This window comes from Herpailurus yagouaroundi, unplaced genomic scaffold (assembly GCF_014898765.1).
Source record: "Herpailurus yagouaroundi ecotype Mexico unplaced genomic scaffold, PumYag 100, whole genome shotgun sequence".
Taxonomy (NCBI): domain Eukaryota; kingdom Metazoa; phylum Chordata; class Mammalia; order Carnivora; family Felidae; genus Herpailurus; species Herpailurus yagouaroundi.
In genome coordinates this window covers 47345566-47417654 of record NW_024412391.1, presented here as the reverse complement: position 1 = coordinate 47417654, position 72089 = coordinate 47345566, and the positions used below count along the sequence as shown (strand labels likewise).

The 72089-nt window shown below is 39.4% G+C and overlaps 2 protein-coding genes and 1 long non-coding RNA gene across 5 annotated transcripts in view; all 3 read right to left on the bottom strand.

The window, feature by feature from the left end:
* Positions 1 to 12472, bottom strand: part of IGF2BP3 (insulin like growth factor 2 mRNA binding protein 3) — a 153533-nt gene extending 141061 nt beyond the window's left edge. For 2 of the 3 annotated variants that reach the window (XM_040472435.1, XM_040472437.1), the window contains exons 1-2: positions 11938 to 12469; positions 10515 to 10575 (exon numbers count right to left, since the gene is read on the bottom strand). In XM_040472435.1, the coding sequence (XP_040328369.1) occupies positions 10515 to 10575; positions 11938 to 12112 (236 nt within the window). In that variant the 5' untranslated portion in view covers positions 12113 to 12469. Of the gene's footprint in view, positions 1 to 10514; positions 10576 to 11937 lie in introns of all 3 variants that reach the window. The other variant, XM_040472436.1, reaches the window with a different exon arrangement.
* A 36391-nt stretch (positions 12473 to 48863) lies between these two features.
* TRA2A (transformer 2 alpha homolog) lies at positions 48864 to 70728 on the bottom strand. Its single transcript, XM_040472434.1, has 7 exons — positions 70522 to 70728; positions 60288 to 60421; positions 56052 to 56217; positions 54331 to 54519; positions 50581 to 51884; positions 50019 to 50086; positions 48864 to 49860 (listed from the first exon to the last, which is right to left on the bottom strand). The coding sequence occupies exons 1-5, from the start codon at positions 70555 to 70557 to the stop codon at positions 51765 to 51767; spliced, it is 645 nt and encodes a 214-aa protein (XP_040328368.1). The 5' UTR covers positions 70558 to 70728; the 3' UTR covers positions 48864 to 49860; positions 50019 to 50086; positions 50581 to 51764.
* LOC121028620 (uncharacterized) lies at positions 60680 to 68355 on the bottom strand. Its single transcript, XR_005789352.1, has 2 exons — positions 68178 to 68355; positions 60680 to 61014 (listed from the first exon to the last, which is right to left on the bottom strand). It is a non-coding gene; the product is annotated as an uncharacterized LOC121028620 (long non-coding RNA).
* Positions 70729 to 72089: the final 1361 nt, after the last annotated feature.

Sequence of the window (72089 nt, the reverse complement as noted above, 5' to 3'; positions counted from 1 at the left end):
TCTGTCCCAAAAATAAATAAAAAACGTTGAAAAAAAATTAAAAAAAAAAAAGAGAATGGCTCAGGCAACAACAGATGTTGGCAAGGATGTGGAGAAAGAGCATCTTTTGCATTGCTGGTAGGAACGCAAGCTCGTGCAGCCACTCTGGAAAACAGAATGTAGGTTCCTCAAAAAACTAAAAACAGAACTATCCTACGACCCAGCAACTGCACTACTAGGTATTTATCCAAGGGACACAGGGATGCTGTTTAGAAGGGGCACATGCACCCGAATGTTTATAGCAGCACTATCGACAACAGCCAAAGTATGGAAAGAGCCCAAATGTCCACCGATGGATGAATGGATAAAGATGTGGTGTGTGTATATATATATATATACATATATATATGTATATATATATATATATGTATATATACACAATGAAGTATTACTCGGCAAGCAAAAAGAATGAAATCTTGCCATTTGCAACTACGTGGATGGAACTGGAGGGTATTATGCTAAGTGAAATGAGTCAGAGGAAGACAATCATATGACTTCACTCATATGAGGACTTTAAAAGACAAAACAGATGAACATAAGGGAAGAGAAACAAAAATAATATAAAAATAGGGAGGGGGACAAAACAGAAGAGACTCATAAATATGGAGAACTGAGGGTTACTAGAGGGGTTGTGGGAGGGGGGATGGGCTAAATGGGTAAGGGGTACTAAGGAATCTACTCCTGAAGTCATTGTTGCACTAAATGCTAACTAATTTGGATGTAAATTTAAAAATAAATAAATAAAACTAAGTAGTAAAAAAATAAAATGCTCCTCCATTTGCAAAAAAAAAAAAAAACCCCAGTAACACACAACTCACAGATTTCTACTTACATTTCTACTTACATGAATCCACATTCAAAATTAGAACAAAAGTTTTTCTTATTTCTGTTATCACTAATTATAATCTACATCCAGCATTCGTATTTGAATCTCAAGTGGAAAAATACAACATCAACCACTGAGGTTACTACTGAATGATAATGTACATTGAAGCTTTAAACATTGTCCCCAAGATCTTATCAGGCATCCTTTACTATTATTCTAACCTCCCCAAGCTTCAATTTCCTCGTCCTTAATCATCAACATGCATTTAAACTTTTTTTTTTTTTTTAACGTTTATTTATTTCTGAGAGAAAGAGTGTGAGCTGGGGAGGGACAGAGAGAGGGGGAGACATGGCATCTGAAACAGGCTCCAGGCTCTGAGCTGTCAGCACAGAGCCCAATGCAGGGCTCAAACCCACAAACCACAAGATGATGACCTGAGCTGAAGCTGGCCGAGCTGAAGTTTAATCAACTGAGCCACCCAAGCACCCCTCAACATCATGCATTTAGAACATGGAGTTGGGATTCAAACCCAGATCTTAGACCTCATGTCCCACATTCTTCTGGCGATGCCCTTCAGTTCACCAAGGGCACATGGTAAAAGCATCAAGGCTCCTAATCAGAAAGTTCCAGCACAATTCCTCCCCCCCGTCTCCTAATTCTTAACAATATCCCAAGTTTAAACAACTTCCTTCTGCAAGCCAGATCCTACTAAACTTGGTGAAGAGCTGGAACAACCAGGCACCATGGACGCCATTCCGGACACGTCTACCTCTTTTGCAATCTAAAACATACCCCAGGAGTCACGATCACATGGCTGCAACAAAGCCATGGCATCTACCTCCTCATGCCCTCTGTTCTACTCTCATACCTCATTGGGCCCTCCTCCAACTTCTCTGCAGTTCATTTATATCAAGATGAAGCTGCTAAAAAAAATTAAAAAAAAAAAAATACCTTCAAGGAAGAAGCAGTTCCTCTTTCCATCTTGAAACAGGACACCCAGATGTTTTTACTCTATAGTAAGCCCCAGATTCCAGAATACCTATACTTGTCTTTTTCCTACAGGAAGACAATAAATCAACCCTTCAAAGAAGCCAAACAAGATTTCTTTTTTCTTCAGAGAAAGTAAGAAAACAGGACATCTCTGCTCCAACATGCCACTGCAAACATGAGCAAGTTGCTGTGTAAGCCACTTTGAGGATTTGACAACTTAAATGAGAGGAATGAAGGCAGGACAGAGTCAAAGGATGTGGAAAATGGGTTCCACTAATTACCTGCAGTGCCCTGGGCAAGTCACTTCTCTCAAATCTTTATGGAGAATCCTTTGGTAGAATAACTAATACCACTAAAAAATCTATCGTGCTATCTCATTTTCATTGGTTTTCCTTTCTTAAAATAGAAGGTATTGGACACATTCTGAAAGTAGTACTTTACTGATCAAATGACTTGCATAAACCAAGTCTTAAAAAGCATTAATCAGGGGTGCCTGGGTGGCTCAGTCAGTTGAGAGTCCGACTCTTTATTTTGTTCGGCTAAAACCATAATCTCACGGTTCATGGATTCAAGCCCTGTATCAGGCTCTGCACTGACAAGTGCAGAACCAGGTTGGGATTCTATGTCTCCCTCTCTCTCTGCCCCTCCCACCCCTCCCTCTCTCAAAAATAAATACACATTTTAAAAAGTTAATCAGATCAAGTCATCTGTCTCCAATCAACTGATCTAACACATCACCTGGTTTTGGTGACTTCTGTGGCCAAAACCAGGATTCACAATTTGAGGAGAAAGCTGCTTTACTAAGGACCGGGTTTTTAAATAAGCGAAAATGAGGCAATTTAGGGTACTTTATACAAAAGGTTTCTTGTATTTCTTATAGCTAAAATTGTATGAATAAAATGGAAGGAATGCTTTACTTATTCAGCATCCTAAAATAACAAAATGATTCAAGTATTTTAAACTCAGCCCATGATATCCATAAATGTTTTGGCCAATAGTTTCAACCCTGCTTGTCAAATCAAGTCTTTTTGTTTTTGTTTTTAAAGTTTTTATTTTAATTCCAATTAGTTAACCTCCTCAAATCAAGTCTTTAGAAAACCACAGAGAAACACTGGACTTGGTCTATGCTGCCTTGGAACCTAAGCAGGCTTCACAGAATTTTCCAAATGCATATTAATAAAAAGTAGAATGGGTTATCTAGAAAGTGAGCTCAGTCACCACAACTGTTGAAACAGATGCCAGAGAGTAGGTCAACTCAAACAAACAAGTCCTGTCCACGGGCAAGAGGATCTACTAAACTTAGGACTCTTCCATCTCTAGCAAGTTATAAATATAACATGATCAGAGTCGTTTCTGGAAAGTTAAAAAATTAAGATAATGACTTCTGAAAGAAAGGCTACAGTCCAGGTTGCTCCAAAATTTGTAAATCACTCTCCATCTACCTACTGCCCAACGAGAAGACAGAGACTTAATACCAATCCCACTCACATTCATCCATCCAAATCACAAACTCTCACTGATATTCCACAGTGTTGATTACACCTTCCTAGCCACAGGCTTTCTCCAAGAATCTCTCTCCCAGAAGCAGTTCACTCTGCTTGCTTTCCTCTACCTTACTGGCCTCCCTCATTCTCCTTTGCTGGTCTCTCCTCCCTCCTAAAGCCCCATACTCAGTCCCTTAGTAATCTTGTCCAATTCTAGGATATTAAATATCACAAGCTAATAACACCTCTAATTTTCACCTCCAATTCCTACGCTCGATTGATATATTCAACTACCTGACTTCTTCACTTAAATTTCTAACCAGCATTAGAGACATAATATGCCAAAAATGAAGCTCTTGATTTCTACCCAAGAATTTGCTCCTTCCCCAATACTCTCCATTGTGGTAAATGACACCACTCTCCATCTAGCTTTTCTGACCTCCCCACCCCCGCGGAAAAAAAAAAAAAAAAAAGGTTTTTATTGAGAGATTTTTTAAGTTTATTTAGAGAGAGAGAGAGAGAGAGAGAGAGAGAGCACAAGCTGGGAGAGGCAGAGAGTCAGAGAAAAAGAATCCCAAGCAGGCTCTGCACTGACAGCAAATAGCTTGACGCAGGACTCAAACTCACTAATCAATAGTGAGATCACAACCTGAGCCAAAACCAAGAGTTGGATGCTTAATCAACTGAGCCACCCAGGCACCCTGACCAAAAAATCTTATCATGCTTTACTTTTCTCAAAGCTTTCATCTAATCTATCAGCAGATCCTCATAACTGTTTCTTTCAAAATACACACTGACCACTATTCATTACCTCCAAAGCTAATATCATCATCTCTTGCCAAAATATTACAATGGAAACTGGTTCCCCATTTCTAGTGCTAAATGCAATTTTCAGATATTTTAGGTTCCCACCACTTTGAAGCCACTACTCCTCCCCTCCTCTCATGTATGGAAAACAATCTACAAAGACAGTCACACCATCAATTCCTTCCCCTCTGTACATTCATACCACTCTACCATCAAGAGATGGAGACTACTTCCATATCCCCCTTGAATCTGTGCTGGCCTTGTGACTTGCTTTGGTCGACAGAATGGGATAGAATAATGTGCCAATTCTGGGCCTAGCCTTTAGGAGGCCTAGCAGTTTCTACTCTCACTTGGCAGCTAAGGGCTACTACCAAGCGTTCAGGTATCTTGTGGGGAAAAGTCATGTAGACCAGCACGAAGAGGCCAGCCATGTTAATGAAGCCTCCTTAGACATTTTAGACCAGCTCAATGACCTAAATGACCTAAATGACCCAAAATGACACCACATGGAACAGAAACTATCGCCAAGCAGACCCAGAGAATCATGAGGAAAAATAAGTCGTTTTGAGTCACTAAGTTTTGGGGTAGTTTGTTATGCAGCAAGAGATAACTGGAAACACCAAGATAGCAGTGGAATCAACTTCTAAACAACGAAGTGATAATGCCAGCTATCCTAAGGACTTAAGCCTCTCTTAACTTAGAGAGATCCACTTGGGGGGGGGGGGACTGACTGGCTCAGTTGGTGGAATGTGTGACTCTTGATCTCAGGATTTTAAGTTGGAGCCCCACACTGGGTATAAATTAAATCTTTACAAGAAATTTCTAGTTCGATTAGATTTCTCAAAGAATCCATGTATAATAACTTCAAACTACCTCCTAATCAAATTAAATGGTTTCAAGATACCTCTCTGCAATGCATAATTTATGTACTATGTATTCCCCTTCAGGGCAAGAAAATCCACATACTATATTAATGTTTACAACTGTGTTTATTTACCAATACTTGCCCAACAGCAGTTTCAGACCGCGATAAATTACACCCTCAGTTTTAATAGAGCACTGAAAAGTATTTGCCACCAGCTTTCAAGCAAAACCCTGGCGATTCACGCCAATTTTTTAAACATCAGATTTATGGGGCAGAGTTCTAACTAAAACGCCAATCCTATCCCTTGGTCACTGCTACCACACTGCCACCTCCTGTCTTGTGACTCTAGAAGCTTGAATCAGAGGCAACAGTTAATAAAGGAAACTTGGCTAAGAATAGCACAGCCTTTCTCCATCCTCCCAGACTAAACCAACTGCCAAAGTTGGTGGATACATAAATCATATAATAAAAAATAGATAGATCCTACAATTCAAAAATTAGTCACCGCTAGGAAAGTTTAGATCTCAACACTGTTAAAAACAATTACAAAGAGTTGCTTCAAATATATATCCAGGTGGTTCAACAGCTTCACTTTAATACAAAATCCACGACCTATAACAACACATTAACTGCAATGGTATGGCTCACAAAAGGATTTCAAAATATGACAAAGATTATTTCCCTCTTGCTGACTGCCCTAAAGGGGTACACACGCAAAAGTGACTGAGCTACCAATCAACAGCAAATACAAGCTCCTTACAGGGAAAACCTCATATCTAGTTCCAAAAGGTATTTTTAAGCCTTAGCTGGTAACTCATTTCAAGCAGAACAGCAAACCTCAGAACTATGCCCCGTTAGTTTATTATAGTGGCATTTGGCATGGACAGAGAATGTAAGTGATCACACAAATAAATCAAAAGGAAAGCCAGAAACAGAAGCCAAGATTCTCAATTCCCACTGGCTCCAGGCACATGTCATGTTTCCATGTCTTCCTTGTTACTGTGGACAGCCACACAGAAGCTACTTATCAACATTCACTTATATGTTTTAATTCTAATAATGCCAAAGTAAGAAATCTTTTACTCTCCCTCAAGCTGTACTGAGGAAACAACATGAAATCAAGAAAAATCTTGTTGGCTACTATCACTTAAGCAGTCATGCACTACTGACCTTAAACTGAGCACTCCCAAGACACTGCTTATGATTCTTTACCAGCCATGAAGAGTTTCCTAACATTCAGAACCCCACATCTCTGTAAGAGAAATCTAACTCACAATATTCACCTGTATGAAACTAATAAGCAAGGACCAACACAACTGTTCATGCCTACGTTCAAATGTTCAGCATTAAAGAACAAGCTTTTGGGGCACTCTGATTTTGGCTGGGGTCATGATCTCACAGTTTATGAGTTCGAGTCCCACACTGGGCTCTGTGCTGATGGTGCAGATCCTGCTTGGGATTCTGTCTCCCTCTCTCTCTCTCTGCCTTTCCCCTGCTTGTGCTCTGTCTCTCAAAATAAAATAAATAAAAACTTTTAAAGAATTAAATTAGAAAGCAACTTTTCTTGGCCCGAGACAACAGGATCATATGCCCTAGCTAATGTACACAATGCACACCATCCCAGTGGTTAAAATGCAGCACTAGCTTTTAAATAGCCATTCAAAGTAAGATACATTTAAAACTCCAGTAACTTTTTTTTACTATGTCTCTTTGGGGAGCCTGGGTGGCTCAACAGTCGGTTAAGCGTCTGATTTTGGCTCAGGTCATGATCTCACGATTCAGGAGTTCGAGCGTCCGCACCAGGCTCTGTACTGACAGCTCAGAGCCTGGAGCCTGCTTTGGAGTCTGTGTCTCCCTCTCTCTCTTCCCCTCCCCTACTCGTATTGTCTCCAAAAAATAAAAAAATAAATCATTAAAAAAAGTTTATACTATGTCTATCTAATTTACATGTTAACCTCAAGATTGTAATATGGAAATAAGTTGTTCACTTCATTTTCATTTTTTAAGGAAACAAAAAACACCGACATGTGAGCTGAAACACCAGTCTGGTTTAATGGATCCTTCCTGGAAAAAATATTAACTATAATATCCTACTATTTTTTATCCTTTATTCACATATATTTTGCCTTCACATAATCTTAATACTGACAGCTAAATCATAAGTTTAAGCTATAAAAAACCAAAAATGTGAAAAATTTTCATAACTTAAAAAAGTCATCACAAACCAACTAAAACTACCATCCTCTCTGTTCTAAGAGTGTCAGAAACTTTCCTATTCCCTCTCCCAGGCCCAACAGCCCACAATATAAAAAAGGAAATCGGTTCGATTTACATCACAGATGGGCACCTATGAAGTCCCACAAGATACCAGTGGTTCTTCCAATCCAAGAGAGCTACAGTCTTCAAAGTCACACAATTTTTACACCCACCCTTATCCAACAAGGCAGAGCGGGGAGGAGGGAGTGTTTAGGATTATACCTCAGAGGGAAGCCAAGTATTCATGTGCTAGAGCTTTTATTTTAGAAATCAAAAGCGCAACACTATCACAGATACTCAGTGCAATTTTCTCTTCATTCTGGACACGGGGCTCTCAAACTCTGTGAAATAGTGCTATAATCCTCCACAACTGAGGGATATCTGAATGCAGCAAAGCAACATTCCTTCCACATTCCCTGGAGACTTCAGTAAATCAGGAGCTAAGCTTGGTCAGAACCATACTCAACAGTGCCCCTTCCTGAAAGGTTCCTTACCCAGCTCAGCTCCCAGTCAGAGTTGGGCCAGCACGTCAAAGCTTCAAATTGCCTCCTGGGCCTTGTTTAGTTGCTGCAAGCCCATTCATCCATCTCAGAGTGCTGCCATAAGCATTCTTCAGCACCAGGCTCCCAACATGCCTTGCACAGCAGGTATAAAGGTCACTACTGCACATGTGGGTGTGCCTGCCTCAGATGCCCACATGGTGATGGGATGGAATGCAAGCGCTGCTCAGCACAAAGAACTCCACCCAGAAGTCCAGCAGGCTCACTTGGCAAGGACTGGTCTGTAGCATTCAACGAACGGTCACCAGTACAACTGCTTGACCCTTATAGGGGCTAAGCATGACTCACCAGGGTGTCTTCTCAGCCCTCTCCCAAAGCCTTTTCAGACAGGGGAACAGTCCAGATAAGGGAAACTGTATCACAGTTCCAAGGTTCAGTTACAAGACTGTAATACAGATTTCCAGCAAATTTCCCTCAGAAAAAGAAACCTCTACTTTTGTTTTTCACCATCTCAACACTAGAAAAGGACTTACTTGATTGTTCCCCCTATCTGTAAATAGTTGTCTCCAATGTACTCATTCCTACTTGCTACTAACATAGTTATTTAAAATCCTGAGCATTTTAGGGGTGCCTGGGTGGCTCAGTCAGTTAAGCGTCCAACTTTGGCTCAGGTCATGGTCTCACAGTTCCTGAGTTGGAGCCCTGCATCTGGCTCTCTGCTGTCAGTGTGGAGCCTACTAAGGATTCTCTGCCTCTGCCTCTCTCACAAATGTTAAAACATTTTTAAAAAATACTGAGTATTTTAAGGTAAGCCAAAATAAAGCCTGAAATTTTAATCTACGTTGTTAATGAAACGAAAAAGCATCCATTGATATAAATACTTGCTGCCACTGGTGGCATTTTACCTTATATGCTTTCCTAAGAGGAACCCCTGTCTGTTATAAAGTAACAAGTACGTTTTTTAGGTTGGGCAAAAGTCTTTAAGAATAAAACAGGCTGTTACCAGATGTTTTTAATTTAATTCACTACATATGGGGAGAAATTCACACCAGGCTAGAAAAGAAAATCAGGAGAGCAAAGCTAAGTAATCTGCATTTACATGCAGGTCCATAAATTGTATCTGAAAAATGCCAGACATTTAACGTTTAAATTTAGAAACTCTCAAATGCTCAAATGCCAGTCCGACACAACCATTTGCCTCTTTTTTATTCAACATTTGAAGAAAATTAGGACACACAGGCTAAACATGAAACCAATTAGAATTTGCAGAATGTACTTACATTTTTTTCCTTAGGTATACAATTTAGACTATGTCTTTAAATTTTTTAAGGAGATAGGACTTTACCCTCAATTTTCTAATTCCTATTAAAGAGAAATCAATTTAGATACTTTTCAGTACCCTTCTATTGTTTTAGAAACTTTTAACAAAGAATACCCCTCTATATGTGAAATAACTTGACCCCACCAAAATTCCCAACTAGAACTAAACCTATCTCATCCAACAAATGTCTTTTCAACTGTCCTAATGAAAATTAAGTACATGAACAAGAGAAATCCACAAAATTCCAGCTAACAAAAAACAAGGTTTGTAAAAATGCTTTACCTGAAAGAGAGCTCAATATAGAAATAAGCAGATGATGACATTTTATACAGCCATCTCTCTCTGCAGAGCACCAGAGAAATGCACAGCAAACCTCTCCTGCCCTCCAGCACACACACTCTCCTGTATCCAACCAGACACATGCAGTCCTAGTTTATTTAGATTAACTTTCAGCTTATTGCTTAGCCCAGGTTTAGAAGCGGGGAGAATGGGAGGAGAAAAGCAGAAACTCTAACCTCACCTTGTAAAACCCAGAAAAGCACAAGCTAAACCCAGCACCAGTTAGGGAGCAGTGCCTTTCCAGTTAGCGACAGAGGGAGAATCTGGCCTGCTCTTGAGAAAGAAGCCATTTCTTCAAAATACTCCAGAGGTTAAAACAGTCTCCAAACGTTTTGTAAAGTGACACACTACACATGCTCTCCAAAAAGTGCAATCCCAGTTCGTAAGTAGTACAGATCTTTAGTCTTCGCTCTCTTGGTGGTTATTTCTAAGCAAAAATATTGTGCGGGGGGGGGGGGGGGGGAGGGGGCGGGAAACAAAAGGCTGGTATGCAGCAACCTGTGTAACTCTAGAATGACTGAAAAGGCGCTTCTGGGCAGGAGAAGCCCAGGCATTCACTCACGTGTTCCAATCAGCAAATTTCACTCTTCTCAGATACACAGACCGCCTCCGAGGCCTCTCTGACTCCTCGCCGCCAACTGGGGGCAGAGAAGAAAAGGCACTCCACACCCACGCGTGTCTGCAGCGGCCTTCCCCTATCCTGTACTTGTAGGTGGGTAGTGGGGGTGGAAGAGGGTCACCCACTACTTCCTAATTCCCACAGAGTCCCCAAATCACCCTTCAAGACTTTGATTTCCTATTGCAGCACCTTAGAAGAACATACAGCTGTGAGGGCTTCTTTGAGAGACTTCTTCACCAGTAATAATCCAGTGGCAAGAACCACATACAAGACCTTTATTCCTTAGCAGCGCGCACGCACACACCTGCCATAAACTTAAATGCAAGGAATAAGAAACGCCGAGCCATCCAGCAATAAAATAAAGCCATCCAAAAAGCATGGGAGAAAAAAGTTTTCAGCTGTGTTGAATCGTTCCTCCCAATAAAAAAGTGAGAAAAGGATTAATGAGAACATGATAAATAAGCTCACCTTTGTCTTTTTGGGACTGAGTGCTCAACTTCCATAAATTTCCCGTGCAGTTCCACTTTACCTGCGGACAGACAAGAGGTGGAAGACAGTTGGCCGGGTTTAGCCGCTCTTCCCGCAATAAGGACCCTCCCAGCCTAAGCGGCGACACAAGTGACCAGAGACCCCCACGGCACGGATGCGTCTCAAGGCCGGAAGGGAAGCCCGGACCCGCGCGGGTGGAAAGCTGACCCCTCGGGGCTGTGTGTACAACTTACAGTGGGGGGGCGGGGGTCGACTGGCTAGCCCACCACCTGGGTAACATTCTACCCCCAGGCCGCCTCCACCCACCTCAGGGGGTCACCCAACCCCACGACAGCCGCAGAACCGACGGCCCTTCCACCCACCTCCCTGGACACTCCCATAAGACAAACTCCGAAGAGCCGGCTACGCTGGCTTTTTTCAGGGAGGGACGCCGGGCCCTTCTCCGGCTTCAAGCCCAGGCCCTCTAGGAACAGGGTAGGCGCAGAGTGCACCGCCAGAGATACACCTCCGCACAGAATGAACAAGGCGCGAAGGACAGCGCGGCGCCCGCCACGCAAAAAACACACGGGCTCCTGGAGGGACTTGAGCGCAGCCCCGCCACGCAAGGTCCCGCGCGCGCGGAGCATGCCCCGCCACCCCCCGAGGCCGGGGCGAAGAGAGAGGCCGAGGCAGGGCGCCGCAGCTGGGGCTCCCTTGCCCGCGACCACCCGCCGCCCTCGCCCACCTGCCCCTCTAGCTCGTGGGACGCGGGGAGGTTGAGCGTGGAACCTAGGTCGCACCAGCCTGCGTCCCGCAGGATCTACAGGAAGCGCCGGGCCGCCTGTGTTTAGGCACCAGCCCGCGGCCTCACTCTGCAGCAGGGTCGAGGCCACTTTGTGTTCTCCCGCGCCTGGGGTCTAGGGGGAGACGGGGGAACTGCGAAACCAACACCGTAAATAACGTGCAAAGAGAGGAAGGAAGGAAGGAAGGAGGAAGGGAGGGAGCGAGGAAGAAACGGGCGTCCGCGCTCGGCCCCCAAGGCCCGGCGTGCCGGAGACTGGAGCCCGCGCCTGGGCCCGGGCGGGGCAAGCGCTGAGAGTCCGGCGCTCGCGCCTCCCCCAGCCCAGCTCCCGTCCGAGCCCGCACCGGGGCTTTCTGGACAGCGCGTCCGCCGTCTGCCCACAACGCCCCGGGAGGAGGGGAGCCGGGTTGGAGCCCAAGCTGAAGAAAGCACCCTGGACCTCACGCGCGTGGGCGCCCGGGCCTCGCCCCACCTCCCCGCCCGCTCTCGCCTGGGCCTGGGGCCCTGTGTGGACGTCCCGGTGGCAGCCGCGGGCCTAGCTCCGGGTGCGCGACCCTGGCAGGCCCGGGCGGGCTGCGCGGGGCTGGAGCGGGCGCGCCGGCGGGGCTGGGGCGGGCCCACCTGAAAGCGCCTCGATGGCCTTAAGGGCCCAGCTCTCGTCCGGACAGTCCACGAACGCGTAACCAGTCTTCACCAGGAAGGGTCCCGACACCGGGATCTTGGCGTCCTTGAAGATACTTTCCAGGTCCGAAGGGACCGCATTCTCGCTGAGGTTTCCGATATACAGTTTGTTCATTGTGAAGAGTGGTTGTTATTTAAAAAATTTTTCACAGGAAAACGAAAAATTAAAACCACCCACAGTGATGGAGGGCTCCGGCGGGTTTTGTTCTCTTCGTTTTCTCGCTGTTAAAACACACCAACACAGTTACAACCAAGAACAAGAACGACGAGCGAAAAATCAAATCCGAAGGTTCTTGTTTTTCCTTTTCTGAATATTAAAAAAAAAAGAAAAGAAAAGAAAAAGCCTTGCTACAACCCAAACGCATCAACGAGTCTTCCTAACTCTGAGGAGGAGGCGGGATTAGCGAAAAAAGGAGAGGAGGAGGAGGGGAGAAGAACTACTTTTTGTCTCTTCCTCCCCAACCCCCTTGGCATCGGCCAGCGGACTGTGAAAATATCACACTACGTGAGGGCGAGCGCCGCCTCCCCTTAAAAAAAAAAAAAAAAAAACCCCCGAAGGGGGACTGGCAGGGGGGGGGGGGAAGGGGGGGGGGGGAGGAAGGCGCAGGAGGCGGAAAAAATCCGCTCCGAGTGTCCGGCTTTTTGAATGAGCCACGTGTTCAAACTACAAATCAACGTCTCACGTGAGGAATCCCAGCGCCTGAATTAGAGTGGGTTTCGGGGGAAAAAGGAGGAAGAGAGGGGGAGGGGAAACGAGCTTGAGCGAGAGACCCTGAGAAGGGAGGAGGAAGAGGGAAAAAAAATGCTAAAGGAGCCTCAGCCGGGGCGCGGAGGGGAGCGCGGCTGGCGGCGCTGATTGTCACAACAGAGTTTAGAAAGGGTTATCTGGTCGGGGCGGATCCTGAGGGGGAGGGGAGGAAGGGAAGATTTTTTTTTTTTTTAATGAGATTCGGGTGGAGGTGCTAATTAGGCAATTTCTCAGCTCTAGTTACCAGAGTTTTAAATATTCGATTTTTTTAAATAGGTAATTAACAAACCCAAAGAGTCGCAATTTCGAACTCGCCTTGTGGCTTTGATGACATTTGAAGTATAACCTATGCAAAGGCGCAAGCACGTTTCCAGAGCTGGCAAGGGCGGAAACACAGCGAGGGGATGGGATGGGAGGGGGCGAGAGAAGCGGGCAGACGCGCCCCACCTTATGCACCCTTCAAGGGCCCGGGCACGGGGGAAGTGGGGCGGCCCCGAGCCAGGGCAGTGGGGGATGGGAGCCCGCGGCGTCCTGGGCGGGTGTCTGGGCGACACCTCCTCCGCCTGCGCTCGCGTTGGCTCTCGGCTTCGCGTTTGCGATTGGTTGCGCGATTCAGAAAAGGCTCAGAGATAAATGAGGCCGGGGGCGGGCTTGGCCACCAGTGGGGGAGGGGAGCGTAGGGGCGGAGGTATTTGGCGTGGGGATGGGGGGGGTCCCCGAGCCTCGGAGGCCGGAGGAGAGAAGTCATAGTGGGACAAGTCGGTATCTAAACGGAAACCATTTCTTCCTGTAGTTTCCAGAGGAGGAGGAGTGGGGTAGGCTGGTACTTTTATTTAAAGAATTTTAGTTGGAGAACTTGGGACTCTTAAAACAGGAAGACCGCTCTGCGTTACCCCTAGGTGATATTCGCACTTGAAAAATTGTTGAAATCTTTTTCTGCCTCGTTTTTGCCGGCATTTGGCCATGAGAACCATTCATAATTTCCCCTGGATGTAACGAGTACAATGGTGGGTGTGTGGGGGAGGGTCTGGGCCCGGTGAAGCCTTTACTGGGCCAACAAAATGTAGACTGGAGAAGAGGAATACGGAAATGAACATAGTGCTCGGGTTCTTGTGGAAATCTGCAAGTGCCGTTTAATGCTTGTGCACTCTACTCAAAAGCTTCATTTCCACCAGTTACTTGTGGTATATTTTTCACAGGTATTCCATGGAAAAGACGAAAAATGATTAGTTTTAAAAAGCGAATGAAATTCTATGTAGCAGGGAAATATAAAACGGGAATCTTTGATGACCTGGTACTCTTAGTAGAAAATATATTGTGTGATAGAGAAAATATGATTTAAGTGGAAACATTTCAGTATTTAAAATTTATGAGTTCGTTTCTCTGTCAAATCTGTGTATCGCATTTAAAAGTGTATGTTTTCCAATTAAAAGATGAATGACATAATTTTTTTCAACATGTGGGAATTATTGCATGAAGCATTTACATCTTTTCTTTTAAAAGGAACTTACAATTTTGTGTTAAGGAACCGGAAGGTGTCAGATCATCCATTTTAAATGCAACTGTTCTAACAGGTTTTTCTTTTTCTGCCAAGCAAATCCAACTTTTTAAATATAAAAAATATAAACTCATTTTCACAGTATTTTCATTGACATTTAATTTAGTGAAATGTTTTTACTTTATGAGATCGATGTGCTATTGTGTAATAATACTTAGAACTATATTATGAGTTCTATAAAGAACATTTGGATGGTGAGATTTTAAGTTTATGGTTAGGTTTAACTTTTAAAAAGAGCTTAATTTTCCTTTTCATGTTTTTAAAAAGCCCTTTGTTCTAAAAAAGAAAAAATATGTATTCTTCCTTTAACTTACATAGTACTCAAAATGTAAATATCAAAAATGATTAATTTTTTTTCATGTACCTGTCGCATGTGATCAAAAGCTATTTGGAGAAATGTGTTTTCACTCACTTAGTAATATTTGCTTTTCTAAGTATCTCTTTATTGCAAACCAGTCTTTTGATCATTTAGCTTTTAGTAATTTTTCATTAAGAACAAATCTTCTATATTCAGCTTGCTTCCAGAGTCATGTGAATGGTGCCTTCTGGATTGGTCACTGTATTTGCTCTTACTAAAACTGCGACCTAAGGAAGTATCTACTTCTAAAGCATGGGATAAATTGTTTATTTTCCATAAATACTAGCCCGTGCTGTCGGTCACTATCAAACACATCTAACAGCTGGAATTTAAGACAACTGTGTGCTGTTTTGATGAAATATGTTCCTGGAACTCGTGAACTTAATCTGTGTATTATTTTAACAAACTGGATACTCCGTCTTGGACCTTAGAAACATACAGGAGTTCTATAAGCTCAGACATCAAAGGGTGGTGAATACAGTGCACTCCACTAACAGTCTTCCAACCATTTAAGGGGTAACTATGTATTCACTGGCTGAGTAAAAAGAACATGGGTAACTGTCTTTTTACTGGCATTTCAAGTGCAAAAGTATCTTTAGTGGATTTTCAAAAATGAATGTAAGGTTAGTTTAACTTCCAGTCTTCCAAAGAGTCTCACACAGGAAATTAGCACTGCATATGGGCTACTCGAGTTCTTGCCGAAGCAGTTGCAGCTCCTAATTTTAACCCCACGAGAGAATCCCACCTATTGTGTGTGCTCTGATGCGGCTGAGTGTCTCCAACTGCAGCCTGTTTACTCTTTGGACAGCTGCACCTACTCCTTATCTCCTGAAGGCAATAAAAATGTTTATGGATCAGTGTACTATTAAAGGAGAAAAACTGTTTAGAAGGTCGGTTACCGTTGCTGTATCCACAGGTTATGAGCGAAGGCTGAGCAGATAGAGGCGAAACAAAGGGCATTCTTAATGCTACCCCTCCTAACACCCGGCCGCTTCTGGGACCACCGGAGAGCCGAAGTCCTTACCGCGGGGTGGGCACGCAATGCCCGCCGCGTCCTCGCCTGGGCCCCATAGGTGTTTTTTAACATACTCTTGCTCCTTCAAACAGCTCTCCTGGACTTATGTGTTTAAACCAGATGCATGATAAGTGATAACCTAACTCTGCTCTCCAGAATCTGCCTTCAGCAATTTTTATTTAAAATCAGAAATAGTGCCCCAGGAGATGAGAAGATGGGGCTGTTTCCTTTTGCCCCTGGCTCTGCCCGGAAAAAGAGGGCGGGATTCTTGCAGCTCCCACTGTGAAGATCCTTCGTCGATCGCCTGTTCGCCTCGGAGGGCCTCGATCACTGGCCCTGTGGCGGGACAGGCACTTCCTGGCTCCGCCTGGGGGTCTGTTCCTCCGCGCGGAGCTATGGACGAGTTGGACGTAGGGGTCAGGGGAACCTCTACAGTTCCCCTCGCCACACATCACCTGAGGTCCTCCTCCTCCAGCGTGCGCCCGCGGGCCGCGGCAACCGACCAGGCAGCGTGTATTCAGGCCTATTTCGAGTGTACGAGAGGCTGCCTGGCGCTGGGGGAGGTTTGGTACCCACAGAGAGAGACTGCAAGTAGCCCTGGTTCAGCTCTGAGCCTCGGTCCGGGGCGGGGCGGGGCCGCGAGACGGGGGCACGCGGCGCGCAAACGCGGCCCCGGGGCGGAGTTTCGCGCTCCGCGGGGCCGACTCGCCGAGACCAAGTTGAGCAACCGGCGTGGAGAGAGACACCGCCCCTGGCTGGGGAGGGGGCGGGGGGGCCTTCTTCGCTCACCCGATTGGTGGACGGAGGGAGCCTATCACCGTCGGCTGCCTCCGCCGGAGCTGTTTGCTGGTTTCCATTCATTGGACCCCGAGCCTCCCTTGGATTTCCATTTTTGTGGCGCGAAAATAACTCTTTGCTCCCTCTCATTGGTTTTGTTGTTGAGGGGTGGGATTGAGTTCTCTTCGTGTTCTCATTTTTCCTGCCCTTTAACTTCGAGCCCCCAACCCCAACCCCCAAGGAGGAAAAAGGGAGGTAACTAAGGAAGAGTAGAAAATAGTTCGTGTGCGTGTGGAGCCCGCCCCTTGGGCTGACCGCGTGGTGCCCGCAGAGTCCCCACCCTTCCCCCAACGTCCAGCACCCGGAGGTCCTCGGTTTGCGCCATGCTCACCAGCTGGAGTCATAGGCTCCCTGCCCCTTTCCAACATCTTAGAATTTATACCTTTTTTTTAGTTAAAACAAGAAAATACGTTTTCAGATACCTGAATTTTCCTGGGCTTCTAGAAAAACCGACTCTTTCTGCCCCCTCCCTTTCTAACCCCCTTTTGTGGTCCACAGGGTTGTTTTAAGCAAAACCAAACAACCCCTCCAAAAAAAGCAAACGAAAAATTCCGGGTAAAGTCAACTATGCCGAGACCACGTTTTCGTTGAAGCTGCCCTAAGACCAAAGAAGCTGAGACCGACCTTGTAGGATTAGCGATTTCTGTAACTGAAATGTTCTAATTTTACTGAGGTTTGGTAGAGACGGTGAGAAACATAAATAAGCGTTTGTCTTGGAAAAGGACAAAACAAACGAATAATCCTTTTTAATTTGGTTAACTGAAAGAGCTAACAGCTGTAGTGCTGTATTCTAGGTGGTGGTGTCTTTGGTGCGTTTGTATTTGTATACATTAAGTTGCTATTGTTCTTCTCAAAAATAAAGATCAGAACTCTGGCCATGACAGAAAAGAAGGAAGTGTGAATTTGTTTGTTATATCTAATTTCATAACAGACTCGAATTATTTCATTATCTAAAGAAAATGAAATGTACTAATCAGAAATACAACATAATTTATTCACAAATAATTGTTCATTTTTTAAGTCTTGACAGAGTACTTGATTTGGTTAAAAAAACAGTAAAACAATAATTGCTCAGTAAAAAAAACTTTGAGAGAATCGGTTTAAATCTGTGAGTTCAAAATTTGTCTATATTGTTAACTCTTAGCTAGTAGGGATGTTACATCATCCTCCTAAGTTCTTTTGGAAAAACTATATTTGTTCTTTCGTTTTAATCTCTAAAAGCCAACTAATGTAAGTAATGTAAATGACTACCTACCATAAAACTAAAAGGTATTTGAGCAACTCTTTAAAACAAAATTTTAAAAACTGACTTAATCAGGAAAGAAAAACTTCTAAAATACAGACCTATTTTGTTTACATTTTGTATATATATTTTCACTACATTTCAATAAAGTGGTTAATAGATATGTATTTTTGAAATTTTCATGTAAAATTATTTCTCAGAAACTGAGTAACTTACAAATGGTTTCTCTTGAGTTGAACAAATTAAAGCTTAGAGGCTACATTTATAGTGTAATGCTGAAGATTATAGAGTTAATAATTTAGATAACCCTTAAACACCTAAAAAATGTTAAATCTGAAGAGGATTATTTGTAAAGTGATTTTGAGTTGGGACTTACATATTCTGTAATATTTATATTTTGAAAATGACACAGTAGAAAAAAAACATTAAAGAATTTTTAGAGAAAATTTCAATTTGTAAAAAAAAGTTCCAAATTTAATCTGGACAAGTCAAAACTCTAAAACCTGAGATATTTTCAAATGTTTTCTTGAATTCAAAGATTTCTATAACCAATATTTTTCTTTTAATAAACTTTGTTCTGGTTGGGAGAAATTGATTTATTAAATTTTCAACTATTATGTCAGGAATGAGAATTTTAATCTATCTGGTAACTTTATACATGATGTTAAAGTGGTAGATAAACATGATTCCTTTTATTGCAATTATATCCTTTATGTTATTGCTTCACTTGAGCGAAACTTTAAAATATTCATTATTATTACTATTCTCCTGGGAGGAAGGAGGAATGAGACCTTTAGTGGAAACAGTCTTTGGTAATTGGTGTGTGTACATAACTATTTGCTGACCGACCACAGAAAACAAAGAAGATAGGCATTTGTCTGTTGGGGGAGGGGTGTGGAGAGGCTGAGAAGAGTTGGGCATTTAAATTGGTTTCTGGGTTGTAACTCATTTATCCTGCAGGTTTCCTTGCTAAAGGTGGAGGGAAGGTGGTAGAGAGTATGTATTAACTAATGGAGCAAAATGGGACAGTAATCCAGGCATGAAATCCCACTGGAAAGAACAATAAGAGCCTACTCTCCTCTCAGATAACCGGAAAGCAAAGCACATGCTGAGGTTATGGCTAGTGTTCAGCGTTTTCTAACACGTGCATTTAAAAGACATATCTTAAGTTACCATTTTCTTATTAGAACCCTTTGTTTTCCTGACCAGTTCTTTTCCAGAATCCCATTCCACAAAATTTGGGAACTAAAAGTCCCTTTCATGAAACAGCAGGTTTTGTGACCTGTATATACAAATTAGCTATAGACAAATCAGCTATAGACAAATCAGCTCCTAGATGATTTTAGAGATAAACTGAGGAATTCCTCATGTTGTCTATAAATAGAAAGTTAATTTTTAGATTTTAATAAGACAGAGTATATTTGTAAATTCCTTACTTGCAGGAATAATGGTATAGACCATTATTACCATTTCCACTTTGACTCATTAAAATTCATTCCCTCTTGAGTTCAGTTTACATTTTGGTCCTGAGCTTCTTAGTATGATGATCCCAGTTTTAAAGATGGAAACAGCAGGCTAGGTGAGAATTATCATTACTTCAAAGAACTTCAGCTGAAGTTCTTAAGAATCTGAAACCATGAGACATAGCAGAAAAGAAAACAAAACTAAAGATCTGAAATCTTTATCAAAATTGACACTATAAAGATTTGTCCTAAAATTTGTGCCTAACACTTGTTTGGAAATTTTTAACTCTTTTTTGGGGGTAGCTTGCTTAAAAACAAAAGTTGGTGGTATTTTTTTATTGCTTTTTTCAAATGACAAATTTACAATAAATTATTTTTAAAATGACAGTTGCCACTGCCTTCCCTAAGGCAAAGTTTTATTTGAGCTGAGGTCTAATATCAATAATTGGACCTGTGTGATAGTTTTCCCTTATTTAATTTTGGCAAGGGGGTGTCCTGTGCCAGTCATTGAAGTAATTTCTCTATTTTTAATGTTATTTTTCTTTGTAAACGATTCATATCTTATTTATAATCTAAAAATGTTTTTCCTAGCACTTTCCAAGACTTGGAGAATAATTTAAAACTAACTAAATCTTACCCCCCAAAATATTAGTAAAGACTTCTTAAAATGTGTGTAATTTGATACAAGTTAGAAATATATTACTATTGAATATTTTGCATTAAGCTAACATAACTGTATGATTCTTTCTAATTCTAATACATTCTATTTCTAATCCAGCTATTAAAAATCTAATTCATGAAAGGACACTAACAAAGGTCACCAAAAAAAAAAGAAAAAAATATCAATTCTATTACTTCAGAAACATGTATGGTCTCTGTTATGTTGACATTTTGTTCTGGGACAATTCAATGTAGAATGCTGTCACCTTGTTTTGTTTTCGTTTGTTGAAAATTGCCTAGAATTTTGCTCCTTGATTCTTTTACCATACATCTTATGGTAATTTTTTTGCTCTTATATTTCTTTACTACCAAGAATAAAATGACATTTTTGGTTTTGATTTAAGTGAATGGCCATCTATAAAAAGCCCAATAAAAAACAAACTAAAAAATCTAAAATTTTAGTGTAATGCATTATATGTGCTTTCCCCTGGCAACAATAGTTCTATTCAAATTTTATTTTAATTTAGAACCAATATTGTGAACTTTTAAAACAAATTAATTTGAATTTTGTTTTAAATATTAATAAACAAAAAAATTGAGTATTTTCATCCATTGAAATAGATAATAGAGTTACAGATAACATTGCTCTTTCCCCTCGACAGCAACAAATCCAGTTGAGGGCAGTTTTGTTGGGTATGGAATGCAGTCAGTGTGTGCAATTGGACATGAGAATATATACACATATTCCTGCTGAGAAGCCTTTTGTGGAGATTTGTGAAGCAAGTTAGAACTTGTGTTCAAATTCTGAGGCTGCAGGTTAAAACAGGCAAAGTAAGCACAATTTTATCATTAAACTTTTTTCTTCACCATCAGAATTCCTCAGTTTATTTTGGAAGCTGGAGAGAGAAGAGTAAGTACAGATTGAACTGGAATTAGGATGCTATTAGTACATCAACATTATAATTTAAATAATTCAAAATGTTTTCATGTTTCTGTGCCTTCTTTTCTATTTTTAAAAGACTATTTTATTATACATGTTAAATACCCAATAACATCTTTAAAACATGTATGTGATCAATTTTAAAAGTTACAGAATAAGATGATGACCTGTTTTGAAAGTGGTTTGAATTTACTTACAAAATATGAAGTTGTCACAAAACTCTTCTGTTGGATTGTCTACCGCTTCTGTTTGTACACACAATCTATATGTTGATAACTTGTTTTAATCAAAGTAGCATTATTTGACAAAATGTCTTTACAAAAAAAGAGCCAAAGATATGGTCTGCTGCTGTTTTGAAACATGTTTTGAAACCTCAATGTGGAGAGGAAACTCAGATTTTAAGTGAAAGCTGGGTCCTGTTATTTACTGCTCTTTTGATATTTATTGACGGACAAAGAAATGGATTAAACTGTAATGTTGCTTCAGAGATGACCACCAATAAAGTTCTCAGTGGCTCTAAGTTAAGAATGTTGTTTCAATCAATGATAGTCCATTCCTATTACTATTTTACTATTGTTGTAAGATATTCTCTTTCTTTGATTATTAAATATCCCTAAATTATTTCATTACCAAGAAGATAGGGTAGGGTCACGTTATGTTAGCATAGCCAAACATTTTAACACTTAGAGATTTTAAACAGATGAAGAATAACCATTGCTTTTAAAATAAACAAAAGTTTATTATCATTTATTTTGCAATAAGTAGTGCATGTATTTTCTTATCTATACCAGTGTTCTGCTAATGTTATAATAAGCTGAATTACTCTCACACATGGCAGTTAATGGAAAAATCTCTTACACCCAAAGACAGAAGATACATAAGCAAGAAAAAAGATCAAAATCAGCATGTTTGTGAAACTCTTTTTGTTTTGTTTTTTGTTTTTGTTATTTGTGGAACTCTTGATTAAGCCAAAAATGAAAGTATCTTCCCACAACAAAATCTAGTAATCAGGTTTCTAGTTTCCATTGATTAAACAGTTAATGGTTAAAACTTGAATGTATGGTTAGTATCCAGATATTACTAATTAACTTGGGAAGAATCTCTTTAATAGTTTACAGTTTCATTTAATGTAACTTTGTGATCTAAAAAAATTTTTACTTAATTTGCTAAAGGTTTTTTTTTTTCATGTTTCCTTGAGGAAAAGTCAAAAACACGAAAGTTAAGCTGAAGACTATTAATTATTTTGTTAAAATCTATTATCTATAGGTTAAAATGCGTTTATTTTCCTTCTAATTTTTCCATGAAAGCTTGAAATGTAACCTATTAAAAGCCAATATATTAGGGGTGCCTGGCTGGTTCAGTAGGTAGAGCATGCAACTCTTGATCTCCAGGTTTTGAGTTCAAGCCCCACATTGGGTGTAGGGATTACTTAAAAATAAAAAAAGTCTTAAAAAGAAATAAAAGCCAACAGATTTAATGGCATTTATAAACTCATAAAACAGGTTTTACTGATATTTTTAAAAATAAACCAAGAATTTAAGAATATTGGATAATTTGATTTTATGTATATATAACTGATTAGAGGTTGTATATTCAAACAGAAATTTGAAAGCAATACAGTTCAAGCACCTTGCCACATAGTGGCATTATCAAAGTGATTGTGCAATGTAATATGAAGTTATAGGATTTTGAACTCAACTATGGATATACCAATATAATATGCAAATTAATTATTGTTTTCAAAAATCCAGGCTAGAGTTGATGTAAAGTTAAGAAAGCAGACTCTGTGGTACAGAGTAAAGTCGAAGTGTTTACAGTGCTTGTAACAGGAAAAGGCTGTATGAACCAGAAGATCTAGATTCACTATCGTTAATAGTTACAGTTTCTCTAAACTATAATTTTGGTAGCTAACATTTTGTCTTTGGAAGTATAAACTAGTAACACATTTTATTTAATAGAAAGAGAAAGAGGTTGAGGCAGTGTATGTTGCAGGCTAGCACTATAAGACTCAATATAGGAAAACATTTCCCCTGTTTTATATATGTATTCTGAATTCTTGGATACTTTGTATAAATAAATTTGGATTTTTTGTTTGTGTTTTTAATTAGGGAATTATACAAAGTATCTTTTTTAATATGACTTTCAGTAGAAGCTGTTTCGTAGTAAAACAATTCTATAATTTGCAGACTGGAAGGATTATTAGGTATTAGGGATTATTAGGTAAAATAGTTTCCCATTTTACAGTTGAGGAAATTGAGGTCAGGGAAGGTCCAATGCACATAGACACACAGCTAATTCAGTGGCAGGGCTGAGATGTGTTTATCATGGAATGAAACCATTTAATAGTTCTGAGTGGGAGATAATATCAAATACTTTTTTCCCTATTTTTGGTGGTAAGTAAACAGACCCAGGGGGAGGTTTGCCCAGATCCAATACATTACTTTAAAACAAACAGACAAACAAAGAAAAAACACCTACATTTATCCTAACAAGAAGTTCTATACATCATTGAAAGTTAAAGCAAAATCCTTGAAGTAAAAGAGATGTTGGGGGAAAAAATAATGGCTTATCTTAGTAATTTTGCTCAGAATCTCATTTAAACTATCCCAAACAGGTAAAAATGAGTTCAATGTAAAAGGCTGGTAAGGAAGAAGATCCCATGATTTCTTTCACCCAGGATTTCTCTTGTGTGCTCTCAAAAACTGGATCCAAGACCCAGCTAGCTACATCAGGACCTCTAGGAGTTAATAACCACCTCACATATTCTTAGCAGCAAGCTAAGAAATTCCTCCTCATATTAAGCTTCAAAAATGGGATGTTTCTATTTACTCTATATTAACAATACTTTAACAGTGAGCTTGGATTTTTACTTTTTGCCTTAGGGAAATTTCAGGGGTGGGGGGAGCTGTGTATTACCACACACACACACACACACACACACGCACGCATGCACATGCACATTCACATCTCCCCATGGTGTAATCCAAACTCTTCCCTCTTCTCCTATGTATTGGATCCTTGGAGAACAGTTTGCAGAAGCACAACTGCCATGAGCTCCTATTTGCTGACACCAGTACAGAGTGTGGTCATTGGTGATAAATGCTCCTGGCTTCCCACTCCTAATGAGATGCATGAACCTAAGAGCACAACAACCAGTTGGCTGTGTCTTTGAATGAGAAGTGGCCCTGGGACATCTGGGTGGCTCAGTTGGTTAAATAGCCTGACTTCTGCTTAAATCATGAATCCATGGTTTGTGAGTTCAAGCCCCACATTGGACTCTGTGCTGACAGATTCTCTGTCTCCCTCTCTCTTCCCCTCCCCCACTTGCTCGCTCTTTCTCAAAAATAAATAAGCATTTAAAAAAAAAAAAAAACCTGTGCTTACACTTAAACTTCTAAATCTGTTGATCTTCATAAATTGTGGATACTACACTGGCACCTGTTTTCTATGTATATAGCTGAACCTCCTGTGACCCTGGGTCAGTTTTTTGTTTTTGTTTTTGTTTTTGTTTTTGTTTTTGTTTTTAACCTCCTTGGCTTTTGTTTCCACAGCTGTAAAGACAGTTTAAACTACACCATTCACCATCCTTTACCTTTTTCACAACAACAGAGCACTGAGTAGGCTTTCTACAAATATTTTTGGAATTTAGTTTTCAAGAAAAGGAGTAAGACCAGATACATCAATGAAATTATTGGACCACTTCAGAAAGTTCTATAAAATCCAAGAGGGGAAGAGATTACTGCTGGAAAATAATGCAGAGAACCGTATTTTGTGTACATGTAACCAGTTTCAGAGAAAAGAAAGCTTATTCAAATACCACAGATCAGGGGCCCCTGGGTGGCCTAGTCAAGCATCTGACTCTTGATTTTGACTCATGTCATGATCTTATGGTTCATGTCCTCACTGACAGCACAGAACCTGCTTGGGATGCTTTCTTTCCCTCTTTCTGACCCTCAAGTGTGCAACACATGCTCTCTCTCAAAATAAACATTAAAAAAAATATTTTTAATAAAGTCTTTTTTTAAAAGATTTTATTTTTAAGCACTCTTCATACCCCAAAAGGGGCTTGAACTCACAACCCCAAGACAAAATATCACATGCTACACTGACTTAGCCAGCCAGACACCTCCCCAGTCTTTTATAATCAATGGTTTCCTTTGTTAGAATCAGATCCTCATGCTTCATATGAACTTAGATAAGAAATTATTACCATTTTACAGAATTTATGGGCTAAAGAGAGTAAAAAAAGGGAAAAAAAGGTCAAGAATTTAAAAATTGATGAGTCAAATGTCAAATTAGTAGATAATCAATCGGTATGAATGTTTACTAATAACTATAGTTGGCTTTTGAATTAGTTTTCTAACTGCTTCCTTTAGATTTCTGAAGATATATCAATTTAGATATTTTAATTGTATAGAAACAAATTATAGATAATTAGAACAACAACTGGAGCCTCTTCATGTCACTCTTGATCCTGGGGCTCTGAGTTTGAGCCCTGTGTTAGTGTAGAGATTACAGAAAAAAAAATAAAAAATAAAAACTTAAAAAAAATAACTGCAGCTTCTTGAGACCAATTGGAAGATATTCTAGATCAAATTAAAGGGAAACGAAATATCATTACATTTAAATCATATATACTGAATTTAAATAATTTAAAGTGCTCAGTTTAAATATTTATGTTTACTTGTATTCTTGGTGGTTTCTTGAAAAATTCTGCAAGAATAACTTAGGAAAAAGACATAAAATTTTCATTTGTGCTGTAGTGACTATCTCTGGCTTGGGCTTTTCCCCTTTAGAGTTGAAACATTCATCTGTGAAACTTTCAAAAGGAACTTTTCCATAGAATTAAAAAACTTCAGCATGGTTGCTCCTTGCAAAATAGCTTTAGCAGTGGTGCATTTGAAAACCTAGCAAAAATAATGGCAATAGCAGGGCTCGAAGGAAAAATTCTGCCGATGAAACTTGATTTTAATATTTAACATAAGCACAGTTATAGGACTCAAGCTTTAATATCTGTGATTTGAGTATCCCTGTGCATTTTATGTGTTTAATTCATTCTCATGAAATGAAGGAGGGAGAAGTTTGATGGATCAAACTGAGTGATTTAGAAAACATTTTTTAGTTTTCACTTGCTTAAAATAATAAAATTTAATGCCCTCAAAAAAGCAGTTAACTGGAATTTATCAAAAGAGATTTGGGTGGTGCTTTCACCTATGACATGTCCATTTTTTTCAAAGACTAAAAATTTTAAAGTCTAGGCAAATTGAAAGGGTATTTCGTTAACACAAATTTTTAAATGTGAAAGTAGATGAAGACTTTCAATGATAACTTAGCAGAAAAGATTATTTAGCTTATTTAGTTTATAGTTCCCAGTGCTTACCAAAATAAAAGCCTTTAAAAAAATAAAAGTATTTTAATCTGGTTCTGCTACTTTGGAGTTATTAATAATGCAATATAAGAGATTTTTATTTGATAAAACTTTTATTTCACTGCAAGATTTTAAATATGTTTTTAATGAGAGAAGTCATTATGGTTAAAATCCAGAACTAATAATTCTTTGAAAACAAGGAAGACAATCAAATTTGTGTTTATTATTTTTTCTTTTAATTCATAAGCTGTTATTTTTCTCAGGTTGAAAATGTTTCATATTCATGACACATTCAAAGGTAGACATATCGTGCACTTTATATTTTAAATTTACCTCTTTTTTTCTGTTCTTTTTGTTATGTAATATAATGAACTTAAAATAATTATATATCGATTATTCAGAGCTTAGACACATACAGGTTTGGCCTCAACTGAAACATTCTCTCTGTCCTCTGATATGAGAACTTTAAAGTATGAATTTGGGGGTGCCTGGCTGGCTCATTTGGTGGAGTGAGTGACTCTTGATTTTGGGGTTGTGACTTCGAGCCCCACGTTGGGCAGAGAGATTACTTACAAATAAAACATTAAAAAAAATAATAGTAAAAGGCATGTGGTGACCGAGTTTCAAAGAAAAAACAAGCCACTGTGGGATTGAGATTATAAACTAATTCTGAACCAAAATATGTTGGAGCTTGTACTTTTCAGTTTTATAAGGGTGATGAAAAATCTTTGACTGTAATTCATTATCAGTACAGTCAGATCAGATAAGGTATCATGAAGTTTATTCATACATAAACTGGTAAAAATTAAGAATAGAGAGAATTTAGGGGCGCCTGGGTGGCTCAGTTGGTTGAGCGTCTGGCTTTGGCTCAGGTCATGATCTCACAGTTTGTGGGTTTGAGCACTGCATTGGGCTCTGTGCTGGTAGCTTAGAGCCTGGAGCCTGCTTCTGATTCTGTGTGTCTCTCTCTCTGCTCCTCCCCTGTTCATGCTCTGTCTCTCTCTCTCTCTCCTTCTAAAATATAAATACATTAAAAAATTAAAAAAAAAAAAGAATAGAGAAAATTTAATTCAAAGGAAACTTTTTAAAGGCTTATTATGAATGATTTTCATCACGTTTGGCAAAATATCCTGAGTAAACATGAAGCTTTTATGATGTAGTCCTAATGAGGTAGTCCTATATGAAAAGAGGAAATGGCAAAATTTTCAGAAAAAGAACCAATCTGATTTAAACTCCTTAAACAATAGTTCTTGGGTTAAAAAATTAAAGTTGCTGAGAACTTCATATAAAATATCAAATGGGGTTCTAGGAAGTTACAGTAAACTCATTTTACCTTTCACTTAAAAATAGCTATGATTTTCAGATGGTGAAATATATGCTTTTATTTTTATGGAATCCTTCATTTTTACATAAAAATTTTTTTTTAATTTATTTATTTTGACAGAGAGACAGAGACAGAGCACGATTGTGGGGAGGAGCAGAGAGAGAGGGGAGACACAGAATCCCAAGCAGGCTGCTCAGAGTCTGACAAAGCGCTCAAACTCACAAACCGTGAGATCATGACCCAAGCCAAAGTCAGACGCTTGACCAACTGAACCACCCAGCTGCCCCATTTTATGTTTTTTTTTAAAAGTAATCTCTATACCCAAAGTGGGGCTTGAACTCACAACCCCAAGATCAAGTGTTGCATGCCTTACCAATTGAGCCAGCCAGGCACCCCAATTTTTACATTTCTTATTTTATGATAGGCAATATCAAATAGTTAGCATCATCCAAAATGTAGTAGTATAATGTCATAAGGTTTCATTGTTTGGTTAGCTTTAAAAAAAAAATTACATATATAATCACTACATTCTGAAAATGATGTGTATGGCAGATACATTTTTCTGTAAAGACTTTTATGTATTGGGTACACTTTGAACTGGATTTGTTCAACTCTGCAATTCTCTGTTTAACAGTGTCATTAAAAGACATTTGAGAGGTGCCTGGGTGGCTCAGTCAGGTTAAGCCTCTGACTCTTGATTTTGGCTCAGGTCATGCTCTCAGGGTTCATGAGTTTGAGCCCCATGTTGGATTGGGGTTCTATCTCTCCTGTCTCTCTGCCCCTCCCCCTGCTCACGCAGGCACTCTCTCTCTCAAAATAAACAAACTTAAAGAAAAAAGCAACATTTGGTGAAGTAGTGTTTACTTATTTTTTCACCGAATATTTCGGCCCCAAAATGTGTAGGGCACTGTGGAGTATAGAGATTGATGCATACGATGTGGTCCTTGCCCACCATCCCTTAAGAGGCAGCATATAAATGTCATTCATGCAACCCTTAAAAATGTCAGTGATGTGCCCAAAATGCCCTTAATTTTCTTTAATGGCCCATTTTATTTATTTTTATTTATTTTTTTTTTAAATTTTTTTTTTTCAACGTTTATTTATTTTTGGGACAGAGAGAGACAGAGCATGAATGGGGGAGGGGCAGAGAGAGAGGGAGACACAGAATTGGAAACAGGCTCCAGGCTCTGAGCCATCAGCCCAGAGCCTGACACGGGGCTCGAACTCACGGACCATGAGATCGTGACCTGGCTGAAGTCGGACGCTTAACCGACTGCGCCACCCAGGCGCCCCTTTAATGGCCCATTTTAAAGCTTTTACTTAGGAACTTCTGTAAACCCTTCTTGAACATATCTGAAATGAAAATACCAAAGTGCCTTCATTAAAATAAAAGTGCCTTCATAAAACAACACTTCTTTATTTTTATTATTATTTTTTTAAAGTAAACTCCACGTTCAACATGGGGCTTGAACTCATGACCTTGAGATAAAGAGTTGCATGCTCTATGGACTAAGCCATCCAGACACTCCATAAAATAACTTGTATCAAATAAAATATATATTTTTAATGTTTACTTATGTTTTGAGAGAGAGAGAGAGACAGAGTGTGAGCAGGGCAGGGGCAGAGAGAGAGGGAGATACAAAATCTGAAGCAGGCTCCAGGCTCTGAGCTGTCGGTACAGAGCCCAACACAGGGCTCAAACCCATGAACAACAAGATCATGACCTGAGCCGAAGCTGGACGTTTAACCAACTGAGCCACCCAGGAGACCCTCAAATAAAATATTTCTTAATTTTTTGTTGTCACCCAGAGGTCTCTTGGTTTTTCTTGTCATAACAGAAATTGGCAGTCAAGGGACCACAAGAACTTCACTATGTACTCTCTAAAGAACTCCCCCTGAGGTGCCTGGGTGGCTCAGTTGGTTAAGCATCTGACTCTTGGTTTCAGCTCAGGTCATGGTTTCACGGGTTCGAGCCCCACATTGGGCTCTGCGCTGGCAGCACAGAGCCTTCTTGGGATTCTCTCTCTCCCCCTCTCTCTGTATCCCTCCCCTACTCGAGCTGTCTCTGTCTCTCTCAAAATAAATATATAACACTTAAAAAAAAAAAAAAAGAATGCCCCCTGCCCCCCAAACATCTCTCATGATGGAAAGCACGCTTTCTAATTTTAAATATGTAAGCGATGAATCATGAGAATCCACTCCCGAAGCAAAGAGCACAGTGTATACACTGTATGTTAGCTATCTTGATAATAAATTATATTAAAAAAAAAAATAGGGGCTCCTGGGTTGCTCAGTCGGTTGAGCGTCCGACTTCAGCTCAGGTCATGATCTCATGGTTCGTGGGTTCAAGCCCCACATAGGGCTCTGTACTGACAGCTTGGAGCCTGAAGCCTGGTTCGGATTCTGTGTCTCCCTCTCTCTCTGACCCTCCCCCGTTCATGTTCTGTCTCTGTCTCAAAAATAAACATTAAAAAAATTTTTTTAAATAAAAAAACAAATAAAAAAAATACCTGGATTTAATTAACTAGTTCACACTTGTCCCCCCCTGTTTCTTTCAGCAATTTTTTGAAACTCAGTCATATATCCTCTTATTTTGACTTTCTAGATTATAAATATCCTGGTTCTTCCAGTCTTATCTCTTAAAATTATTCATTGGTGGATGCCTTTGATCATGTGTTGCCTTCTCCCAGACTTCTGTCTTCTTTCCATTGTTTTGGAAGTAATATTCAACATCCAGGCATGGATTCACTATAATTTGTGAAAGTAAAAGTTGTTGTCTAAAGACTTCTTCAGTAATTTGTGAGTATCAGCCAGGGTGAGTAAATTTCAGGCTTCTTGGGAATGCATTTCAGGCTGCTGTTTAAATGCAATTATACATGATAACTCCTCAGTCTCTTTCCAGGGTAATGGTTATTGGCTCAGAGCAAAGCCCCTCATTCTTGCTCTTCACTCTTACCTAGGCTGAAGCTTATTTTGCACTCTTTATGTTCTTGAGCAAATGGACGGAGAAAAAAATAGAAAATTGTTGATCGGTGTGTTGATTGGTGTGTAAAGTGGTTAAGTAGAAATTATCATATCAGCACGTTGTCATATTCCCAAATGTAGGATACTCTTACCTAATGATTAATTACTCTTATTAATGATTAAATAAATTGAACTCACCTAAATGATATCACACAGAGGTTTAGCCTTATACGTTTTTATCTAGCTGTTCCCTAATTTGAAAATGAGTGGGCTGGACTAAGTGATCTTTAAAGAAAGCCCTTTCCACCTGTAAAATTTTACTGATTCTCCTGAAACAGGAAACTGCTACCCCAGGATGACTTTCTTTACTGCTTAGTTTTTGCCATTTAGTATTTAAATATTGTTTGGAGAAACATATGTCACAGCTAACAGGGAGATATAGATCGTAATTAAGTTATTCTGCTGGGAAGAAATGCAGAATATGATAAGGATAATACATTTCCATCTAAAGTTATACTTGTGACAGGACTCATGTTTTCAAAAACCTCACTTTTTAAAAGGTGAGAGGAGGGGTGAGTGGATTTTTGTCCTCAGGCACCAATCTTTAGAAATTTTAGCATCAGGAGTGCCTGGGTGGCTAAGTTGGTTGAGCATCCAACTCTTTTTTTTTTTTTAATTTTTTTAAATGTTTATTTATTTTTGAGACAGAGAAAGACAGAGGATGAATGGGGAGGGTCAGAGAGAGAGGGAGACATACAATCTGAAACAGGCTCTGGACTCTGAGCTGTCAGCACAGACCCCGACGTGGGGCTCGAACTCACGGACCGCGAGATCATGACCTGAGCCTAAGTTGGATGCTTAACCAACTGAGCCACCCAGGCGCCCCGAGCATCCAACTCTTAATTCACTCAGGTCATGACCCCAGGGTCGTGGGATCAAGCCCCATGTCAAGCTCCATGCTGAGCATGGAGTCTGCTTAATATTCTCTCTCTCTCTCTCTCTCTCTCTCTCTCTCTCTCTCCCCCCCCTCCTCCCACCTTGCGTTCTCTCTCTCTCTAAAAATAAAAAAATTATTTAAAAAAAGAAATCCTGTGGGTGCCTGGGTGGCTCAGTTGGTTAAGTGTCCGACTCTTGATTTCAGCTCAGGTCTTGATCTCACAGTCGTGAATTCAAGCCCTGCACTGGGCTCCAGACTGGATGTGGAGCCTACTTAAAAAAGAAAAAAATCACATGGGGCACCTGGGTGATTCAGTTAATTAAGCATGCAACTTTGGCTCAGGTCATGATCTCACGGCCCTTGGATTCGAGCTCTGCATTGGGTTCTGTGCTGACAGCTCAGAGCCTGGAGCCTGCTTCAGATTCTGTGTCTCCTTTCCTCTCTGCCCCTCCCCACTTGTGCTCTCTCTCTATCAAAAATAAATAAACATTAAAAAAATTTTTTTTAAGTCACCATTTTGATCATATTAAAATGTACATGTTAGTGGTGCCTGGCTGGCTCAGTTGGTAGAGCGTGCGACTCTTGATCTTAGGGTTGTGAGTTGGAGCCCCACGGTGGGTATAGAGATTACTTAAAAATAAAATCTTTAAGAAAAATAAAATGTACATATTAAAATGTACAATTCTGTGGCATTTAGTATATCCACTATGTCTTGTGACCATCACCACTATCTAGTTCCAGAACATTTTCATCACCAAGAAGAAACCCTATTAAAGCATCACTTTTAAGGAGAGAGGGAGCAAACATATTTCATGGACCTTTGGATATCATTTCCTCTTCTGATTCTACTACCTATAAAATGAAACCTGAATTCTAGTCAAAGGTTCAAAAAAATCAAAACTAATGAAACTAGTCCTTAAGAATACATAGAGTATTCAATAATGAGACACAGTGCTAAGATCAGTGTATTCTTGTCTAGTATGGTATAGCTGTATCTTATAGGTGATCTTTCAAAATCTTTTTAACTTCAAAATCTTTTTAACTTTTCTGCCTATGTACTAAACAATATGACACTAGTTTCTTTTTTCTTACAATATGATGCCATGATTTGTTTTCCAAAGGATTAATCTGCTGAAAAGTATTCTTTTTGTTTGTTTTCTAATGTTTATTTTTGAGAGAGACAGAGTGCGAGCTGAGGAGTGGCAGAGAGAGAGAGGGAGACACAGAATCTGAAGCAGGCTCCAGGCTCTGAGCTGTCAACACAGAGCCCGACACAGGGCTCGAACTCACAGGACTGCAAAATCATGACCTGAGCAGATGTTGGACACTTAACCAACTGAGCTACCCAGGCACCCCTGCTGAAAAGTATTCTAAGCCTACTTGCACTGTAGTTAGCTAAGTGATATTCCATATACTCAACAAGCCCAGGAGTAGTGATTCATATGACATACATTATAGAAATGTTCTTATTGTTGGGGCACCAGTTAAGCGCCCGGCTTTGCTCAGGTCATGATCTCACAGTTCGTGGGTTCCAGCCCTGCATCAGGCTCTGTGCTGACAGCTTGGAACCTGGAGCCTGCTTTGGATTCTGTGTCTCCCTCTGTCTCTGCCCCTCACCCGCTCACACTCTGTCTCTCTCAAAAATAAATAAACATTAGGGGTGCCTGGGTGGCTCAGTCGGTTAAGCGTGTGACTTCGGCTCAGGTCATGATCTCACGGTTTGTGAGTTCAAGCCCCGCATCGGGCTCTGTCTCTGACCCTCCCTCCCTCTCTGACCCTACCCCCACTCGCATTCTGTCTCTCTCTCTCCCTCAAAAATAAATAGGGGCGCCTGGGTGGCGCAGTCGGTTAAGCGTCCGACTTCAGCCAGGTCACGATCTCGCGGTCCGTGAAGGTCACGATCTCGCGGTCCAGGAGTTCGAGCCCGGCGTCAGGCTCTGGGCTGATGGCTCAGAGCCTGGAGCCTGCTTCCGATTCTGTGTCTCCCTCTCTCTCTGCCCCTCCCCCCTTCATGCTCTGTCTCTCTCTGTCCCAAAAATAAATAAACGTTGAAAAAAAAATTAAAAAAAAAAACAGTGAAAAATTAAAAATAAATAAATAAACATCAAAAAAAATTTTTTAAAGATGTTCTTATTTTTATTTTTTTGATGTTTATTTATTTTTGAGAGAGAGAGAGACAGAGCGCAAGGGAGGGAGGGGCAGAGAGAGAGAAGGAGATAGAATCGGAAGCAGACTCCAGGCTCCAAGCTGTCAACACAGAGCCCAACTCGGGGCTTGAACTCACAAACCACGAGATCATGACCTGAGGCAAAATCGGACACTTAACTGACTGAGCCACCAAGGTGCCCCTAGAAATGTTCTTTTTTTTTTTTTTTTTTTTTTTTTTAAAGTAGGCTCCACGCCCAGCATGGAGCTTGAACTCACAACCTGGGGTTCAAGAGTCACAAGCTCTACCAACTGAGCCAGCCAGCTGCCCCATTATAGAAGTGTTTTTGGAGGAATTGGGTCACTCATTCCTTTCTTTAAAAGAAAAAAGAATTTATTTTATTTTATTTTTAATTAATTAATTAATTAATTAATGTATTTATTTTACAGTGGAGAGGTCTGGCGGTCAACACATTAACAAAGTAATCAAACCTACCATCACCAATAGTGGAACAACACATGTGTCTCCATGAGGTTTTGGTGCCTAAACCCAGGATCATTCTAATCATAAAGGTAAGATTTTTTTCCAGTTTTTTGCTTATTATTATTGAATATGCTTTAACCACAGTGCTCTCCTTTCAAAATATAGTTTTGAAACATTTTGACATTTTATTCTTTTTTTATTTTCAAAGTAAATTCTCTCCCTAACATGGGGCTCAAACTCATGACCCCAAGATCAAGGGTTGCATGCTCTACCAACTGAGCCAGGCAGGTGCCCCTATTTTAGTTTTTGTTTAAATGAATTTATACTTACAGAAGATTTGAAAGAATACTTTATAAAAAGGGATCAATGTCTTTTCCTGGGTTCATTTTTAAATAAATTTATCTATTTCTTCTAGAAATTGGTCTGTTTAAGCTTTCTGTCTCTCTGGAGGGAGGGCAATACTGATAAAAGGAAATGTTTTTTTAATGTTTATTTATTTTGAGAGAGAAAGAGAGAAAGAGATAGAGAGCAGATGTGTGAGTGGGGAGGGGCAGAGTGAGAGGAAGAGAGAGAATCCCAAAATTCCAGACAGGCTCTGCACCATCAGCTGGACGTGGGGCTCCATCACATGAACTGTGACATCATGACCTGAGAAAAATCAAAATCAAGAGTTGGACGCTTAACTGACTGAGCCACGCAGGAGCCTGAGGAAACATATTTTAATATAAGAAAGCACCAGTTGGTAACTTCCAGTTCAAGTCCTACCAACAGACATCTTCCTCACCGTCCCTTATTCCATCTTTCTATCTTTCTTTTCTCACAATGAAAAATATGGGCTCCCAACATCCATTATTTCCACTCATGATTTTCAAACCAAAACATAGCTTCAATTCTGTTCTCTAAAAGACCATGATTTTTTATTTGGGCAGGGTTAGGAATAAATCCAATAGGAGTATTAAGCTGTTTAGAAAAAATATCCACACATACAAACACATCTAGTTCTGAGTATATATTCAAATGTTCACAGTCTCTCTAAAGTTCATCCATTGTTTCTAGCCATGGACCCTAGGTTAAGACTCATTTCCTTAAACTACCTAATCTAAGGGGTATCTTGTTCTTTTTTTTTTTTTTTTTTTTTTAACGCCTATTTAATTTTGAGACAGAGAGAGACAGAGCATGAACGGGGGAGGGTCATAGAGAGGGAGACACAGAATCTGAAACAGGCTCCAGGCTCTGAGCTGTCAGCACAGAGCCCGACACGGGGCTCGAACTCACGGACCGCGAGATCATGACCTGAGCCAAAGTCGGATGCTTAACCGACCAAGCCACCCAGGCGCCCCAGGGGTATCTTGTTCTAAAGGGGATTTTATTTTTATTTTGTTTTTAAATGTTTATTTTTCAGAGAGAGAAAGCATGAGTGGGGGAGGTGCAGAGAGAGAGAGGGACAAATGATCCCAAGCGGGCTCTGACCTAACAGCATAGAGCCTGATGAGGGGCTCAAACTCAATGACCTGAGCTGAAGTTGGACATTCAACCGACTGAGCCACTCAGGCGCCCCTGTTTAAATTATTTTAAATAGGCAATAAACATTGATTTTTAAAAAATTGAGATAGTGCTAAAGAATGGACTGTGAGGGGCGCCTGGGTGGCTCAGTCGGTTAAGCGTCCGACCTCAGCTCAGGGTACGATCTCACGGTCCGTGAGTTCGAGCCCCGCGTCAGGCTCTGGGCTGATGGCTCAGAGCCTGGAGCCTGTTTCCGATTCTGAGTCTCCCTCTCTCTGACCCTCTCCCATTCATGCTCTGTCTCTGTCCCCAAAATAAATAAACGTTGAAAAAAAAAACTTAAAAAAAAAAAAAAGAATGGACTGTGAAAATTAAGTCTTCTTTCAATATGCGACCTGCAATAAACTTATTTCCTTCCCCAGAGGAAACTGCCATGTCCATTTCACATGTATTTCCAAAGTATTTATAGCAAATATGTACACATCTGCATTTCATGCATGTACGTCTATACACCACACACAAAATCATAAATGGCAGCATAGAATACATACTACTATACACTTTGATGTTTTTCACCTTATGGATATGAATATGTACTGGTTTTATCAGTACATATAGATTGTATCGTTTTAAAAAAAATTTTTTTTAATGTTCGGTGCGCCTGGATGGCTCAGTCAGGTGTCCGACTTCAGCTCAGGTCATGATCTCGAGGTCTGTGAATTCGAGCCCCATGTCTGAGCTCTGACAGCTCAGAGCCTGGACCCTGCTTCAGATTCTGTGTCTCCTTCTCTCTCTCTCTCTGCCCCTCTCCCACTCACACTCTGTCTCTCTCTCTCTCTCTCAAAAATAAATAAGCATTAAAAAAAATTATAAAAATAAAGGAAATAAAATTATTAAAAATTTTTAATGTTTATTTATTTACTTTTTGAGAGAGAGAGAGAGAGAGAGAGAGAGAGCAAGTCAGGGAGAGGCAGAGAGAGAAAAAGGGAGAGAAAATCCCAAGCAGGCTCCAAACTTACAGCCCAGAGCCCAAAGCGTGGCTTGAACTCACAGTTATTTCATGACCTGAGCCGAAAACAAGAGTCAGATGCCTAACAGACTGAGCCACCCAGGCACCCCTTTAAAAAAAATTTTTTTTAGGGTTTATTTATGCATCTTTTTTTTTTTTTTTTCAAACTAGGTTCCGTGCCCAGCATGGGGCTTGAATTTTCATCCCTGAGATCAAGAGTCACATGCTCCACAGACTGAGCCACTTAGATGCCTTCGATTATATCATTTTTAAAGTGTTTTTCTTTTGCAAGTTTTTTTTTTAATGTTTATTTTTGAGAGAGAGAGACAGTAGAGTGGGCAAGGGGCAGTGAGAGAGGCAGACACAGAATCTGAAGCAGGCTCCAGGCTCTGAGCTGTCAGCACAGAGCCCAAGGCAGGGCTCCAACTCACAAACCTGGAGATCATGACCTGAGCCAAAGTTGGATGCTTAACCAACTGAGCCACCCAGGCGCCCCTGCAAGGATTTTTTGTTTTTTGTTTTTTAAGTAATAATCATGCTATTTTTTTGTTTGTTTATTTATTTTGAGAGAAAGAAAGTGCTCATGTGAGTGGGGGAGGGGCAGAGAGAATCCCAAGCAGGCTCCCTGCTGTGAGCATGGAGTTTGACATGGGGCCCAAACTCCCTAATGGTGAGATCATGAGCTGAGCCAAAATCAAGAGTCAGACCTTAACTGACTGAGATACCCAGGAGCCCCTCTTTGGCAAGTTTTAGTAACAGTATTCCATTGAATGGATTGCCATTATATGATTTTACTAGTCTCCTGTTCATGATGGACTTCTATGCTGCATTGATAAGGAATGTTATACATATTTTCATACATACTTTATACATGTAAACATTTTTATACATATTTATGTATATTCATGTATATGTGCCCACATGCACGTATATATAAGGTATATTCCTAAAAGTGGTTATTTAAATTTAAGACCAAATAAATAAATTTAAAACCAACCTTTTCATACTAGTTTGGCTATTATTAAGTAAAAAAAATATGGTTTAAAAAAAATTTTTTTTTAACGTTTATTTATTTTTGAGACAGAGTGAGACTGAGCATGAACGGGGAGGGTCAGAGAGAGGGAGACACAGAATCTGAAACAGGCTCCAGGCTCTGAGCTGTCAGCACAGAGCCCGACGCAGGGCTCGAACTCACGGACCGCGAGATCATGACCTGAGCCGAAGTCGGCTGGCTAACCAACTGAGCCACCTAGGCGCCCCAAAAAATATATGTTTTGTGTATATTCTAAGATATATAAATAAACTGTCAATTAGGTTTTTAAATGTATTATTAGTATTCTGTTGTCCAAGAGATGACTGAGAATTCTAAATCTAAATGTCCAATTCAGATTTGAAGTACTATATAATATCAACATAACTTCAACTCAAATTTAGGGCCGTTTCTATGAGCATTCATGTTGAGATAGTGAAGTTTAGATCATGTGTTGGAGTGATCTGGTTAATTGAATTTTCTCAATTGACTTTTGGTGAGAAAGTCCTTTTTTTTTTTAAAGTTTATTTATTTATTTTTGAAGTAGAGAGTGTGGGATGGAGCGAGGGGCAGAGAGACGGGGAAAGAGAGAATCCCAAGCAGGCTCTGCACTGCCACATGGAGCCTAGTGCGGGGCTGGAACTCACAAACCGCGAGATCATGACCTGAGCCGAAATCAAGAGTTGAATGCTTAACTGACTGGGCCACCCAGGTACCCTGAAATAGTACTTTCTTTTCTTTTCTTTATTTTACTTTTTAAATGTTTAGTTATTTATTTTGAGACAGAGAAAGAGCCTGAGCAGCGGAGGGGCAGAGATAGAGAGATTGCTAAGCAGGCTCTTAACTGACTGAGCCACGCAGGTGCACTGACCCTTTATTTCAACTCTTGATGTAAAAATTTTAAATGTGTTAGCCTCCAACTTTTAATCTAATAAACAACTTTTAACAATCTTCACACACCTTAAAATTAAGTCTAATTGTAATTTACTGTGGAAATTATAGGACCTTTACTAAATCTCTACAGACTAAAAGGCCAAAGAATTAAAATTATTTTACTAAATAAAATTTTGGTTATCACTGTTATCACTTTGTTTTGTTATGACACATCTGTTACCTAAGAGTAGATTAACCCTTAGTTTACCAAGGACTTACTTAACTTTTAAGATTAAATTTAACATTCTTTTCACACCAATTCAATCTGTCTGGAAAGTTGATTCAAGAATTAATAAGTACTAAAGAAGTACTAAGCGTAATTGATAATATGAAAAAGTTTCTGTACAGCTCTCTGTAACTGTTGAAGTAGATTATAAAATTAATGTAAACCCCAGCTGTATACATTTAGTCAAAAATCATATTGTACACTTAAATATGGTGAACTGATTTTGTGTAAACTATACCTCAATGAAACTGATTTTAAGAAGTGCTAGAAGAATGATTAATAAATAGTATGAATCCTTTTGAGTGAAAATAAACCACTTAAAAATATATACTTTTTAAATTTTGTTAACATTTATTTATTTTTGAGAGAGAGAGAGAGTGTGAGCGGGGGAGGGACAGAGAGAGAGACACAGAATCTGAAGCAGGTTCCAGGCTCTGACCTGTCAGCACAGAGCCCGACGCGGGGCTTGAACCCATGAACCATGAGATCATGTCCTGAGCCAAAGTTGGATGCTTAACTGACTGAGACACCCAGGAGCCCCCATTGAAAAATATTTTAAAAACAAAACAATAAGACAAATCATGGCTTGCTTTCGTGTCTTTTCAGTCTCCTTTAATCTGGAATCTTCTGCAATTTTTCTCTTTCATGACATTGGGAATTTTGAAGCATACAGATCAGTTACTTTATAGAATGTCTCTTGACTGGTAGTTATCTGTTTTTCCTTATGATTAGAATCATTATGTATTTTTATGGAATGCAACAAGTGATATTGTCCTTAGTTCATCCCATCAGGAAGCATATAATGTCCATTAGTCCCTCTACTGGTGATACTAATTTTGATCACTTAGGTAAGGGGAGTTTGCCAGGTTTCCCTGGTATAAAAATATACAGATTTTTTCCCTTAGTAATTAGCAAGTAGCTTGCAGGGAGAGATTTTCAGACTGTGTTTCTCATCTTTCCTTAAAACTTATACCTTTGGGGTGCCTGCGTGTGGTTTAGTCAGCTAAGCATCTGACTTCAGCTCAGGTCATGATCTCATGGTTTGGTTTGTGACTTTGAATCCCACACTGGGTGAGCCCTAGCCCTGCTTTAGGGGGGCCCCATTCTCTCTCTCTCTCTCTCTCTCTCTCCTTTTTCTCTGTCCCTTGCTCACTTGCGCCCTCTCTCTCTCAAAAGAAAAAAAAAACCTTATACCTACTAGTTTTAGCAACCACTGAGGAGTCTTGCTTGTCTTACTACTATTGTGGTTGTCAAATGGTTAATTTATAGCTTTATTTTTTATATTTACACATTTAATTCACCTGTCATTTATATTAATGTAGTATAAGGCAAGAGTGTAAATTTATTTCCTTCCAAAGAGTCAATTGTACTATCTTCTGTCCTTTTTCTACCAATATGAAATGTCACATTTATCATGTACATTCTCATAGGTACTTGCATCTATTCTGTACTCTATTCCTTTAACAAATCCTGCCCCCTCCTGCATGAGAATTTGACCTTTCAAATGACCTTTCATTGCATTTGTTTTGTTGCATTTGTTTCTCTGGCACCCTGATAACTGTCAAATCTATTACATTTATTTATGGCAAAAATGACCTGATTAGTAAATTGGACTTCTAGACTAGAACTGTATCTGATGGGGACACTGCACTGTGAAGCTCTTCCAAGTGCAGTAACATAACAGGGCATGTTTTCCAGGAATTTTGGAAGCTATACCTATGGAGTTGTTACAAGAGATATTGGGTGCCGATGCATAAAACTTTCAAAGCGAGGAGAGTCCTGCACTTGCAGGATGTGGATTTCCTTTTTTTTTTTAAGAGATGTATTTTGGGGCGCCTGGGTGGCGCAGTCGGTTAAGCGTCCGACTTCAGCCAGGTCACAATCTCGCGGTCCGGGAGTTCGAGCCCCGCGTCAGGCTCTGGGCTGACGGCTCAGAGCCTGGAGCCTGTTTCCGATTCTGTGTCTCCCTCTCTCTCTGCCCCTACCCCATTCATGCTCTGTCTCTCTCTGTCCCAAAAATAAACGTTGAAAAAAAAATTAAAAAAAAAAGATGTTTTTTTTCCCTTTATTTTAAAAAAATGTTTATTTTTGAGAGACAGACAGAGCATAAGTCGGGGAGGGGCAGACAGAGAGGGAGACACAGAATTAAAAGCAGGCTCCAGGCTCTAGCTGTCAGCACAGAGCCCAACACGGGCTCCAACCCGTGAACTGTGAGATCATGACCTGAGCTGAAGTCACCTGAGCCACCCAGGTGCACCCCTCCCCCTTTTTAAAATTTTTTGAGAGAGAGACAGAGACAGAGATACTCACAGAGGGAGAGAGAGAGAGAGAGAGAGAGCATGGGCGGGGCAGAGAGAGAAGATGACAGAGAATCCCAAGGAAGCTTCCTTCGTGCTGTCCATGCAGAGTCCAACCTGGGGCTTGAACTCAAGAACCAAGAGATCATGACCTGAGCCAAAATCAAGAGTCAGACGCTTAACCAACTGAGCCACCCAGGTGCCCCACACAGTGTGGATTTCATCACCTTGCACCAAGTTGTACTGCTGTGTGGACTATACATGAACTTGTGGAATGCCATACTGCCCTACTGCATTCTGCTTCCCACTCTATATTTTCCAAAGTATGATGCCAAATGTGAGCTGATAGAATTTTCTGTATCTGAATGTCTGCTGGAATTTAAGATGACACCTTGATGAATGTAACAAAAGCATTCTGAAACTCCATTTAAATGTATATATAAATTTGGGATTTATACTGTAATGTTTATATCAGGCTTCCCATTCAGTAGTGCACAAATGGAATCAGGATCCATGTATAGAAAACAACAAATATTTTTTCCTCATGTCTTATACTTAAATTTATGGTATTAATGGGGCACCTGGCTGGTTCAGTTGGAATTCAACTCAATCTCGGAGTCATGAGTTTGGGCCTCACGTTGGATGTAGAGAGGACTTAAAAATAAACTTAAAAAATATAAACTAATGGTATTTAAAAAAGTGTAAACCCTAGGGGCGCCTGGGTGGCTCAGTTAAGCATCCAACTCTTGATTTCTGCTCAGATCATGATCTCATGGTATGTGGGTTTGAGTTCCCATTAGGTTCTGTGCTGAAGTGTGGAGTCTGCTTGAGATTCTTTCTGCTCCTCCCTGCCTCAAAATAAATACTTAAAGAAAAAAAAGGGTAGGGACACCTGGGTGGCTGTCAGTTGAGCGTCTGATTTAGGCTTAGGTCATGATTTTGCAGTTCATGGATTCAAGCTCTGCATTGTGCTCGCTGCTGTCAGCTCAGAGCCTGCTTTGGATCTTTGCTCCCCCCCCTCTTCCTCTGCCTCAATGCCCTTGGGTTCTTTCTCTTAGAAGTAAATAAACATTAGCACTGGGTGTTGTATGGAAACCATTTTGACAATAAATTTCATATATTGAAAAAAATAAAAAAATTAAAAAAAATTAAAAAGCTTCAGTATGAAAAAAAATGGAACCCCTAAAAAAAAAAAAGTTTATAAACATTAAAGAATGTATTTTTTTAAAAAAGGGAAAACACTAAATCCTGAGGAACCAGAGCATATAAATAACTTATATTGTATTAAAAGTTAAATTACAAATACATGTATGCCTTTACAAAGAAGTTAGTGAAAATAACTTTTTAAAAAGATTTTTATTTTTTTAAGTTATCTCTACACCCAACGTGGGGCTTGAACTTACAAACCCAAGATCAAGAATCCCATGCTCTACCAACTGAACCAGCCAGGCACCCCCAAAATAATTTGTTTTTCAAGTTTACTCATTTTGAGAGCAAGAGCAGAGAGGGAAAGAACTGCAAGCAGGTTCTGCACCACCAGCGCGGAGCCCCATGCAGGGCACAAACTATGAGATTATGATGTAAGCAGAAACCAAAAGTCTGATGCTCAACTAACTGAGCCACTCAGGTGCCCTGAAAATAATTACCCTTTAAAAGATTTAATTTTTACTCCCGACGTGGTGCTTGAACTCACAACCCTGAGATCGAGTCACAACTCTACCAACTGAGCCAGGCAGGTGCCCGCTTGAAAATAATCTTTAATATACAGAACTTGGAAAACAAAATTCATGTCTTTGTTTTCAAAAAACAACAACAACAACAACAACAACATTTTGGAGACGCCTGGGTGGCTCAGTCAATTGAGCGTTGGATTTCAGCTCAGGTCATGATCTCATGGTTTGGGAGTTTGAGCCCCACATCAGCTGTCAGCCCAGAGACCTCTCTGCCTCTCCCCCCTGCTTGTGCTATACCTCTCTCAAAAATAAACATTAAATTTTTTTTTTTAAAAATTAAAAAAGGGGCAGCTGGGTGGCTCAGTCTGTTAAGTGTACACCTTTGGCTCAGGTCATGATCTCACAGACTGTGAGTTCAAGCCCTGCATCTGGCTCTGTGCTGACAGCTTGGAGCCTGGAGCCTGCTTTGGATTCTGGGTCTCCCTCTCCCCCTCTGCCCCTCCCCCACTTGCTTGCTTGCACGCGCTATCTCAAAAATAAACATTAAAAAAATTTTTAAAAAAAGAACATTTTCCACTGACATCTCTGCATTTGATTTTGTAAATATCAGAATGCTTCACTTATCTGACATCAGGAATCTCAGTGTTCCATACAAATGAACTTTCAAGGTGACTTAAGCACTCAATCCTTTGCATAATTGTTGAATTGTCATTTCTCTTCCTTTATTAGACAAGTTCATAATAAAACCAATTCTTTTTTTAGGGTCATTATGATTGAATATACTTTCAGCCTAGATCCCTTCTGTATACTCCTTTTATGCTTTAGTTAACTTAATGGAACTTTTTTTTAATTAAAAAAATTTTCTCTTAATGCTTATTTTTGAGAGAGAAACAGAGTGCAAGCAGGGGAGGGGCAGAGAGAGGAGACACAGAATTGGAAGCAGGGTCCAGGCTCTGTGCTGTGAGCACAGAGCCCAACGGGGGACTTGAACTCACAGACTGAGATCATGACCTGAGCGAAAGTTGGGCACTTAACCAACTGTGTCACCCAGGCACCCCTAAAAAATATTTTTTTTTAATGTTTAATTGTCAGTGAAACAGAGTGTGAACAGGGGAGGGGCAGAGAGGGAGTCACAATCCAAAGCAGGCTCCAGACTCTGAGTTGTCAGCACAGAGCCTGATGCAGGGCTAGAACTCACGAACTGTGAGATTATGACCTCAGCTGAAGTCAGGCGTTTAACCAACTGAGCCATCCAGGCACCCCTAACTTGATGGAACCTTCTGACTGGGAAGTTAGCTTATGGACCCAACCAATCTTTTTCCCATGTTACTATTCCCATCCATTCATAAAAACATTTATTGGGCACTTACTCCACACCAGGCACCGTTCCAGGCACCAACCATGCAGCAAACTTCATGCCTCCTTGGCTACCTAATCATTTTATAACTATCAAATGGCAGGATACATCAGAGAGAAATAATACCAAATTAGGTATGTGTGGATCTTTAAGGAGTTTCAATTTTTTACTATGTCTGTGTGTGGTAAACTACATATTTTTACCATTTTTGTTAACAGCTTATTTAGAGAGAGACAGCACAAGTGGGCAGACAGAAAATACCAAGCAGGTTCTGCACTGCCAGTGCAGAGTCCAATGCAGGGCTCAAACTCATGAACTAGGAGATCACTGACCTGAGCCAAAGCTGGATGCGTGACCCACTGAGCCACCCCAGGCACCCCATACTTGTTAACAGTGCATAGATCTATGGTATTAAGTACGTTCACATTGTGCAAACTTCACTACCATCCATCTCCAACCTTTTCATCTTCTCCAACCAAAACTATACAAATTAAACACCAACACTCCAATGTCCCCTCTGTACATACTTTAAATTTTCCCAAATTAGCGTGATCAGACCACCGTTAGAAAATTGTAGCACCTGTACCCATGTGCTCATGCTCGCCTCTGAAGGGAGAGGATAGCCTATTTAGGCCCCCTTTTTATACATATTTAAATAAAGTAAGCTCCACTCCTAACATGGGGCTTGAACCCACAACCCTGACATCAAGAGCTGCAGGGTCCACCAACCTCATGAAGTAGCCAGGTGCTCCTAGGCCCTCTTTTTGATAGTCTGAATTTTCCCAAATTTGTCAACTTTATCCCCAATTCACTGTTCAATGCATCTTGACAGTTACATTTCCTGCATCAAGAGAGTATCCTCTCCTCTCAGATTTACACACAAAAATGCAGTATTTATAGAAGCCTGAAAATTATGCCATAAAAATTTATCCCTGGATTAAATTACTATCAGAGACATGTAAATTGCACAGCACAGTATACCATTGGGACTCATGACTGGTTTGTGCTAAGCAATAGCTTTCTTTCAAATTTTATAAATGCCATGTGTGGGTTTCTCAAGTGGATAGGCTTTTGGGGATCAATTACCCAAATGCACAGAATTAGTGAAGAATCATTTCAAGTATACAGGATTCCACAGTACACATTTTTGTCCTAGCATCATGTAGTGTTACTTTCTCCCTAGTTTCAGTAGTTTTTTCATTAGCTCTTTCTTTTAAACTGTATACCCAACCTAGGGGTCGAATGCACAACCCTGAGATCTGGAGTCACATGCTTTACCGAGCCAGAGGAGTTCCTCCATTAGTTCTTCTGGCCACATTGTTCATGTTTTTATAAAGTGGTAATTTCACTTTGAAACAATTTTGTTGTGTAAATAATTCAGAGTATAGCTTATTTTCCTTTAGTAAAATTTCAACATTTTGTCTCAAGACCTCTCTCTCTCCTATATTGTTGATGGGAGGTTAAATTGGCAAAGCTTGCTATTCTATTTGCAACTGTTTGCTTTCTTGAAAGTTAAAATTTTCTTGTTGTCTATACTCATGACTCCCATCAATGGTACATTTGAGAGAGTGAGTGTGCTCCAGCTTAAGCTTGGGAGGGTCAGAGAGGAAGAGAGAGAATCCCAAGCAGGCTCCACGCTGTCAGCACAGAGCCTGATGTGGGGCTAGATCCCACAAACTGAGATCATGACCTGAGATCAAAAGTCAGATACTCAACTGAGTGAGCTACCCAGGCGCCCTCATCTTACTTTTCAATGTATACTTCATAGCACAAAAATGGAGACTTTTTTTTTCCTAATGTTTATTCATTATTGAGAGACAGACAGTATAAGCATGGGAGGGGCAGAGAGCGGAGGAGACAAAGATTCCGAAGCAGGCTTCAGGCTCCGAGCTGTCAGCACACAGCCTGACGCAGGGCTTGAACCCACAAACCGTGAGATCGTGACTTGAGCCGAAGTCGGACGTTCAACGGACTGAGCCACCCAGGTGCCCCTAAAAATGCATATTTTGATCATTCAATCCACTTAAATTACTTGGGTGGGAAAAAAAAATTCACACATGCAAAGCATTAAGTTTGGCATTGGTATGAAAGTTTTTTGTTGTTTTTTAAGTTTATTTTTGAGAGAAAAAGAGCACACAGAAGGGGCAGAGAGGGAGAAATAAAGAGAATCCCTAGCAGGTTCTGCACCGTCAGTGTGGAGCCTGAGGCAGCGCTTGAACTCACCAACTGTGAGATCATGATCTGAGCTCAAGTCAGACACTTAACTGACTGAGCCACTCAGGTGCCAGCATGGAGCCCACTGTGGGGCTCAATCCCACCAACTGTGAGATCATGACCTGAGTGGAAATCAAGCCACCCAGGCCCTTTAAGGATTATATCTTTAAGTAATTTTTATGCCCAATGGGCTTGAACTCACAACCCCAAGATCAGGTTACATGCTCTATCAACTGAGCCAGCCAGGTGCTCCTAAACCTTTTCTAATTGTACATTTACACAATTTAACACATCTACCCTTTAAAGTCCTTGAGCCTAATATCTATCCTAGTATTCAATACATAACATTACACCCACGCACTCACTACTTCTGATAGAAGTTCCCCTTTTGCAGCACCTGGGTGGCTCAGGTCATGATCACACAGTTTATGAGTTCAATTCCTGTGTCAGTCTCTGTGCTGACAGCCCAGAGCCTGGAGCCTGCTTCGGATTCTGTGTCTGTCTCTCTCTCTGCCCCTCCCCTGCTCATGCTGTCTCAAAAGTAAATAAAAACATGAAAAAAAAAAAGTTCCCTTTTCTATAAAGGAATTTGCTTCTTGACTGTTGAAACCACCCCTCCCACTCTCTTCCTCTCTTCAGCAGCATACAGCCCTTGGTTACCATCTTGGCCTTCTCTGGCCTCCTCCTCTAACATTTTGGGTATGCTACTCCCTTAAGGCTATTACATTTGCTATTCCCTTTACTTAACATGTTCTTCCTCCAGGTATGCACAAGGCTCCCTCCTTTATCACCCTTAGATTTTACTCAAAATTCCACCTCAGGGAAGCCTGCAAAGACTACCCTATTTAAAATTGTGTCCCCCTCGGGGCGCCTGGGTGGCTCAGTCGGTTAAGCGTCCGACTTCAGCTCAGGTCACGATCTCGCAGTACGTGAGTTCGAGCCCCGCGTCAGGCTCTGGGCTGATGGCTCAGAGCCTGGAGCCTGCTTCTGATTCTGTGTCTCCCTCTCTCTCTGCCCCTTCCCCGTTCATGCTCTGTCTCTCTCTGTCTCAAAAATAAAAAAAAAAGTTAAAAAAAAATTAAAAAAAATAAATAAATAAAATTGTGTCCCCCTTACTCCCCTATTCTCCTTCCCATTAGCATGTACATAACATCTACATGTTTTGTTTCTGATGTTTACTAGCTCTTCCCCAAGGTTTTTCTCTAACAGATTGTGGCTGTTTTTATTTTTGTTGGTGATAATGTTGCTTAAATCTTTAAAGTACTTTTACAGTCAACAGATTAATGGTTCTTTCAGGGCAATTCCAAGTCTTTTAATAACCTTGCTTAAGGGCATCTGGGTGGGTCAGTCCGTTAAACATCTGCTTAGTCTTGGCTTAGGTCATGATCTCAGGTTGGTGGGTTTGAGCCCCACATCAGGCTCTGTGCTGACAAGTGTGCAGCCTGCTTGAAATTCCCTCTGCCCCTCCCCTACTCAGTTTCTCTCTCTCTCAAATTAAAAAAGCAGTAACTTGAATTAAAAGAGCTAAATTCTCTAGGAACCAGCAAGAGATTGATCTCTGGCTATTCTTTATTGGCAAAAACTTTTAAAAAGACATTTTGAAAAAGCTTAAAAAAAATTTTTTTTAACTATTTACTTTTGAGAGAGGGGGGAGGGAGGGAGGAAGGGAGGGGCAGAGAAAGAGGGAAACACAGAACCCAAAACAGGCTCCAGGCTGAGCTGTCAGCACAGTGCCCAATGTGGGGCTTAAACTCACGAACCGCTAGATCATGACCTGAGCCGAAGTTGGACGCTTAACTGAGCCACCCAGGCACCCCCGTAAGTTTTTTTAATAGGGACACCTGGCTGGCTCAGTTGGTGGTGTGTGTGACTCTTGATATTGGGGTTATGTTTGAACCCCATGGTGGGTGCAGAAATTGCTTAAAACAAAATCCTTAAAAAATAGCCCAAGGCCACTTCAATCTCATAGATTTCATCAGTCTATTACATACATTAAAATAATCTAATTTTATCTCTACTGTTTGAGGGAGAAAACAAAGCTCATGCTCCTATCCTTTTTTATAAAAGTTGCCTGAAACATAATCCACCTCTTTGCTAAAACACTTTCACCTAACATTAGAATATGTTCCCTATTAGAATGTGGGCTTCTTGAAGACATAAACCATATTATCTTTCCTTCACCACGGTGCTTGGTATTGAATACTGTTAATATCAACAACTTGGCTGACAGGAAGGGAAGCAGGAGGAAGAGGAAGCACCTGGGTGGCTCAGTTGGTTAAGTGTCTAACTTCAGCTCAGCTCATGATCTGATAGTTCACAAGTTTGAGCCCCCAGTCAGACTCTGTGCTGACAGCTCAGAGCCTGGAGCCTGCTTCAGATTCTGTGTCTCCCTCTCTCTCTGCCCCTCCCCAGCTTGTACTCTGTCTCTCTCTCTCAAAAAATAAACATTAAAAAAAATTTTAAAGACTGAGGAAGAGACAGAATTATACAATCAGGTATAGCAAATATGTTAGGAAAGGGACTGGTTCCCAAATCAATCCAGTTATAGTTTCCCATTCTACCACAATAAAAGAGACAGTCTCATTTTCAAAGAAATTAACTTTTATTTGAAAGGAGACTACTTTTCCTCACACTTATCTTCTAAGGACTCTATACTATACAATAATAGCCTGCTTAACCATTGTCCCAATACCAAAATTTCTAACAGCAAAGTATACAATTGCTCTAAGTAATAAATAAGAGTTGTCCTTCACTGATTAAGGGAATACTTAAACTTCAATAAATTCAACACAAAAATCACACTTTAAATTTTAACAGATGTATTTTAAATACAACATGTTTTGTAGGAGTCCACAAGCTTTTTATCTCTTAGAAAAAAAAAAAAAAGAAAAAAAAGACATAATTTTTAGGGTTCAAAAATTTCGTTCTTCAAAAGAAATGACCAAGTGTTTTCTTTTATAGCTTCAAACTTTCTACACTATTTGACTGCTCCATGCCACCCCAGACAAACTTGACATGACTGAACTACTTTATGTGTTACTATCTTTCCCAAAAGAAGTTAAAAAAGGAGTTTGTTTTAAATGCAGGTCTCTAGTACAATGTCTAATACAATATCTAACACAAAAGAAGCTTTAAAAAGATCATTTCTTTCCTCATTTGATTAGCCAGGAGTTAATTTTCTGTAAAAGCAAAGCAAAGGAAAAAAAAAAAAACATTTACAAAGTGTAACACTGGGGATTCCTTTTTTACTTAAGATGTTTAACTACTCAAAATGACAACAATTACATCTTTAAGAGTATACTAAAAGGGGTGGAAACAGCAATACAACTGACAAAGTGTAGATGGTAAATAAACCGAAGATTTTTTTTTTCCAAAGGTTCTTTTTAAAGGAGTAAGAAGGATTAGAAGCTTGGGGAAATCCAGAATTAAAACAAAAAGCAAACCCAAACCAAAAACAAACAAAAACAAAAACAAAAAACGAAACACACCAAACTAAACCAAAAAAAGAAAAAAAAAAAAAAAAGAGAGAGAGAGAAAGATGTCCTCATCTGCAACCATTCTGTTTATCAATAGCGTCCTGAAAGAGAGCAAAAAAAAAAAAAGTCAAAATGACAATTATAGTTTGACTTGCCTAGTATTCGTCAAACTATGAACAATCTCCATATATGCTGATTTTCTAAAATAAACCATTGATTACGAATGGTTCCTAATGCCACAAAGTAAAAGTGTACATACGTGGACTGTAGGAACGAGATCTTGATCGTGATCTGTATCGACTATAGTAAGGAGAAGGTGATCTTCTTCTGCAGGAAATAAAAGATTACTTTGCATACCACATAATCACTGAGGCAGATGAAAATAACCATTACATTCTCTGTGTGCCAATTAATACTAGAACAGCAAGCATATGACACAACAAAATATTGGCAAATACAGATTACTGACCTCTGTTCTCAATCTTGAGAAAATAGTTTCCCCCTTCCTCAAGAAATCATCATATAAAATCTATTTTTTTAAAGTTACTTAATTTTGAGAGAAAAAAAAAGCACAAGTGGGGGATGGGCAGTGACAGAGGGGGAGAGAATCCCAAGCAGGCTCTGCAAAAGTGCAGAGCCTGAATTTATAAACTGAGATTGTGACCTGAGCTGAAGTCAGTTGCTTAACCAACTGAGCCACCTAGGCATGTCCCTGTAAAATCTATTTTAAATATTTTATTAATGTATACAAAACAAAAATGAAAAGTACTAAATACTATTATAATCTAATTTAGAATGAAAATTACAAATTAAAACATTACCTGTACCGGTAATCATAGTCTTCATATCTGTCATACCCACGATCATATCCTCTATCATAGTAAGAATCCCGACGCCTGCCACCTCCTCCACCTCCACCACCACCTCCGCCACCACCACCGCCACTACTACAGAAAAATATAAAAATTTTACATCAATGTGATTTTCCAGTATCATTTAATACCAACTGGTGCTTAAATAAAACGGAGGAAGGAAGGAAGACAATGTAGAAAGAAAGATTATCGCTTTTCGTGTCGGTTACCTCCACATCTCACTTTGCTGACTCCCATGGTATTATTCTGCTTTGGCTTCCTACTCATTACATAAATAACCAGGAATGATTTCCCAAAACTCTCCAAATTATAAACTGCTCTTTTATACTACTCAAACCAGCAGGACCTTTTCAACAAGGTGAAATGAAGCACTGTGCTAGGAAACAGTACCAAAATGCTTAAGATGTGAGTCCTTAAGACTAATTCAGATGCAATGAATAAACATCATGAATTTAAAAAGGTTAACCAACCCGGAACAGCAAAAAGAATTAACTACCTTACATTGAGGTGCATCACTACAACAATTTTGAGATCTGGTTTATAAGACTTTGGCAGTGAATTTAAACTCTAAGCACTTTCTCCTGTACTTTTCCCAACTCCTAACCATAGGTACATTATTTTCACTTTAGTTTTCTGTAGGCTCTCCTTGCCAAATCCTACATTTTCCTCAGCAAGGTTTCAAAATAACTGAAAGTAATTCCTTCTTTCATTCTTAGCAATACTGTCTTTGGCTGTATTATATTAAAAAAAACATATATAAAAGCCTCTTTATTTTCTGCAATGTGAAAACTGACTTAAAAAAAAATATGTATCACTATCCAATAACCCTTCCCTATTCACAAGGCTTCCAAAGTCATGTAAGAATAGAAAGAGAATAAATGCTTAAAAGCATACACTATTTTTCTCATCTTTAATAAATTTTCTATTTGTATTAGCATCAAGCAAAGAGTCAGGAACGACTTTGATGGCTTTAATTTGTCCCCCTCCTCAAATAGATATTAGAATATGTACAAATTAAGCTTTCCATTCTAATTACAGGAAAAAATCATTTTATCTGCTAATTAATAAAAAAATTTGCATGCATTTTTGGTGAATTTCTGGCTCTTACAGTTTAGCTTAGAAAACATGTTATCTTACTGAGTTGGTCTGCCCATGTAGATGCCAGGTGTAGGTGTGTGCGCTCTCTTGGTAATAGAATAATCCACACGAATTCTTCGACCATCCAGCTCCATTCCATTTGCTCTTTCCATTGCCTTTAACAGAGAACAGGCACAGAAAGTCATGCATATTTTACTAAGAAGAAACTACTAAAACTGCCAACAAATTTAACACATTTTCCATTTGAAGTTAAAAAAAATTAAAATTCTCTAAACACTTCTTTCCTAAACAATAGGGACCAGGATTTTATATTATTAATTCTTGCTCTATGCATGTCAATAGTATTGAGTTTTCTAATGTACACACAGACACTGAAGCATCCCTCTGCTGAAACACTGGGGGCAGCTAGAGAGAAAAAAACCACACAAGTTGGGAAGCCTGCATAACTCTTGAGGCTGCAGTTACTAGTTTCAGTCTAGGCAACTCAAAGCAGAAACTGCCATTCAGCTCACCTAAAACTATTTCTTAGGTAACACACTGCCACCTAGTGAACTCCAAATATAAAAGAACTTTTAAACCGGCCAACAAATGCTCCTGTCTTTATACCTGTGCTCACATTCCCTAACATTCTGCCCTGTGGCAAGAATACCAATAAATGTGACAATAATTCAAGTACATTACAAAGTTCTTTGGAACTACAGTAAAGTTGCCAATTTCATTTTATCTTATAAAGGAAATAAACCAGGCGGAGTGGTTGTGGGAAGAATCAAGAGCTAGGACAAATAAGTTTCATATTAAAAAAAAAATCTTAATTGGGGTATTGTTTTATACTTCACAACCTTCACTTCAGGTCAGATATCCTAGTATTTTTATTAAAAAAAAAAAAAGTTTACTAATTTTTTTTTTTTTTTTTTTTTGAGAGAGACAGAGCACACGCAAGAGGCAGAGAGGAGAGAGAATCCCAAGCAAGCTCCATGCTCAGTACGGAGCCCGACACTAGGATGAACCAGATCACCAACTGAGCAGATTATCAAAGAGCAGGCTGCTTAACCAAGTGAGCCACTCAGGCACCTCCTCCAACTACTTTTTAAGTTTATAACTTTATCTCTTGAGACCAGAAATCACAAATATGTAACCAAAAAAGGTAATATTTGACAGATTAAAACATTTAGAGAATGCTAATTAGAACGTCTATTACATAAATGATTTACAACCTGGAGGATTACTTTGTTAGAATTATCTGGGGTTTTTCAACCTTTGCACTTTGGGACTGCTAATTCTATGTTGTGGGTGGCTAACTTGTGCACTATAATTGTAAGATGTTTAGTATCATTTTTTGCCTCTATCCATTAGATGCCACTAGCATCTATTATTTTTGAAAAATATGCGAACTTTCATTATGACTGTTTATGTCGCAATCAAATACTGTTGATACATAGAGCAACAACCCATATCCAACTACTATCACATGTAAAATAGTAATTGGATAACTACTATAGGTAAAACAGTACCAACGTGAGGCTCAAACTCACGACCCTGAGATCAAGAGTCACATGCTCTACCAACTGAACTAGCCAGGTACCTGACATTTATTAAGGTTTGATAAGAAAAAAGTTTTGATAAAAAAACTCAACAACGGGCTTCAAATTCCTTAAAATGGAATTTTCTAACCCGATCACTATGAACTCTAGTATAGAGAAAGTAAGCCTACTGCTCCCTTTATATTCCACTATCAAATACATTAGAATAGCACAACTTCAGGGGTGCCTGGGTGACTAAGCTGGTTAAGCATCCGACCATTGGTTTCGGCTCAGGTCATGATCTCGTGGTTTTGTGAATTCAAGCCCAACATCAGGCTCTGTACCGGCAGCGCAAAGACTGCTTGGGATTCTCTCTCTCCCCATCCCCAACTTACACTGTGTCTGTCTCTCTCAAAATAAATTTAAAAAATAATTAAAAAAGCAATTTCTTAAAAAAAAATAGCACAATTTCAAATCATTGATATTGATTATGATCACAGTTAGGAAAATGAAGAATGGCAATAAAAACAAGAAATGAAAAAAGACCAGTTTTTTCTAGGTATATTTTAATTATAGAAAAATAGATGAGTATGAATGGAAACACACTCTATACATGGGGAGCTCATGTGACACAAAGTTAAACAGATTAACTTAAATATTATATAGTTTCTCTTTAACTTTTAAAAGAAGATTTTATTTTTAAGTAATCTCTACACCCAGCATGGGGCTTGAATTCACAACCCCAAGATCAAGAGTTGCACGCTCCACCAACTGAGCTTGCCAGACAACTGAAAATACCATAGAATTTCTAGAAAGTTAGTTTAATCACCTTCTTGGGAGTATGAATAAGACTTAGTCAAAGAAGAATATTCATATGCTTTATTTTTTCTATTAACTCAAACACATACATCTCACTTTCCAAACTGTAACACTGAGAGGAAGAGTTTGAATAGACTCAGGTCAGGGAATGAAAGAGAACATGTTATGGAACTGGGAGACTATCAGTCAACTTTTAACAATAACCTGACATTATAATTATGTACCTCAAAAATGTCAAATTGACAGATAATTATAAAATTACCTCCTTTGAGTCATCTATTCTTTCAAAATAAACAAAAGCAAATCCTCGTGATCGTCCAGTTCGCTGATCATAAACCACATTGACACCACTCAATGGTCCGTATCGAGAAAATACTTCACGAAGATCTCTCTCTGTTGTGTACAAACTGAGGCCAAACACTCCAAGGCAAGTGTTGGGATCTGGATTTGCCTGTTGAATATTTAAGATGTGATTTAATTTCAAGCTCCAAACTGAAGTAAAAATTAAGCCGCACAGAAATACTTTGAACACCTCATCTAATACACAAAGACTATACACTACTTCAAGTTACTTGGAAAGAAGAATTTAAGAGGAAAAAACCCAGATGAGTAATATTTTACAGTTTACATACAGTACACTCACCCCTTCTTTGGAGTATACATCCAGTTGTATCCTAAATAAAAACATCCCTACTTTCTATTTCTAGTCCTGCAATTTTCAGAATGTATCCAAAGAATCCATCCTAGTTTAAATTTAAAGCCTTATTCGTGGCTTATTCAAATGTTCTATACCTTACAGATTTGTACTTAATATGACTTCATCTGTAAGTGCTTTCTCCATTTTCATTAAGGATATTCTTTCAATTTTCCCACAATCCTAATTTGAAAAATGTATTTACACATTTCAAAGCATCATTAAATAACAGCAGATTCCATTACAGTTAAATGATTCAGTATCACATAGAGGGAAAACACAGCACCAAAGTTAAGCACAGGAAGTTTGAGGCATGCAGCCTGGTTGAAACCTGGACTCTGCCAGTTAGCCAAAATCTAAACATCAATGTCACATATCCAAGGCTCAACTTGCTTATCTATTACATGCATTGAAAACCTCTGCACAGTGCTGAATGTGTGTTAGCTATTATTATTACTACATGTATTTCCCTGCCAGCTTCCCTCAGCCTCCACCAAAAGTTTTTAATCTCAATATTTTCAGCTCAGTTTTTCATTTTAATTCGTAGAACATATATTTTCTTCACAAATTTCAACTTTTCACTCAAAAGTCAAGAAAATAAAATATATAAAAAAATATTTTTTTAATATTTAATTTATCTTGAGAGACAGAGAATCCCAAGCAGGCCCTGCAGTTGGGGCTGAAACCCATGAACCATAAGATCACATTTTGAGCTGAAAACAAGATTGGACATTTAACTGACTGAACCACCCAGGTACCCCAAGAAAAGAAAATATATTTAAATGAATATAAATATTCATATGCTTAAGGATGTTTCTGGAATATCACTTTATTTATTTTTTATTTCCTTAAGTAATCTCTACACACAATGAGGGGCTCTAACTCATAACCTGAAGATCAAGAGTCGCATGCTCCACCGACTAAATCAGCCAGGTGCCCCCTGGAGTACCACTTTAAAATAACGGTCTAGGGGTGCCTGGGTGGCTCAGTCAGTTAAGTGTCCAACTTTGGCTCAGGTCATGATCTCACTGTTCGTGAGTTCAAGTCCTGCATCAGGCTCTGTGCTGACAGCTCAGAGCCTGAGCCTGCTTTGGATTCTGTGTCTCCCTCTCTGTCTTTCCTGCGCTTATACTATCGCTCTCAAAAAAATGAATGAATGTTAAAAAAAAAAAACAACAAAACCCCAAAAAATCCAAAAAGATGGTCTAGTCTCATGAAATCAAGATATTATGCTATAACTAAACACCTAAGACAAAATAAGTTTTCATTAATTTTTTAAAACTACATACCCTGCTGCCTGTATGTCTTCTCCGGTTAGACATTGGAGAGTGACTTCGGCTTCTACGACGCCGGTATTCAGGTGTATATGACCTACTTCGAGATCGTCTCCTATGAGAGTGAGAATGGGATCTGGATCGAGTGTAACGTCTATGAGAATGCCTCCTTGACCTCGACCTGTGAGAGAAATAAATTTAAGTGAAAATACTGAAGCAAATGGGTAATGCCAAGGATTTATACATGTACCCCAGCTCCTTTTTACTTTCTGAGGCAAGTATATTCTTCTTGTTCTCTTAATCATACAATCATCTTGTTCTCAGTCTATCCCTTCTACATTCACTCTTTCACACTATACCTTACAAGCATGTTACACCTCTATCTTCTTTTAAAAGAAAAACACAAAACAAGCACTAAGGAAATCCTGCAATATTCTGAGACATGGATGAACCCTGAGGACATTATGCTAAGGCAAACAAGCCAGCCACCAAAAGACAAATACTGTGATTCCACTTATATAAGGTTCTTAGAGTAGTCAAAACCATATAGCCAGCAAGTAAAATGGTGGCTGCCAAGGGCTGGGAGAGGGGGAAAACAAGGGGCCACTGTTCAATGGGTATAGAGTTTGTTTTACAGGATGAAGAGTTCTGGGACAGATGGTAGTGATGGTTGCACAATGTGAATGTATTTAATACCACTACTCAATAGCACTCAAACATGGTTAAGACTGTCAATTTAAAAAAAAAATTTTTTTTTTTTCAACATTTATTTATTTTTGGGACAGAGAGAGACAGAGCATGAACGGGGGAGGGGCAGAGACAGAGGGAGACACAGAATCGGAAACAGGCTCCAGGCTCTGAGCCATCAGCCCAGAGCCCGACGTGGGGCTCGAACTCCCGGACCGCGAGATCGTGACCTGGCTGAAGTCAGACGCTTAACCGACTGCGCCACCCAGGCGCCCCCAAAATTTTTTTTTAAATGTTTACTTATTTTTGAGAGACAGAATGTGAGTGAGGGAAGGGCAGGCGGGGGGGGGGGGGGGAGGGAAAGAAGGGACAGAGGGAGAGGGAGAGGGAGAAAGAGAGACAGACAGACATAGAATCTGAAGCAGGCTCCAGGCTCCGAGTTGTTAGCACAGAGCCCGATGAGGGGCTTGAACCCACGAACTGTGAGATCATGACCTGAGCCAAAGCTGGAAGCTCAACTGACTTGAGCCACTCAGGTGCCCCAAGACTGTAAATTTTGTTATGTGTATCTTACCATAACAAAGACCAATCACCAACTGCCATTATCACCACAGTAAAATCCTTTGATTCTTACCATCTTCTCAATATAGTTCTACATTCCCTTCACTGTTAAGTGTCATTTCCTTTCCAATCTTTCTTTAGCCCACTGCAATCCAGCATCTCCTAAATTAATCCAACAACCTAAATGCCCATGTAATAGTCTTCATGTCTAACAGTCTTCATTTCTTTAAGTTTACTACAGCATCTCACTTGTCTTTCCCCTGCTGATTCCCTAGTTCTTCTTTCTCTATTTCCAGCCACTTTGATTATTTCTTTGCCTCTTAATGTTAACTATTTATTGACTATTCACATGACTCATCTTTGATAAACACACAGACCAGGAGCGAGTGATCACAGTCTTTTTTTTTTTTTTTTTTTAACGTTTATTTATTTTTTGAGACAGAGAGAGACAGAGCATGAACGGGGGAGGGGCAGAGAGAGAGGGAGACACAGAATCAGAAGCAGGCTCCAGGCTCTGAGCCATCAGCCCAGAGCCCGACACGGGGCTCGAACTCACGGACCGCGAGATCGTGACCTGAGCTGAAGTCGGACGCTTAACCAACTGAGCCACCCAGGCGCCCCATGGAGCGATCACAGTCTTACAAAATAATTTGTTTAGGGCATTCAATAAATGTTATACATGCTAAGGGCCAGAGTGTCTAAAAAGAGAGCACATGCGTGAAGAGAATTAAACTAACAAGGGAAGATTATTCAAAACAAAGAAGGCTAACAATGAAGCTGGGAGACATATTTTACTAGGTAGACAGGGGAAAAGTATTCTAGGAACAGCAAAAGCAAAAGTTCCTTGGCAAGACCTGGAGATGTAGTTCCTAGCACATTTAAGATATAGAGATTTCCCATTTTCCTTAACACTAATTTACAGCCTCACTGTAAAAGATAAACAAACATTAATAAGAAATCCTGTCACTTAAAGTATCAATTGTTGGGGCGCCTGGGTGGCTCAGTTGGCTTAGTGTCTGACTTTGGCTCAGGTCATGATCTCACGGTTCATGGGTTCGAGCCCCGCATCAGGCTCTGTGTTGACAGCTTAGAGCCTGGACCATGCTTTGGATTCCGTGTCTCCCTCTCTCTCTCTGCTCCTCCCCTATCCATACTCTCTCAAAAATAAATAAACGTTAAAAAAAAAGAAAAATGTTTATTTTTTGCGGGGCGGGAAGGGGCAGAGACAGCGAGGGTGACAGAGAATTCAAAGCAGGCTCTGTGCTGACAGCAGAGAGCCTGATGTATGGGTAGAACCAACGAACCTTGAGATATGACCTGAGCCTAAGTCAGACACTTAAGACAACTGAACCACCCAGGTGCCCTTCAACTGTTATTTTTAAACAGTAATGATAAATGACATAAATTAAAAACCCTTCAGGAGTGCCTAAGCTTTTCTCTGAATCAGATAGTGGTAAGTATCACACAAAAAAATTAAGAGTAAGGCAATAAGGTGTGTATGCTCTTTAACGTTCTCAGGTGGCACACAGACAGAGAATGAATTAAGTGATTGAATATCTGAGGGAGGAGAATTCTAGGCCGAGAACAACAAGTGTGAAGGTCCTAAAATGAAAACATGCTCATTTCCATTTGCACACCCAAATTCTACACAGTGCTATCCTGCACATGATTTAATTAGAGTGGTTAGTGAATCAAGTTGGATCGTGGATATGACAGAAAAGATAGCTGTGGACTCAAGAAAAGTATAGCCTTTTAATGGATTTTTTTTGTCTCATGCTCCCTTGCAAACAAACTCTACACAAAGAAATTATGTCTCCAATTATGAAATTATAGGGGCGCCTGGGTGGCTCAGTTAATTAAGCATCACTATCTGACTCTCAGTTTTGGCCCAGGTTTCGTGAGTTTGAGCCCCACATGCAGCCTGCACTGACAGTGCAGAGCCTACTTGGGATTCTCTCTCTGCCATTCCCCGACTCATGTTATCTCCATTACAATAAATAAACTCAAAAAAAAAAAAAAAGAAAAGAAAAAAGAAATTACATCGACAAGAGTTCCAACCTGGACCTACTGAGTCACAATCTTCAGGTAAAGGATGTAGCTGGAATATGAATCTTGAAACAGCTTCTCAAATCATTGTGATAGCCAGTACAACATAGACACATCAACCTTCTCTGCTCTAAATTACATGCCAAGTATCCAATGGAGAAATTTACCTTTTGGTTGTACAAATACTGAAATAAAATAAAAAACCAATCCTCAGATGCCAAATGCATTTAAATCAATCAACACATTGAATCTATATTAACAGCCAGCATCTGATAGGTTAACTGGGCTAAGAGATGACTCTGCCTTATCTAAATCTTTATCTAGCACACTCATTTAAAAAAAAAATCTTTGGGGCGCCTGGGTGGCGCAGTCGGTTAAGCGTCCGACTTCAGCCAGGTCACGATCTCGCGGTCCGGGAGTTCGAGCCCCGCGTCAGGCTCTGGGCTGATGGCTCGGAGCCTGGAGCCTGTTTCCGGTTCTGTGTCTCCCTCTCTCTCTGCCCCTCCCCCGTTCATGCTCTGTCTCTCTCTGTCCCAAAAATAAATAAATGTTGAAAAAAAAAAATTAAAAAAAAAAAAAAAATCTTTTATTTATTTATTTTGGGATAGTGTACATGCATGAGAGTAGGGAAGGGGGTAGGGAGAGAGAGAATCCCAAGCAGGCTCCACACTCAGTGCAGAGCCCAACAGGAGCTAGATTCCATGACCATGAGATCATGAGCTGAAACGAGATCAAGAGACTGACACTTAACTGACTGAGCCACCCAGGCACCCCTAGAACATTCATTTCTAAGCTCCACAGTTTGAGAAAAACTACTTCATGTTTTGGGTGAAATTTCTTTGGTTTTTGGTCTAATCTCTATACAAAATGCAGCAAAAACAAGGAATTTAGTAAAAAACCACTTTGCTCTGAAAAATCCAAGGAAAGCATCTTAAGTACTATTTTAAGCACACTTACCTGGATTTTGATCTTGATCGAGAATGGGATTCAGAGTGTTTGGAAACCCTTGATGGACTACGAGATCCTGACCTGCTCTCCGATTTTACACGAGCAGGAGTTCCCGTTGGAGATTTTGACTGAGAGCGAGACTCCTAACAAAGAAGACAGTATTACAAATGGCACTGGTCACGTAGATGCCTAACACCTAACATTTAAAGTACCGTAATTATTTATATTGATTGCTCCTGAAAAACAAATGGTTAGGCAATACCCTCCAGAAAAAATTTCAGCTCATTAATAACCCATTGTTAATACTGCTAACTGTCCTCAATAATTCCCTACTTGAACCAGATCACCAATTCTCTATTAACTAAGTAATCATGCAAATTCATCTACAACTTGATCATACAGACACTGGAACATAAACCATACATTTACTTAACCTAGGACCCATTCATTCTTCCAGATTCTTTTAATTCTACTTCACTCTTGCTTTCTACTTCTCTTCATTCTTCATTGAGTTTTTCATTTTTCATACTTCGTGTATTCTTCCCCAATTCAAACAATTCAAAATAGCCTTAAAAAAAATATTCAAGTGCTTCTATCTGACCAATCTTCTGTTCAATTTTTTCCCCCATTCAATTTTAATTTTCTGATCTTTAATACTTTTCATTAGCCTTCTTTTATCTTGATTTATCTTCCACATTCTTGGAAAAAACTCTTCAATTTCTTCACGAACATTAACCTTAATGGAAAAAGAACATTTAGTATATTTAAGCACGTGGGGATTATAAAACTCTGCTGGAGTTCAGAATGTTATCTACCAAATGGAAAAGCCAGCAGGTAAAGTGCAAATAACTAGTTTATTAAAAAACAATTTTATAATCTTTAAAATTTTTCAAAAGTCTAGTTTCTAACAATTAAAGAAAATTTACTGAATTTCTCTAAATGTTTTTTACCATATTCTTCACCCTCCTCCCCTTTCATGTTTCATCCTATTTCCTAAAATGTGAACAATTTTAATATAAATAATTAATCCAAGCATAAATCTAACATTAACTGTAATCCCCCCCACGTATGTCTTAAGTATTTACTAATTTATAACTTGAAGTCTTAGTTATCTTAAAATGAGCTTTCACTAAGCCATGCTAAGATACCAAGATACAGTTAAAGCAAAGCATTCTGGGCTGAAATTTGCACACATCTACCTAAACTCAATTATTAGAGAACACATGCTGATGTTCAAAGTAAAAAAAAAAAAAAAAAAAAAAAAAAAAATTAGTGAAATTACTAACATCTTTTCCCAATTATGTTTGACCACTATCTTTGCACACTCCAACTGAATCAGAAACATATGTTCTGAAATAAAGCACAAAGATAAACTTACGGGGAAAAGAGGACATGAAATTCTTAAGATGCCCCCTTTGGCTTATAAATTACTAATACATGTAATTTTTCAACTGTGCCATTTTAATATTCTGTATTATCATGAAGTATCATAATGTACAAAAAATTATACAATTAGTATCATGGTCTTTATTTTTTGATCCCACCAATTTTATTAATAGTTTTCCATATTTTATGCAGTTACACATACATATATTCCCTTCAGTAACTATATCCTATATCAGAAAACTGACTGGCTTCTGAAAAAGTTGGATATAAATCAAAACTTTCCAAGTCAAATGATTTAAAACTGAATAAGAGACTGTTTCTTAATCTGACAGATATATGATTATGACCAAAGTAGGATGGGACAGTCCGGTTTCTCTGTCCATTTATGCCTTGATTATCATTGTAAATAATTACCCCAACCTCACACCCGTTTTCATTTATGCCGTAAGACTATCATGCAACTTCCTTAAAACTTTCTCTTTGAGTTTAATGTCCAAAGATTTACTTATCAAGAACTGTACAAATGCTGCCAGGCCTATTTATTTTTTCAGATGCAAACAAAACTGAAACATATAGCTACCTTTTCCTTCAGTATCAACCTTTCCCATTTAGCTACCTGTAAGTCTTTCACCACATCTCTCTAAATTCTCTATAGTCTCTAAATTCCTGGACAGATGCCTGGAGCAGGCACAGCAATTTAGGCTTTTTCATTCACTTAAACTGTAAAAGCAGCATATTCTGTACTTCAAAAAAAAAAAAGTATGGCCAATTTGCTTGTAATTGAAGCATTACACAGGTTGGTTCATTAAGGTGAAAAGAGTATCTTCCCCTCTCTGCCTTCCCTTCTATAACACAGATCCTATGTTATTCATTTATGCTGTTGAACAGCAGTAGATGAAACACTATGAATATGACCACAGTTCATGTTTACATACATATCAGAATGCTCTATGACACCGTAAAATGTTTAATTTTACAACTGTATAAATCAGTCTTATATTAAAATCTAAGTTTTTTCTTAAATGCTTATGTGAAGCTTTCTAGTACATGGTAAAAATATTATGGTCCAAATATGTGTATGTTTGATTTTCAAGTCTTCCCTCATAAATAAATATAACTGAAAATTATTCAATAGTGCTGAAAATTGCCATTTCTTAGAAATTAATGTAAACAAGCTAACTTAGTAACATCTTAAAATTTAAAGTTTCAATCTCAGTTCTGGCACAGAACTTACTGGAAAAAACGAAACTTTCCTTTTGGTTTGTTAAAACATTAAGACACGACAGAGTATTTTTTCAAAAGACATTAGGCTATTTTAAAAGAAGTCTTGCTGGGGCACCTGGGTGGCTCAGTTGGTTGGGTGGCCAACTGTGGCCCAGGTCATGATCTCCCAGCTCATGAGTTCCAGCCCCTCTTCGGGCTCTGTGTTGATAGCTCAGAGCCTGGAGCCTGGTTCTGATTCTGTGTCTCCCTCTCTCTCTACCCCTCCCCTATTTGCACTCTGTCCATCTGTCTCTCTCAAAAATAAACAAACATTAAACAAAATAAAAAGTCTTGCTTTTTAATTATCTAAGGTTTCACAAACACCTAATACCTCTTTTGTTGCCTATCCTTCAGTTTTTCTATCATGAAAACTTAAATCTGCATAAATTTCTTCATGGAATCATTCAAGGTTAAGAAACAGTCCTCTTACCTCCCTTGTTAACAACTGGTTAGAAAGTTGTCACTATCATTTTAACCTCTGAAAACAATTTAGATACAATCTAAAAAGGTAAAATTAATAACTGTCAGTGAACTTAACTTGAAGAATAAACTACTAATTCTTCAGAATTTTTACTGTAATACAAAAAAAGGCCCGTCATTCTAAGAACTGATATAGTTAATAGTCTTCACAAAGAAAAATGGTCATATCAATTAATATTTGCCATTTTTAAGTAACTTATTTGTCAAAAGCTGGTACGAAGTACCATTTTCACTAAATTGTGCATTAGAAACCAACCTACAACCTTTGTGGACAAATGCTAGATTATCCTTTTCTACCTTTGAGACTTATCTTTATTACAAAATCATAACTTCAACTTTTCCCCCGGAGAAATACATAAAACTTAAATAAAATACTGAGAAGGGCTGTTATCTGTCCTGTTTCACTTGATTACACTGAATCGACTCTTAAAGGTGCCCAGTCAAGAAATTCTGCAAATTCTTCAGTAACCTGCATTCGGATCCAACAACCATTAAAATAAAAAAAAATGGACAGAATGACTCAATCAAGTCATATCCAAAATTTTATAAGCAATCTTAAACAGGCTTCCAGTCTACCTTACCTACTATAAACCAGAAGCCAGGCAGAAAGTTCTCATAGTACAACCTGCTTAAACGGTGTCGGTTCTTTCAACTATTCTTTATTATCAAGGTACCTCTGGTGGCAGATGAAGGACACAGCCAAAAATAAAAACGAGAGAGCTAACCACAATACTACGAATGTACCACGGTATATCCAATTCAAGCAATCTGTGTTAAAATACAGCATTTTACACACCGTACATAACTACAACAACCATGTACTATTCTTTCAATCAAGAAAAAAAGGTTATTAAACATATGCACAGATTGTTGCAGAACATGAACAATTCCTAAGGTAAGCAATAATTGCAGTCTTTTAATACAGCTAGTATCATAATAGATGGAAGAAAAAAATTTCAACATATATGTTTAGTACTTGAAAGCCCATTAAAATGAACACATCACAATATAAATGCTAAGCTGTAACCCATTCTAATATAATGGCAATGCAAATTCCATACCAATAGTGCCAAGTTTATACAAATTCAAGTTTCTATGATAATAGTATAAACTTTAAAAAACAAGCTCTCTCAAGATATATTTTCCCACTACTTTATGAAACTGGAAATCTATGTCCATAAAAGTACACTAGTGCATTTAGGCAACATTTACCTCCCACCCCCCCCGCCCCCCCCGCGTACTTAAAATACTCAAATAGCTTATAATATTTATTGTACTAAGAACTTCATTCTTTAGGGCTTATTGGAAACCTGTGTTTATCCAATTCTTTAATTTCAGTCTACATAAACAGCTGTTCTGCCTCCTTCCTCTTGAGTATGATAGGCTGCTTCTCTTAGACTCTTAAGCTTGTAAAAGAAATACTTTCACTGTCTTTTTCACTGTCTTAACCCATAACTGCTATCAGAGTAATTCCTTAAAAAGAAAACACTTGTGTGCTGCATTCAATTTTAACATGCAAAAAATTTAGTTATATTAAAAGCCAATAAATAATAGCTAAAAAATTTTACTAAGAACCTGCTATAGAATTACTTAGGTTCTCATCTTCTAATATCATGGGAATATTTATGAATCTTGAGTAAACTACAGGGCCTTAGTTTAAAAAAAAAATAACTTTTCTTCTACCTCAGATTGGTCAGGCCTAGTCACTCATAATTCAAAATTTCATTTTGGTGAAAATCATGAGGCAATAAGGATTATATACAACTACATATTGGCAATAATCTAGAGGAGGGAGGGGAAACCACATTTCCTTCATTATTCCCCTCTTAACTTTTTTTTTTAAACAGTGTTTCCAGATTCTTTTCCCCATCTGATCATTAACACTTCCTCACCTGCACTTCTGTCCTGCTAAATCTGGCAGGACAGGTGAACAAATAACAATCAGTATTAACTAATTTAGCATGTGAATATATACCTTTTACAAAGGTCCCAGGGTTAGTTATTTGATGCCTGAGCACCCAGTGATAGTATCAAAGAGTAGGTTTTCACACTGTCAGGAAGGTTCTAAGAAACTATTGATTATCCTTGGCCATTTCACACTTGTTACACTACACAGACCATAGGTAAATAAATTCTGTAAATCCATAAACAAAGCTCATTCCTAAATATTTAAATCCCTTCACATTCTTTCAGATCTCAAGATTTTTTATTCTCATTTTTGGAATGGCACAAATCATTAAGCATCTGTGACAAATCTGTGCACTGGGGGTACAATTAGTTACATTGCTCCCTTTAGAAATCCTACCTTCTACCTCTATTGAGCAGCGAAAGAATCTCAAATATTAAAATTTGAGCATTAAAAATGTTTCCTTAAGTTTAGCAATTCCTTGCTTAAAAATCCACAGAGGGAATAAAAAAAGCATTAAAATTGGATGAAAGCACTTAACGTTAATAAATAAATTGAACCTAAAACAAGACTGTCAAGTTTAATACTGTCACTACTATGGGAAAGAAAGTCTTACCCTTTTGTAACAAGTTGATGTGATGATATATATGAAATTAAATTGCTTAAGAAACTGAACTAAGTATTTTTAAAAGCTAAACGCTGACATTCTTATCTGTAAAATAGAGATTCTTTTTTATTCGTATTTTTTTAAAAGGAAGGGAGAGCGCAAACCTCCCTTGTACTCCCACATTTATTAAAGTTTCATCAGAAGAAAAATTTTAAGCCCAGTTTTATTTTATTTTTAAAAAGAAGCCAGTCACCAAGATGGGTTTTGAATAGCTCAATCATCACCCCAATTATTACAAATCAGGATTCAGAGAAGAAAAAAGCTTCCGCTATTTCTGCTATTCTTTAACAGAATATCTTAACGCACACACATTTTAATTCCAAACTGGTACAGACGAATTTTTATTTTGCTCTTTGCTTCTGTCATCCAAACCATATCATGTGTTAAGAGGAACACTAGGAGTCACTTAAAAATATTCTAGCTACTCAAGAAGCTCTAACAAACTCTGAAAAGGAGACAAGTAGCATTTTTCCTCTTCAACTGTGGAATTATAAGATAGACCCTACATGAAAATCTTTAACCTCTATTAAAAACCATGGGCCAATGAATGAGAAAAAAAATGGACTTAACGTTATTCTAAGTTACGTTAAAAAAAAAAAAATTAGGGGTAGAGGGTGAGTAAGTAAAATGAAAATTTCCATTCCCCATTATTTCTATGAAGAAGTCTAAACATTTTTTGGAGACCTAAATCCTAACTTTAATCGAAGCTGTGTGAAGCAAACAACTTTTTATGAAGATGACATGGAAAGGCACAGCTCAAGTGCCAGCCTCACTCTCAGCTCAGAAAGACATTTCCATTTAAAATATTTCTGTAAACTTAATATACATGTCCCAAGCAAATTGTTTTAAGGAACCTACTACTTATTTTAAAGTAAAAATGTCTCATTCTTTGCATCCCACTGCTGTCCTGTTTGGACCAGAGTCTTCACAATTTCCTTCCTTAAATACCTCGTGTGCCTTGCTGCTCTTCTTGTACCAGTCCCTCTGTTCTTTGCTAAAATTCCTTTCATTATGCCACTCCCAGAATTAAGAATCCATACATGCCTTCTTATAGCATATTGGATTAAGTCCAAATCCCTAAATCTAGAATTCAAAACCCTCCATTATCTAACTGCATATCTAGTCAAATCTATCATCTATTACTGCACCAGCAACCTCCTCATTGTCATCTATTCCTTAACTGTAAGATCCAGTGTTAGGTAAAGCTTTCTCTTTCCCCTACCTCACAAAACCACCCAGCTTCATTTTCTGAATTCCTTATTACTTCTATCACAGGGAACGTGATTATATACCTTTACCCAGATTTGAGCTGACAGTCATCTCAAATTAGAATCCAAGTTCTATTTCCCTCAAGAACACCTGACCTTTACTTAAAAGGCAGCAGATGCTCGACAGTTTTACCTTAGGCAGAAGGGAATTTTGATTGGGTTAACTATTAGGGTTACTTATAACAAAATTCAGCCAGTTATATTTTCCTTCCCCAAGTTCTTTTATTCCAGTCCTCTACAATGGAAGAAACATTAATCTACAGTGGAAAATTAAGCTCCTGTAAACTGTTTCTCACAAACTCTATTAATGTCTGAGATGCTCAAGTACACGTGCTCCTTTTTAAAAAGTAAATCAAAATATATACAGCATAATGTATGCAATGAGCAATGGACTGGGAACTGTAAATCTCAGATTCCTGGCATGGTCTTCTAGGCCTGCTTTACTTTCTAAAATGGCTAAGAATACTCTAGCCCTCGCAAAAGTATCATGAGGAATAAGAAAACATATCAAAAATCGGGGAAGGAGGTGCGGCGTGGTTAAGATTCTGAAATGCTATAAAAAAGTTGCCCTCTAATTCTAAATATCTTTTCAGTAACATGGGGTTAATATGTGCTATTTATTCTAAAGGTAAAGCAAATGAAATCTCAACTGACCCATCAATGTTTTCTCTGCTTCATTTTAGTTACAAAATTTGAAGTATAACTACTTAAAAACCTCAAAAACATCATTTGAAAATCCTTTTTTGAGTGTTTCTAAATGGTCATTACATTTAGATACAAAGATAACATGACAACTATATTCTTTAAAAACTTTTTTAAACTGCTGGTTTGTGGCTAGCAGTTAAGAAATCACAACAGTTTAGAAACCAAAAGCACTAGTGAATGTTAAACTGTTGTAAGAAACAATTTTAAAAAAGAAAAAAGCACACCCTCAGAAAAGCTTCTGGCATTCTTCTAATTCTTTAACCAATAACAAATAAAGACAATTACCCCAACCTACAAAAGAAAAAAAAAAAGATGTAACAGGTAACGGTGGGTGAACGCATTATTCAATCTACTGAGTTCATTTACACTAACATACACTTGGGTATCACATGTCAAAAAATATTTTCTATGGGGCGCCTGGGTGGCGCAGTCGGTTGGGCGTCCGACTTCAGCCAGGTCATCTCAGGGTCCGTGAGTTCGAGCCCCGCGTCGGGCTCTGGGCTGATGGCTCAGAGCCTGGAGCCTGTTTCCGATTCTGTGTCTCCCTCTCTCTCTGCCCCTCGCCCGTTCGTGCTCTGTCTCTCTCTGTCCCAAAAATAAATAAACGTTGAAAAAAAAATTAAAAAAAAAATTTTTCTATGACAGTAAACACTGTAAGGGGCAGGGAGGAGGAAGAACCCGTTTTCTATTAACATAAAATGTTAATGCCTACATACATTTTAGCTTAAAATTGGGTGGGGATCTTACATATACTGCCTTCTTAGGTGGGTAAGGTGTCAATTACCTCAAACTTGTTTAATTAAACTTTAATTAAAAAGTAAGAACTTAAAGGACAACAAGGTCCCAGATAGTAGTCCTCTTCACTTCCCCACAAACCAAATCAAAACTAACATTAACAAAAAATAAATTTCTGTACTAAAGTCAACGGAAGGAAAGATTAATGGGCAGCCAAATTTCTTCCCACAACTACCTAATGTTATCAAAACAATCAGCTTATAATTATCACCACATATTTTTATTAGAAGATTTTTAAAAAGTTTTGTTGGGACAATCAATACGCCACACTAAAAAATAAGCAGGTTCGACTACTCACTTGTATCTGTGACCCAGATTTCATTTTAAAAATCCAATCTTACAGGCATTAAAAAAGTTTTGTTTCTAACCTATTTAAATCTCTTTCCTCACAAAGAATAAAAGCCTAAATCAACCTTCCGATTTAACTGTCTGCTTCTAAGTACTTTTATTACGAACTTCTAAAAAAGCCAAAATTCATTCCAACCAGCACACACCTTAAAGGCTTTTATGCGTTTCCCCTAGTAACTAGAATACCAACACAACAGCAAGAACATGCTGCCTGGGGATTTTCTTTTCAGGGTTTAACACTAAACCACTTCCACCAATTACCACTGTAAGGTAACTTCGGAAGTAGAACTCAAACACTGATTAACGTTCTAGTGTATTTAGGCTGAGGATAACGTATCTTTGTGATGTTTATATTCATCGACCCCAAATAGTGAAAATCCCTGAGGCCCTCTTTGCTGGGGGATGCGGTGAGGAGAGAAATGGGAGAGGGCCTGTAATTTTCAGGTAACGTTTTGAGTAGAGAACAGTATAAACTGACTAGCTATTTTCAAAATACTGAGCCACAAAATTTGTTCAGTTATGTAAGATTTTTTTTTTTTTTTTTTTTTTACCGTAAAGACCTGTAAAGAAGTGGTTTTTAGATGAAGGATCATAGGAAGGAAAGCATTAGAAGTTGAGATATAAAGAAGAGAGAAAAAAAAACCCAACATCAAGGAATTAAAAAATCAGGCGTTATAGCATTTCCACATTCATTTTGAAGTGAAAAGAAAGTAGAAGGGACATTAAGGGAAAAGGGCTCCTTGCGTAGTTTTCCCCTCACAGCTCTCGTCTTAAGAACGCTTAAGGGTCGGTGCGGTCGTTGACTAACCACTTCATTAGGCTCGTCCCACCTTCAACCTCAAGGCTTTCGCCTTTATAGACGCAACGCCGCCGGTTCCAACAGAGACGCGGCCGCTCACTGCAATAGAGAGCCAAGGAGACACAGGCCCCAGCTAGTCCCACGCCAGCTTCTCCCCGCCCGGACAACAGCCCCGCGCAGTTTCGACCCCGAGACCCTCTACGATGCTCGGGGTCGCCAGAAATGCCACCGCAGGAAGCACCTACCACTATCCGGCCGGAGGGGAACTCCCTGCCGTCTCCTCCCGCCCCACCGCGACGGGGACCCACTCCTCGGAACAGAGATAAGGAAGCCTCAGGGGTGGGGAGAAGGGAGCGCGCCACTGCGGGGGGAAATCGGACCTAGGAGTCCAGGTATCAGTCAGTCTCCAAAAAAAAGGGGGAGAGGGGGTTATCCGTGGTGTTTGGGGGAAAGAGTGGAACCCAGAAGCCATCTTGGTATGTGAGGAAACCACCGTGATGGCTCCAGAGGCTGCTCCCCGCGGGACCCCGCAGGACTCCCCGCAACCCCGCCCGACCGCGCTCGTCCCCGTGAAACCCCGAGCATCGGGCCGCCGCCGAAGACGGCTCCCGCGGCTTTGTACTCACTCTGCCCTCGAAGTTGTTCTCCTCTACATCACTCATGTCGGCCAGACGCTCCCCAAAACTAAATGAGAGACAAGTCTCGGCTTGAGGGCCGATGGCCTAATCAACCGCTGACTGGACCGTGGGGAGGAGGAAAGAGTCGGCAACAACGGCCGCTCCACTCCACTCCCACTCGGTCGCAGGCTCCGGCAAAATGGCGCCGGCCCCGCCAGAAACCTTCTGGCCTCCTAGTGCGCGACGTAAGGGGGCGGGACGTCTCTGTGACGGCATGGCCCCGCCTCCCGCGAGGCTTTGTGGCGGTCCCGGCCTAGCGGGTGGGGGAATGGCGTGTATTCTGAGCCTTGGCGCGTTGGAATCGAATCCTTGGCTGAGTGGTCTCAAAACTTAGGACCCCTTTTTAACGTCAGGTGTTTTGAAGATTTTCAGTCGCCAGATGAGCTTTTATTGATCTTGGGCTCTTTAAATATTTTCAAAATGGATTCTGATGGTACAGAAAAAAACTGGGAGCGTATACAGTATTTAATTAATACGGTTTTATTTTGGGGTATTTTCAGCACTTCTATTATTTTTCTTCAACCTTTTGCCCTTTGTAATGTTATTGACATAATACATGCGCAGGTAGTTTATAATGAAAAATCACAGTTCCTTGCCTCGCTCCTGGCTGGCTCCAGTCTCCACGCAAAGACAACTGTGTCAATTTCTTTTAAAATTTTTAATTTATTTTGAGAGAGAGCACTCTGCACGAATGGGAGAGGGGCAGAGAGCTAAGGAAGGAGAGAATCCCAAGCTGACTCCGTGCTGTCAGCGCAGGGTCTGATGAGGGTTCAATTCTACCAACCATGAGATCATGACCTGAACTGAAGTCAAGAGTCAAACCACTCCCTGTAATAAGTTCAGTTTTGAATTCCATATCAGACTTTATCAAACACTGTCTCTCCTTGATGCAGTCACTTACTTTGCTCCTCTTTTTCTGCCCTCTTCAACACTGCAGCAGTCTTAAACTCGGTGGTTTCACTACCCATGTAGATGCGTGCTCCAACATCCTAGACTCTCAGTTCCTTGTGTTCCTTTGCTGCAAGACTCTTGCTCTCCACTCTCCTTCAGTCACTTGCTTACTTATGAAGTTTGTCATTGACTTTAACTGCAACCCTTCCATCATCTCAATTCAAGCAGTCCATTTGATTTATTTATTTATTTTTGGTGAGAACACTTAAGTTCTCTCTTAGCAAATTTTAATTATATAATACAGTATTATCAATATAGTTATCATGTTAGATCCTCAGATCTTATTCATAACTTAAAGTTTATACCCATTTATCAGCTTCTCCCTATTTTTCCTGACCTCTTAGCCCTCGTAACCAATGTTCTTTCTCTGGGTTCAACTTTTTTTTTTTTTTAATTCTGTATATGTGATACTGTGCAGTATTTGTCTTTCTTTGCTTGGCTTATTTCACTTAGCGTAATACCCTCAAACTTCATCCATGTTGTCACAAATGGCAAGATTTCCTTCTTTTCAAGGCTGAATATTATATATATATATATAGATATATTACATATATATTGTATATATA

What these genes read in the sequence shown, in the direction of transcription:
- TRA2A (XM_040472434.1), bottom strand. Translation starts at nt 70,557, where the DNA reads ATGAGTGATGTAGAGGAGAACAACTTCGAGGGCAGA. An exon ending in GAAGACATACAGGCAGCAGG is followed by an intron (nt 54,520 to 56,051) that starts GTATGTAGTTTT and finishes AATATTCAACAG; the next exon opens with GCAAATCCAGATCCCAACAC. An exon ending in GAATAGATGACTCAAAGGAG is followed by an intron (nt 51,885 to 54,330) that starts GTAATTTTATAA and finishes TCTCTGTTAAAG; the next exon opens with GCAATGGAAAGAGCAAATGG.